Source organism: Aspergillus bombycis, assembly GCF_001792695.1.
Source record: "Aspergillus bombycis strain NRRL26010 chromosome Unknown contig00156, whole genome shotgun sequence".
In the NCBI taxonomy this organism is placed as follows: Eukaryota; Fungi; Ascomycota; class Eurotiomycetes; order Eurotiales; family Aspergillaceae; genus Aspergillus; species Aspergillus bombycis.
The window spans coordinates 1-60,053 of record NW_019170158.1 but is presented as its reverse complement, the minus strand read 5'-3'; the positions used below and the strand labels follow the sequence as shown (position 1 = coordinate 60,053).

At 47.5% G+C, this 60,053-nt stretch overlaps 13 protein-coding genes across 13 annotated transcripts; 3 read left to right on the top strand and 10 right to left on the bottom strand.

Annotated features, from left to right (window-relative positions):
- Positions 1-3,171: 3,171 nt before the first annotated feature.
- ABOM_011682 (oxidoreductase, short chain dehydrogenase/reductase family) lies at positions 3,172-4,270 on the bottom strand (the record flags this gene model as incomplete). Its single annotated transcript, XM_022538810.1, has 5 exons — positions 3,172-3,201; positions 3,304-3,412; positions 3,471-3,526; positions 3,587-3,895; positions 3,977-4,270. The coding sequence occupies 5 exons, from the start codon at positions 4,268-4,270 to the stop codon at positions 3,172-3,174; spliced, it is 798 nt and encodes a 265-aa protein (XP_022383891.1).
- A 2,946-nt stretch (positions 4,271-7,216) lies between these two features.
- On the top strand, positions 7,217-8,845 carry ABOM_011681 (uncharacterized protein; the record flags this gene model as incomplete). Its single annotated transcript, XM_022538809.1, has 4 exons — positions 7,217-7,249; positions 7,316-7,510; positions 7,580-8,315; positions 8,370-8,845. The coding sequence occupies 4 exons, from the start codon at positions 7,217-7,219 to the stop codon at positions 8,843-8,845; spliced, it is 1,440 nt and encodes a 479-aa protein (XP_022383892.1).
- Positions 8,846-11,938: 3,093 nt separating this feature from the next.
- On the top strand, positions 11,939-13,320 carry ABOM_011680 (PTH11-like integral membrane protein; the record flags this gene model as incomplete). The annotated part of the gene is made up of 6 exons (XM_022538808.1): positions 11,939-12,130; positions 12,194-12,230; positions 12,290-12,357; positions 12,417-12,790; positions 12,846-12,913; positions 12,965-13,320. 6 exons carry the CDS (start codon positions 11,939-11,941, stop codon positions 13,318-13,320), a joined length of 1,095 nt encoding a protein of 364 aa, XP_022383893.1.
- A 266-nt stretch (positions 13,321-13,586) lies between these two features.
- On the bottom strand, positions 13,587-14,723 carry ABOM_011679 (CapA family protein; the record flags this gene model as incomplete). Its single annotated transcript, XM_022538807.1, has 1 exon — positions 13,587-14,723. One exon carries the CDS (start codon positions 14,721-14,723, stop codon positions 13,587-13,589), a length of 1,137 nt encoding a protein of 378 aa, XP_022383890.1.
- A 634-nt stretch (positions 14,724-15,357) lies between these two features.
- sreA (siderophore transcription factor SreA) lies at positions 15,358-17,217 on the bottom strand (the record flags this gene model as incomplete). The annotated part of the gene is made up of 3 exons (XM_022538806.1): positions 15,358-16,187; positions 16,281-16,822; positions 16,889-17,217. 3 exons carry the CDS (start codon positions 17,215-17,217, stop codon positions 15,358-15,360), a joined length of 1,701 nt encoding a protein of 566 aa, XP_022383889.1.
- Positions 17,218-20,961: 3,744 nt separating this feature from the next.
- On the bottom strand, positions 20,962-21,556 carry ABOM_011677 (TVP15 family protein; the record flags this gene model as incomplete). Its single annotated transcript, XM_022538805.1, has 4 exons — positions 20,962-21,134; positions 21,197-21,286; positions 21,349-21,464; positions 21,537-21,556. 4 exons carry the CDS (start codon positions 21,554-21,556, stop codon positions 20,962-20,964), a joined length of 399 nt encoding a protein of 132 aa, XP_022383886.1.
- A 5,405-nt stretch (positions 21,557-26,961) lies between these two features.
- Positions 26,962-28,299, bottom strand: ABOM_011676 (wax synthase family protein; the record flags this gene model as incomplete). The annotated part of the gene is made up of 2 exons (XM_022538804.1): positions 26,962-27,406; positions 27,497-28,299. 2 exons carry the CDS (start codon positions 28,297-28,299, stop codon positions 26,962-26,964), a joined length of 1,248 nt encoding a protein of 415 aa, XP_022383885.1.
- A 573-nt stretch (positions 28,300-28,872) lies between these two features.
- On the bottom strand, positions 28,873-31,626 carry ABOM_011675 (FAD-dependent oxidoreductase; the record flags this gene model as incomplete). Its single annotated transcript, XM_022538803.1, has 7 exons — positions 28,873-29,186; positions 29,263-29,993; positions 30,300-31,015; positions 31,072-31,175; positions 31,231-31,334; positions 31,400-31,537; positions 31,598-31,626. 7 exons carry the CDS (start codon positions 31,624-31,626, stop codon positions 28,873-28,875), a joined length of 2,136 nt encoding a protein of 711 aa, XP_022383888.1.
- Positions 31,627-32,466: 840 nt separating this feature from the next.
- ABOM_011674 (OTU domain-containing protein) lies at positions 32,467-34,116 on the top strand (the record flags this gene model as incomplete). The annotated part of the gene is made up of 3 exons (XM_022538802.1): positions 32,467-32,767; positions 32,877-33,304; positions 33,352-34,116. 3 exons carry the CDS (start codon positions 32,467-32,469, stop codon positions 34,114-34,116), a joined length of 1,494 nt encoding a protein of 497 aa, XP_022383887.1.
- A 1,599-nt stretch (positions 34,117-35,715) lies between these two features.
- On the bottom strand, positions 35,716-38,245 carry ABOM_011673 (MHYT domain-containing protein; the record flags this gene model as incomplete). Its single annotated transcript, XM_022538801.1, has 4 exons — positions 35,716-37,158; positions 37,229-37,414; positions 37,468-38,032; positions 38,091-38,245. 4 exons carry the CDS (start codon positions 38,243-38,245, stop codon positions 35,716-35,718), a joined length of 2,349 nt encoding a protein of 782 aa, XP_022383882.1.
- A 3,332-nt stretch (positions 38,246-41,577) lies between these two features.
- ABOM_011672 (uncharacterized protein) lies at positions 41,578-44,941 on the bottom strand (the record flags this gene model as incomplete). Its single annotated transcript, XM_022538800.1, has 4 exons — positions 41,578-44,073; positions 44,130-44,292; positions 44,348-44,586; positions 44,642-44,941. The coding sequence occupies 4 exons, from the start codon at positions 44,939-44,941 to the stop codon at positions 41,578-41,580; spliced, it is 3,198 nt and encodes a 1,065-aa protein (XP_022383881.1).
- Positions 44,942-47,917: 2,976 nt separating this feature from the next.
- Positions 47,918-48,795, bottom strand: ABOM_011671 (thioredoxin family protein; the record flags this gene model as incomplete). Its single annotated transcript, XM_022538799.1, has 3 exons — positions 47,918-48,215; positions 48,327-48,521; positions 48,734-48,795. The coding sequence occupies 3 exons, from the start codon at positions 48,793-48,795 to the stop codon at positions 47,918-47,920; spliced, it is 555 nt and encodes a 184-aa protein (XP_022383884.1).
- Positions 48,796-49,829: 1,034 nt separating this feature from the next.
- Positions 49,830-52,217, bottom strand: ABOM_011670 (uncharacterized protein; the record flags this gene model as incomplete). The annotated part of the gene is made up of 1 exon (XM_022538798.1): positions 49,830-52,217. The coding sequence occupies one exon, from the start codon at positions 52,215-52,217 to the stop codon at positions 49,830-49,832; it is 2,388 nt and encodes a 795-aa protein (XP_022383883.1).
- Between the last annotated feature and the right edge of the window lie 7,836 nt (positions 52,218-60,053).

Below are 60,053 nucleotides of genomic sequence, written 5' to 3'. Positions count from 1 at the left end.
AAAAAAGTGGGTGGCATTAAGCCATTACTACGCGTGTGGTCAACTTCCGAGGCCAATATTCATGTTTAATTACATTAGTTGAAAGCGATTTGCTTTCTTATTAACAAACACACCCCTTTCCGGGAAATGTTGTGATAAATAAGAACTTAATTACCTGCTCCAATTCAAAAATTACAGATAGCGACTGTGGTTGGTCGTGAGGAAATGAAACCCACCAATACCACGGCCATACGGAGTACATGGGAGAGAATAATTATGGGTAAATAGATTAGGGGGAAATAGAGAGAGCAAGATTACTCCGTACTGAGTACAGGAAATGAAAGGGACTGATGATTTATAGTAGCGGCATACTTCCATGGATAGAGAGATAGAGCAGAGAGAGGGTAGAAGGGGGAAAATGAAATTAAATAAATTCAAATAAATTCAAAAAGGGGCAGAAGAGGAACCGCGATGCAAATTATTCGCGTTGCTTCCTTTGGCTCCGGCCATTTTCCAACCTCCTCTGGGAAGGAGCCCCAGCCACAGATTAATCAATCTTCACTTTGTTCCCACTTCTTAGCGCCAGTCCATCTGAACGCCTCTGCGAAATTCACCCATTGTTCCATCTGGACCCCCCGGGAGGGTCTGTCACCTTTTACTCCGATGGATGCAACAATAAACGAATGAACAGTGTCCATGGAAATGTCTGCATCCAATCAATTCCATTGTAAAGTGGATTCCATCGCTTTATCACCTCCCAAGTTCCCGCCTCTGGGTCTTCCAAACCTTGGTCAGCTAATCAATCACATACGCAAGCTTGCTGGGTAGCGCAAGGAAAGATTGAACACTCACCCACTCTCTGAATCAACACTGGAACTGCGACTCTATGCATAGTGGATGATTTTAAGGCCACACATGATTCAGAAGGGGAAGTCTGAAGCCTACCATGGAGTTGCGTCATGGGGAGGAACACGGTATTTTTTTTTCTCAACGGGGGGACTGTGGACTCCAGATCCGATTGATTGAGGTTACACGGAGAATATATCCTCCATTGCGTGACCTCGGTTTCTAGAAACATTCTTAGCCTAGACAGAAGGCGGACACGGCGGCGAACGAACTAAACTTCATGTTGACAGCTCGCCCTGCGCGCACTTACATCATCGAATATCATCTCAACCCTCAATGGCCGTCCTTTGTATCCTGTGCAGCCAGTACCTGGGTCGCAAAAAGTCACATTGCGGCTAGCCTATATCCTTATGGATCCTAGTTCGTGATCCAAAAGTGATTCCCCACTCCTCCACTTTCCAAAGATGATATGTAGACTAATGGTCCGTGGTCTGACCGTCTGATCCCTCCGATATCGAGTACGGAGGAGACGGATTATGATCATCAGTATCGGCGCGATAATGGTGGTTTATCTCTGTACTCCGTACGGAATACGGAGCAGTCCGTAGGATACTAGTACAGACAGAGTATGGAGTAACTAACTGACATCCTCAGCTATCAAGGCTGATGCATATCACTTCATAACGCTCCGCTTATTGAGATATGTGATCGTCGTCTTGTACCGGCTCCGTTCAGAGATACCCGAAATCTCTTTGCAGCCTAGACATTGGTCCCATCCCCAGTTGCATCGGTACGCCTCCAACCTCGGGGCTACTGCATCGTCTCGGCTGATCTCTTGAATTGGCGAGCTTTAGAATGGTGTCCGTTCGCCCTAGAGACGAATTAGAGGTATTCGTCCGACACCAACAATAGCCCCCATATCCATGAGGATGATTACTACATGACAATGCTACCTTCTCTGATCTCAGCCAGGACGACAGTGATAGACAGACATGGGGGCTTTTCATTCTGAACACCGCCAATGTTCACCAGGATATAAGGAATCAGCTCAATTGCTTAGACGTCTTGTCAATTCGGCCACTAATGTGAAGTCGACACCCACCGATTCGCGTGCAACCAAACCTGTTGGGCTCTCCTGAGGGGGGGCCGATCTTTTTGTTCTAGGGAAAGCCTTCAAAAACTAGACGCTTGGCATTTGGAGTGCGTGGAGATTATTCACGTGGTGGGTACCCGTAACATGGTCTAGTAACCGACCTTCCGAGCGACAGATCCAATCAGTTGGGGGCTCAAGATTTCTCTCCCATTTTCCATGCATATAATATCGAACAAGGGTTGGTCTTCCCGATGAACTACTACATACAGCGAATTCTGATGACATCAATTTGCAGTCTAGAACTTCTCTTTTTCTTTTGACAACATCACTTTTTGTGGCTTGCTTACCCCGACACCATCCTCAAGATGGGTTGAGAAAAAAGAAAAGAAGGATGCAACAGGGAAATGATGCACAGTCTGGTAATGCAACCGAATCACCTATCCTAGCCCAGGTCAGAATCATCCACCGGGGGCGAAAAGCGCATCAACATGGGTTGACAGCGATCTCACCACCGATGCCCGGCTTAATGCCCAATTACGTGGAATAAACTGGATTCGCAAGTGCCATGCCCCTTTTTCTTTTAGGCGCTCGTTGCCCATTGCTGTCCGGGCACCGGCCTATCAATTGCTTTGTTCCTATGGCTGGGATCACACCATATACTACTCACCACCAGGAGCAAAAATTTTTATACCTAGAGCAAATGGCCCTATCAGAGACCACATTCCCACGGGTAATTTATGACCCGTGGGTTGAAAGGGCGCCCGTGGCCCTGGTGGAGCCGACTGTTCGTTACCCCTTTTCGGATCTAATTCCATACAGGGCGAAGGGAAAGAGAGTCTTGATATCGCGTAGAACATAGCTGCGATTCTTTTGGATGTTGACTATTTTTGGTTCTGCAATGCGGCCCCGATATGCAAACTGCAGCTCGCTGTCACCTGGAGACGTACGTGAAGGCCTCGTATTGGTTGATTTGAGCCATCCATGTCTATCCTACTTCTGTAGGTGACCTTTTAGTCGTTCCTGCAGATAGGCTAGCTGCTGCTGTCCAACTGCCAGTGCAAGCGCATGCCAAGTTTCTTGTGCTTTTATGCTTACATACATTGGTGTTTTTACAATTCGTCTTGTTTAGTCGTTTGGTCTGTCCTTGATTCATAGGGATTGCAGTATCTGTCTTCTATGTCCAATATATATAGCTTCACAGTGCTAACAGCCACCTTGTCATTGCCTCATGGGGTGGCTTCTAAAACTCATGTCTAACTCTTGTGCAAATGACCGGGTGACGCCTGGAACCAATCAGTATAGCCGTCCCGGAAGAGGAAAACCCATAACCATGGGTTGGCAATGACTTGAAAATGGTCATTTCCTCAATATCGCGATGAACTCACCTGGTGGCTGGGGAAGATTAGAGTGTCAGCAATCACGACATTCTCGCGCCGGCCAGCGGCAAATACAATAACTTCCGCGATATCATCCGGGGTAAGTGGCTCGCAGCCTCTGCACAATAATCCGTCAGCTTTGTCCTTCTGACACAGTCATTCCAAGAAAGTCTTACGCATATACTGCATCAGCCTTCCCCTTATCTCCGTAGAATCGGACAACGGAGAATTCCTAACAACCATCTAATTAGCTTCGATAGTCGCGCAGAGATGATCAAAAGAAACCCCTCACAGTCTCAACCTGACCAGGATCAATCTCGATGATCCTTATTCTCGAAGCGATAAGCTCCTTTCTTAAAGCCTCGGTGAACGACTTGACAGCCGCCTTGGTCGCGCAATAGATGCTGCCACCCGGATAAGCTTCACGACCAGCGATACTTCCAATGTTAATGATGTCTCCACGACCGCCATCACCCCGCTTCTTAAAAATCGGAAGAACCGCCTGAGTCATGTTGATCAACCCGGTGACATTAGTGGAGAACATGACATCGATATCCTCCGGGGCGATCTCAGGAGCTTGGCAACACCCTTGACAAGCCCGCTAATCTCCGTCAGTACAACCCAGCGCCACCATCAGACCAAAAAAACGGGGCATCTCGCTCGAAACTCACGCATTGTTGACCAGGACATCGATTTCCTGGAACTCCGCTGGCAGAGAGGGTACAAAGTTCTGAACCTCGGCCGGGTTGCTGACGTCTAGTTTCACGGCCAATGTCTTCACGCCGTCACCGACTTCCTCCTTGATTTCCTGCGCGAGCTGGTTCAGAGAGTCAATTCGTCTGGCTGTCAGGATAAGCTTCAGGTTCTTGGGCGCGGTGCGAGCGAACTCCTTGGCGGTGCTGCGACCGATGCCGGATGACGCTCCGGTGACGACGATCGTTTTGCCCTCGAGGCGCTTTGCCATTGCCGTTGCCATTGTGCGTTTCGTGATTGCCGGTTGGGCTGTACAGGAAAACGGGTTCCTTCGGGCAGATGGAGTAAGTGTGGAGAGTGTAGTACTTGAGGGGGAGGAAGCTAGGTGTCGTAGAAGTCGGATGGAATTGCAACAAGCTCGAAAATGCTTCATAAAGAGCTTTTTTCTAACCCCACGATGTCCTCTAAATTAGGAATTTAAGAATTAAATAGAAGAACAGAGAAGATAGGAGTAGAGATAGCCAGTGATAAGAGGGCCGATGAGTCGGAATGTTGTGCGGGGAAACCCATGTCCGCATGTCGTGATTCGGCATGGCAGCGGGGCTCCGTTTCGGCTGAAGGTTTGGCCGATCGGCCTTCCAGCCGAAGACTACCCTTCTTCTAACGTCATTGGAAGATGGTATTGCGTCGAAGTATAGCCACAGTATGGTTGGCTATATGACATCTGCTATACTTCGATAAAGGAGATATTTGTTGAGTTACTGGAACTCACTTGGGAACGAAACAGAGAAATGGCCCACCCATTGATACTGGACATGTATATATACTTCTGGAAAGTATATTTAAAAATAGCAAATACAGCTGGAATATATTCAATACCAGTTCAATGACTACTTCCCACACTAGACAAGACCCTGTATCAAGGCATAAGTATATACTTTCCTGTAATCTAATAATCATGGAAGTAACGCACTATTCACCAATAGAAAAAGGGGTTGTCAACCATAGTCCAGGGTACATAAAAGTTAGTTTTAAGGTTATCAGATGTACACTAGCCTTTTGCATCTGTAGCAGGTCGTCAGGTACCTGATTGGTATGTTGAGCCACTTCGAATTTAGTAGCCTCTAGCTCTTCTCTCTAGTACAAAAGACAATTGGTTAGACTTGCGCTATCTGTCAACCCTACGTAAAATAGAGGTACTAAGACTAACGAACGTTGGCTGACATCTTTGGAGCACTCATGAGTTGCTTCCACTGCAATCTTAATCATCTCATGGAAAAGCTCAATGTATATGTACCTTATAGACCCCATGAGACTAATTTGATCAAATATTGTCGAACTTCAACAAAAGCGACTTATTATTTCGATTCTTCTTCCTCGGCAAATTTCAAATTTGGACTATAATATAGTTTCCTATGTTTATATATAGTCGAGTATTAGCCCGAATGTCTTTTGCCAGGGCTATTTTTACTAGAATCTAACTCTCCTATATATGGAGTTCAAGATATGTGTCTGGACAGTAAGGTTAATAGCTGGAACATCCATGATAAAATTACCGGACGGAATAGAAAAGTATGTCATTGCCTATAAGTCCGACGCTGATGACATGATGCCACTTATATGGCCAGATTAATATTTTTCCCAAACTGGTGTCCTAGACCTTGCTGGCAGCCGTAAATATATCCTGTCGGAAACTGAGGTAGAGAGAACTCATCTACCATATCATATCCTGCACCATGAGGATGGAAACTTATTTAGGTGATTGTGCTTGCCTGAGTGCAGATAATTGCACCAACGTAGTCGTTTCAAAGTATTGGACAAACTCAAGCGGGATTAAGACGTCTAGGCCACTACAAACATCTGTTCATGAATCAAAGCAGGTCGGTGAGGTTTGAATTATAGCGGCTAGTTCTTGAGAGCAAAGTCCAACTGGAGAACGAAGAGCACAAAGAACAGCCTTATAGCCTCTGTACTGGGTAGGTATTCTGGTATAGATATAGTGTGCTGTCTGACTTTTTGTAGGCTTTGTACTTGATAGATAAAAGTCGGATATATGTTTCTGCTCTTGGAATCTTTTGTAGCTGGATCTTTAATCAATTACGCGACCAAGTCGCCTATAAAACAATGGGCTTTCTTCTATGTAACGTGATGCTGTGCATCTAAGCTAATATTTTGATAAGGTAAACTACAAAGATGCACAAAACTTAGTTTAGTCCTTGTTCTTCATTGTCTGGTGTCCTACATGCTTGTTTGTTGTCTTCAACTCCTAGTAAACTATAAAACAAACAATAAGGTGCTAGAAACTCGGAACAATGGCGCTTGGGATCTGTTAATACGCAGCATTTCTAGTCAACATGGACTCAACTTGAAGGTGGGAGGAATGTCCCATGTAATAATGGGAAGATTCTAGATGCTCCTTTCAAAGAGGTCATGGAGCGTTCAATATATGGAGTTCCACAAACATCATCTGACATTCTTGAAACAAGCATATTCCCATTGAAGAGAATTATTTATCTATAAAGAACTCCACTAGGAAGCCCGAACATAAGCTTGGGTAGTGAATAAGCCAGTACATGGCAGACACAAACATACATGCATCTGCATTTCATTGATAAACCTCGTCTGCAAGCTCCAGCACTATCAAATAAACACTACCGCTACCGTTGCACAACATGCTAGATAGTGCTAGTATATTATTCTATCTTCTTTCTCTTTGTTCCAGGCTTCCAAGATGGTGTACCTTATCTTACATTCAACAATGATGCTTTAGGTTGAGTAGGGTTATGAGCAATGCGGCTTGGACAGCATGGACATGAAAGAAACCCCCAGCTTCTTTCTAGTTATAAGATGGAATCTTCCCTCAGTTATATGCGTGGGTCCAATTATTCATCTAGTTCAACTGAAAGTAAGCACTGGGCCTACAGCCATTATTATATTCGGGGCCTGGTGTTTTCCTGAGGGAATAGCACAGCCTTGAATGTATTGGCAAGTCTTTACCACCTTTTACAGCAACCTGCAATAGTTCACAAAGCCAAAATCCACTATAATCTCCCAGAAGCAGTGTATATATGCACCTTATGTCTTCCCTAATCTTCAGTGGCTACTTCAATGTATCCTCTGCTTAAGCTTTCCCGGTCTCTCTTCAGATTAGACAGCTACATTCACAGGACGCCCTCCACATTATAGAAAATCTATACACATTCATCTATTGATTATTCCCACCCTGATTATGGGTCGTTATTGTGATACCCTTCGCAAGCAGGTGAGTGACTGACTCGGCCATGTGGTATCGCACTATTCACTAACCACCAGTTGTTCGTTTGCCTAGTTCATCATTGGGTCTCTTAGGCCCATGTCTAGCTTTGACTGGGCAGAGGATGTTGAGGAGGCTCTCGAGCAACAGTATGAGCGTTTGAAATCTAACACCAGTTCCGCCTCGAGTTCTAGGGCGGGCAATAGACCCGAAAAACATGGCGATACTAATACCCCCATCTCTTCTCAGCTAGGAACTAACATCTCCCCGGTACGGGGAGAACTTCATCGTACGCGTTATCGGCACGGGAGAAAAGGTCGCTATGGAAAAAAGAAACAGGTAGAACCAGCCTCGGGACCAAGTAGACCTACTGTGAGCGCTTCACCCCATGTCAGAGAAGATCATGAGAACGACCTATATTATAGCAATGAGTACAACAACGAGGCTGCACAGATGAAAACTGAACTTGACGAAGAGTTTATATTTCGCGAATCTTGTATGGCCCATGACGAAGAAAGACATATACACCATTTCAACTGGCTCGGTTACCCGATCTATGAATCCAGTGGGACGCCTCCAGCGATCTCCCTTCTTTTCCAATTGACAGATCCAAAGATACCCAAGCCCAGAGATGAGCTTCGCTTTCAATCTATCTTTGCGAGGGCCTTGATGTTCATCGACCCAGTTATTGTTGGCCTCGAGAAAGGTATGCAGGATCTGGACCGTGAAGGCTTCAATCTCGTTCGATGGGCTACTGGCCGCGTTTCCAGATTCTATACCTTACATGGCCGATGGAAGGAAGATCGATTTGAATGGGAGGAATGCAGGATCCCAGATACGGGGATTATCGAACACTATCAAAGTAGATCTGTGGCCTGCGGCAACGGCTTCATTAGCCTTTGCAACATACGATCAAGGCACCAGTGGGGAGCTCACAAGGCTCAGCTTGAAGATAAATATGAAAAAGCTTGCCGCAACGCAGCAGAGAATTTCTACCGAAAGAGACAACACAGGGCCTATAAGCCTTCTTTGCTGAGGCAGTCCATGAACCTGGGAGATTTGGAATGGCCTGCAGGTGAGACGTCTGCTTTATATCGTAAGGGATTTATACTAATTGATGACATCAAAGACAATCGTATAGAGCCGCTCAGCGATAGCTCAATCCATGAGCGAGATCACGATACGCTCTCCGATGTCTTTCTTGAGAATAGCGACGAAGAAAGTTGCGATGGGCGATGTAGAGAAGCGGATGCCAACGACCGTAGAAAAGGAAAACAACGAACAAAAACCCAGCGTTTCGAAGCCCATACCACACCTGATCAGGTTGCTGACACTATAGATATTATAGAGACTTACGAAGACTGGCCGGGTTTTATCAACCCCCAGCATGCAACGGATTCAACCGACACCTGGGAAGCCCTCAGCAGGACGCCGGGTGGCGGTCGAAAGAAAGCCTCTCTTAAGAAGACCCGCCTTCAACGCTGGAAGTATAATCTAAGTTCTTGGAAACTGGGCTTGAAGATAAAGATTGCCAACCGCCGTCGGTTATTATACATCAAGGCTCAGAATATGTTCGGACCAAGGGGGTTCAAGCGTTACTACTGATGCTGACCCCAAGACGTTTTTTTTTTTTTTTTTTTTTGAACCCGCACTAATGTTGCCTTTTGGCTAGATATCAATCTCAGTTCTTACACGGCCTTCACAAGCCGGGGGCCAAATTCCAACGAGATGTCGGTTACTTGGACGGGATGGGGTTATTTGAAACACTCTGATGGGGAAAGTTTCCAGCTTCGAAGGGTCTTGTCAGGACTGGGATCGAAAGCTAGCCAAGAGGCAACATTGGTGTGGGTTTGATATCTATCATTATCTTAGGGCAAAGGTCGGTAGGCTCTCGTGACAGTATCTCTCCCCGACAGAGAGGCGTAGAACCGCACCTGGTGAAACTTTGTGCATGTCAAGCGACAGTGTTTGGCGATCCGTCCTTTCAATGCTGCTTTCAAGCTTTTAGATAAATCCTGTGACCGTTCGAAGCGAACAAGATCGCCCAATTTCTCCGTATATGTCGTCATGATTTTGTGGGGGTTTTTTTTAGTGCTTGACCGTTTCAGGTGATCGTCAGGGGGGGAAATTGTCACTTTGTCGACCCTCGCTAAACACAACTCTCTCTCTCTCTCTTTTTTCTTTTCCCCTCACCTGGTCAACGATCGTCGCGCGATCTTTGACAGCAATAACACAGTGGTATTAACCAGTGGGGATGATGGACAGCTTAGGCCTCAATTGACATATCTGACGTCGATGGCACCGTTGCAGTGTATTCAGCCCGGTCGGTTTGCTCTCCCCATGACTGGGAGTTGTCTACGGGAAACACCGTCAACATTTATGCATTTTCTTCCTTATTTTACTTTATTCATTTATTTTTTAAAGGGATTATATAGCATCGATGGTTTAGCCTCTTGACCCTTATTCAATAAGGGGCAAAAAAGAAGCTAATGCAGGGCAACGTGGAAAAGGCTGAACCACATGGAATGCGGGTCAAGACTAGTCTTCCCTAAGTGGAAAAGCTTGTGGCATCCAGCCTTCTGCGAGATCGTTCTTATCAATCACACTCGACCGACTTCGTTCTTTGCAGCAATGGAATTCAATAGTGGCGTGCGTACCGTCTTGTTGGAGCCCGAAGATCGCCGAGCGACGCAATAGTGCTGTTGAATCTGTATGTATGTAAAGTTACATACATGTGCCACCCGGAGGCCCCTTGCGTTCACTTGGCAGTAGGCCATGCATGCAAGAAATTAGTTTCTATTGGGTCAAGAGTGGCTTGCTGAAGTGACCATTTTTAGCCGCCAACATGAACCCTAATGGCCAAAAAAGGGCGAGATATGCGTGAAACACGTCCGGAGGTTCTCCGTGTTGTGTACCGAGTACTTCCCGGCATATTTTACACCGATATTCTCCACATCCACTTTTGAAACGTTCTGAATTACTTGCATCATCCATTGCCGGTCATTGAAACACAGCAGTCGGCTGGCAATTGCCATCCGTACTTTATTTTATTTTATTTTTGTTTGGTTTGGCTTGGTGCGCCGAACTTTGATAGCCAAGGAAGCCCGGTAGACGCCGTCGTACTGTCTAGCGACACTCCGCCGTGTCGATCATGCAACGAAGAGGGACTCTGTCCCTTGTAAAGCCAGCCATGGCCAACCTGTGTGCAGGTCTTATTTTCCGACAATGCTTCGTATTCGGTGAACAGGCCGCTTACGACGGATGAGTCCAGGATGTCAAGACTTCTTCAGTAGACAATCTGCTCCACAAGCAACAGAAGGCCAATATTTGCCCCTTTCGGCCAAGATTCGCGGTGGAGGCTAAAACTAGTCACTTCGAATGAACTGGCTGGCTGTCGGGGAGTAAATGATCGTCCCTTGCCTGACTCGGAACCTAAAAGGGAAGAGAGTTGCAGAAAGAGATCTTGGAACTTGGGACTACATCCCAAAAATCAGAGACTGTACTGTGTATCAGCACTTGGATAAACCAATTGCTTGCATAAATCATACTCCAAGCGATGGCGTTGTGCCTGGAGAACCGACGATCATACCAATTCAGAGATCTGTTGCGGCCAGCCCGCACTTGCGGCGGTACCGACAAGCTGCATTCCATGGGTACTCCGATACAACATCCTATACGCGAACAGCATCCTTGGAACTTTTCGGAAACTAAGTTACTGGGAACTTTATACCCACTCGGACCCAACATGGCATGATTTATTTCATAAAGGCGAAACGAAGACCCAGCCATGTTTATTGCTCTGGAATCCGACCTTAATCGCGAGGGTTTATGGTTATTATATCATTTCAATAAGTCCAATCCAAGATAAGATGCGCTATTGAGCGAACTATCGGTCTTGCATGGCAATACCTCGCCACGCTGAACCCCTCGTTGACCTCCATGTACTCGTGCGCACTAAAAGCCAAACTGGCACTGGGGCTTTTTGTGGGTGGAGCAAAGGAAAAGCCCGAATCAGAGGCGCTAAACAATGCCGACGACTCCGCTCCCGGCCACGGCACGAGTAAATCTATCCTCTTCAAGGAAGTACTAACAGAATGTGGCTACCATGGGCCTGCCTATAACGAGTCGACGACACCACATTGACAGAATGTCTATCAGACAGTGTCGCAACACAATCGTTGATTCGCTGTACAGGACATGCAACCCACATAGACGACGACGCGTGTGGAGACATGCCAAGTACCTTCATAGCTAGTACTCACAATGCAGACGATTACCGCCACTATGGAACCACATGGGCGAAAGGAATGCAAGAAAAACGTAAGGCACTAGTCATTCTGTTAATACTTTGCAGGCTCCCAGCGAGTCATTCTGATTCTCTCTTGGGACTCAGAGTACGCTATTGAAGACTATCAAACTTTGACTATTACATATCCAGCAGAACGAGGGCCCATCTCTCTCCAAAGCCCACCAAGCTTTTCATAGATAACCCCCCACACACGCCAAAGTCATTGATGCCACAATCTTTCATGCAGTTCACTCTACACTGACCTCTGGTTACAAGCCTGGGGACTGTGCATCATTTAGGATAGACTACTGATGCGCAGCTAATTCAGGCTAATGATAAACCGGATATCACATTCCTTTTGTACACAAGGATCGATTCGAGTCACTCTTTATTAATATCATATCATCACAATGGACGAAATACTGCCACATATTCTCTTTCCTCGAGACGGTGATGACGGAGCATCACGGGGACAACGTGCACTGGTGGTGACAGCCGTGCTAACGGCCATTTCTATCCTCATCGTTGGCATGCGGATGTACGCTAGGATTGGCTTGCTGAAAATGATCGGTCGTGAAGATTACACAATTCTATTTTCTCTAGTAAGCGCCATTGCTGGATAGCTGCTGTCGTACATTGTTCGATGAGTTGCTTACCTATCCCAGGTCCTTGCCATTGTCTACCTCGCTTTAGTTGCTGCTGGTAAGTTTCCCGAGAGGCTTTGCTTGATATCGCTTCAGGCCAGTTCTGACTCGTAACAGAGGTGCATTTTGGGCTCGGCAAGCATAATTCTGCTTTATCCGATGATGAATTGAAACAACAACTGAAGGTATGCAATCGCAAAGTACATCCACTGTCTGGCATAATACTCATCCTCTATTGCTGTAGCGACTTTGGGCGGCCATTCCTATGTATAATGCCAGTCTCGTATTCACTAAATTCTCAATTCTTTTCCAATATCTCCGCATCTTCCCCGACCGTCGATTCCGTATCGCTTGCTGGGTCGTGATGGGCGTTGTCGCGTTGTACGGGACCTGGGCTGTTGTGAGTGCCTACGTAAACTGTGTCCCCGTGGCCAGGTTCTGGGATCGAACGATCGCTGGCTCGTGTCTGAGCTTCGAGGGCGTTTGGTTCTTCAATGCATCAATGAATATCGTCACCGACCTCACGCTCCTTATCCTGCCGATGCCTCTTCTCTCTCAACTACAGCTCCCGCGCCTACAAAAATTTGCCCTCATGGGTGTTTTCGCCATCGGTGGGCTGTTGGTCTCCCCCTGTGGCAATTGTATATGGAGGGTTGATGCTAACTGCAAGCAGGGTGGTCATAACCAGCATCCTGCGACTTTCAAGTCTTCGCACGGTCGCGAACGATCCCGACACATCTTGTAAGGAAAACCAAGACTGATTGCATGGTATCCATCGTTAACCCTAATCAGACAGCAACGTGGGCGCCGCGTACTGGACCGCAGCGGAGTGCAATGTGGCCATCATCTGCGCCTGTCTTCCCTTCCTGCGACCGATTGTCAGTTGCCTGTTCCCTAAGCTCCTGTCGACTCACAGCTACAACCGCTACACCCGGAATCCAACCGCTACTGCCACTACTCGGTCCCGAGTCACACGGATGCATCTGCCCTCACAAAACGACGATTTCGGCATGTGCACGATCGATATCGAGCACGGCGAAAGGAAACCCGACGCCTTCAAGGGCATCGAAGTGACCACGGAGATGTACCAAGAAACCTCCAAATACGACGAGTCCACCAGTCAACGAAGACTCGTCATGGAACCATGATTGACGCCACTTACCCCGTTTACATTCTTTGTATATTCTTTTTTGTTACCAGCTTTATACCACCATCCTGTCCATGTCTTCACGGAAACCACTTTCTTTTCTTTTCTTTTTTTTTTTTGGCACACGACTATTATCTCATGGGAGGCCCAACTGTACATTTATCGCATGATACCATAATGACCATCAACTCCACCACATACATACATACATACCATACAAGAAGCCACAAGATTCCACCCAAAAATCCGATATAATATAATATAACATCATCCCAAATCCATAACAACCTGCCCATCCCTGCCCAACTCCCCCCGAACAACCGTCCCAAACTCCCTACTCAACTCCCCGACCTTCCTCCTAACCCAAGCATGATCCTCATCATCCACCCCCAAAACCTCAACCTCAAACAACTGACACCTCGTCGGAACAGCCTCCAACCTACCCAAAGACAGCCCACCCCTCCCATCCTCCTCAACCACAACCCTCCAAAGCGCCCCAAGATCATTCCTAAACTCGGCATTCAACGCATAATCATCCACGAAATCCCCACACCCATACATAATCCACCGGCCGTGATAAGCCTCCACGCCCTGCAAATGATGCGCCGAATGCCCATGCACAATATCCACCCCGCACTCGTCGACCAGGAACCGCGCCAGAGCCTGGATCTCCCCGGCCGGCCGCCACGCATAGTTAGGGCCCCAGTGCACCGAGAAAATCTTCAGCGCGGGCTTCTCCCCGCGGGTCAGGAGCGTCTTGAGCCTTGCGCGCGAGGCGGGACTATAATCTATGAAATTGAACTGCGGGATATGGGACCATGTGCGCGGGTGGTCTGAGGCGGAGTAGATATGGATTTTATACTCATCACTGCTACCATTACCATTACCACCCCCAGCAGCAGCAGCAGCAGCAGCAGTAGAAGAAACACCACCACCATAAACCCCTTCAGACCCCAGCCCCAAAACCGCCGGCGCCTCCCCAACACCCGCAAACCCGATCCCCGCGCCCCGAACGGCCTCAACCGTCTCTCTGAGCCCCATCTCCCCGAAATCCAGTGTATGGTTATTGGCCAAACTCACATAGTTGATCTGGGCTACTTTCAGGATCTCCAGGTTGCAGGGATGCATCCTGTAATTGAAGGTTTTATTCGGCCAGGGCGTGTCCACGGTGGTGACAGCGGTTTCGAGGTTGATGATATTGAGGTCTGAGGCGTGGAGGAGGGGCAGGGCGGTGCCCCAGGGGGAACGATGGGAGTAGGATTTGAGAGATGGGTAGGCTTGGACGATTTTGGTGATTGTGGAGTGGTCGGTTGGGTTGGGGACGTGGGTTGGGAGGAGTTGGTCGATGAGGCGGCCGAGCATGACGTCGCCGGTGAAGGCTAGGGTGTAGGATCTTGGGGACATTGTTTTTTTTTTTTTGATTGATTGATTGATTAGTTAGCTTGTTGTATTGGTATATGGCTATTGTGAGGGGAGGTTGGGTTTGGATTTTGGACTAATGCATCTAAGGATGTATATGTCATGTCATATACATCATGATGAGTTCACTCATCGATCTCGGGCCGTGCCGAATGCACGAAATTGGACTTGTTCCATCTGTACTGTCGGTCATATTCAACGAATCCGAAACATAGACAGTTACCAGAAATGCAAATATCCGATTTCCTGATCTATCTCATCACTCTATGTATGTATGTATGTATGTATGTATGCATGTTGCATGTTGTATGTTGTATGTATGACGTTTCCGAAATTAAAACCTCAATTTGAGGAGAGATATGTAGTTATCAAACATAAAGACGAAGCCTCCCTGGACTCTTTTTCTGGTAAACCCGCTATTCCCGCTTCAAATAACACATGGTAATTCACAAACAACCCAAAGCCACTTTTCCCTGAATATGGAAACAAAACCCCCGTTAAGCCATCGACTGTTGAAAGTGGTATCTCGTCAGAAAGCAACAGCTGCGCCTGGTGTATTAATGGATAAAAATGAGCAAAAAGCACATTCAGACATCGAGTCTCAGAAAGGAAATAACGATCATTGCCGTCCCAACTCGGCCAATTCTCGCTCCTTCGCTCTCAGCATCTCCCGCATCTCCTCAGCTTCCCGCTGTAGCTGGGCCCGACGCTCTTCCCGCATACTGTCGAGCTCGGTGACTCCGGGCAAGGGCTGAGGGGGTGGAGGCGCCAGAGCCTGGTGCGAGTGTTGGTGCTGCTGGCGACTTAGTGCAGCGAGCGACGGGTCCAAGCGTGACTCGTCCCGCGTGTTAGGGTGGTTGAGAATGGAAGAAATCGAGCTGAGCCGGCCCGGCGGGGAAGGGTTGGCAGCTGACATGATGGGGGGTAGTTGGTTCGACCCTGATTCCAACGTTGTGGGGATCGAGGCGGCCTCCGCAGATGACGCGGTCTCTGCGAGAGTCCGTTTCTTGGGATTCGCAGGATTAGGCGAGAGGGATCGTCGAGCGAATTGGGAGACGGGAGAATGGCTGGGAGCGTTGATGCGATCTGGCTCTAACAGCCTCGGCGGGGGAGGGTGGTGCGGCAAGGACATCGTCGCAGAGCCGAACCCGGTGAAATCAACAGGCGGCGGCGCGAAGCCAAACTGTCTTGGGGCCTGCGGTGAGATACGATCACCAGACATGTGCTTGTAACGGTCCATGGGTTCCGAGCTGTAATAGCGATAATGATCGTCGTGAGGAGCCAATGTAGCAGGAGACGCTTCCGGTGAGGCAGAAGACCCATTCGATGACTGCGTGGCCCCCGTCGGAGAATGCTCTCGCAGCGCCGGCACAACCCTTTTCCGTCGTTTGATGATAGTCTTCTTCATCGTGGTAGGCCGATAACAACCGTGCAGTTTGTAATAGAGACCTAAATTATTTGTCAGTACAATTACGACTTTTGTTATAAGAATTGGCAAAACAAAAAAGAAAAGAAATGAAAAAAAAAAGTTGCAAAACCTACCACACGCATTACAGATTGGGTGACCATTCTCGTCTCGTCGCCAGAGTGGAGTCACCGTAGTGCCGCAATTCTGGCAGGATACCAACATATTGCCTTCTGTGGTCGTTATTGGAGTGCCATTCTTGACCGATAGCTCAGGCTCCTGTAGAGGAGGAGGCTTCTCACTCTCTGAGGTTGTTGCTCGATTCCAAGCATGCACAGGCACCGTGCCCCGGGGAGTCGACTTGTACACACGGTTGTTGTAAGCGGGGCATCCGTCACACCCCTCAGCCCCTCCTGTACCATTGCAATTTCCTCCGCCAGGACACGAGCCCTTTGAACCATGACAGCCTCCTGCCTTGTGCGATGATGGAGCAGGTGGATCGTGGGGAGGATGCGAAGGATTACTCGGGGGTTGCGTGAGTTCTGGACTAGCGTGTACACGGTTGCGCTTTGTCGGTCGAGCAACGTTACGAGCCTTCAAATATAAACCGCAAGCATTGCAAATCATAGCTCCCGTCGGGGAACGCCGCCATAATGGAGTGCTTTTTGTTCCACAATTACTGTAAAGCGTCTCAAGTCAGTACGACGTGCAAGATCTAAGCCAAGGAGGAAGACCGAATACTAACCTACACGAATGCCCTAGAAATGAAGTATCTTTCTGGGACTTCGGTGACGAAGACTTCTCTGATTGATTTGCACCAGTTTCCGACGGATACGGTGTCGACATATCTAAGAACTTGTCTGCTTCGTAGGGACCGTGACCGGGCATTTCTTCGTAGCGTTTAGGCCCTGTTTCGTCGCGAAGTCGGTCGACAGGATGTTCCCGACCCGCCTGGGCCGATGATATCAACTGCTGCGCAGCATCAAGGTCCTCTGCGGATGGGTGTCGCGCAACAACGTCCGGATTCCGGGGGAGCGATCGTACCGTCTCCATCTGCGGGAGGGACGCTAACATTTCCACCGCGGTCGGTCAGAAGAAGGTATCTTCTCTTTGCTTGGTGTTCTGGGGTGATGACAACCCAGGGAAGGGCAGTATAGACCCCCAGAGCTAACGCAGATGTTCGTTCGAGGCGGATCGTCGAAATAAGGGGAGGATGAGGGTAGGTTGCACCACAGTCGGGGTTGTAATGTATTGTATCACAAAGTCAAAAGTCGGTCAAGATGACAGTGCAGGAGAAAAAGAAAAGTTAAAACGCCTAACTCGAAGGGCGAACCGGTAGAGTAAAAGAGACGCAGCTAGTGAGACTCCTAAACCAACCAGGCGGAACCGGGGAAGCGAGACCGATTATCCCTGACAGCGGCTCAGAGATAATAGGGTGGAGTCGGATTCCCGAAAGTGAAAAGGGAAGGAGGAGGAAATATTCGACTAGAAGGAGAATGGAAATAGACGCCTGATCTGCCACGAAGGTGGTTTTGTTGGCCAATCCGAGACGAGGCTGGGTGGCGATCCGGCGTGACGCCAGGTGGTGGTTGAGGCGGTTATCGGTGCTGGATTTTTTTTCTTTTTCTTCTGTTTTGGTAAGGATGGAGATTACAATGAATAATAGAGTTGAGGAGAATGAAGAGGCAAGCTGAAAGACTCGACAGGTGGAAGCAGGGGGTGGAATGTAGAAGACCCAAAGTGAAAGCGTAGACAAGAAAGATCGACGGGGAAGGACGATCAATCAATCCGATCAGATATGATATGTGGAGGTGACCAGGGTTCGCAAGAAAAAAGAAAAATAGAATTTAAGAAAATACAAAATCACTAAAAAAAGAAAATAATCACACGAGTTTTCTGCGGAAGGGACAGAAGAGGGGGGGGGGGGAGGAATGACGACGTGGGAAGGATGAAGAATGAGGCGTGAGAGATAGATTGATTGATAAAGAACGAGGACACACAATTGGGAAAGGCGGAAAAAGTGGGTAATAATGATGCTGCTGCTGAAGATGAAAGAAGAAAAGAACGAAAAAGGGCCAGACCACCAACTTACCCTTACGTTTCTATTCTTGTTGCCTGGAAAAGCTCCCAAGTCACATTCCCCGAGTCCCAACAGCGTGGTCTTATCGAAGGATGTTTCGTTATCGATCTCCAAGGGGGGAGGATCTACACCGGTCTTTCTTGTTGGTATTTTTGCTTTTTCCCCTGCAGTGGATTGTTGTTTAGGATTTTTTTCAGTTCTTGTCGTCGTGCAAGAAGTTGGGAAAGGGTCGCTTTGTTGAGTTTGGTTAATTTACAAAACTTTTGCCTTGTGGTAAATCTCTTTTTGATTTTTTTTTGGCTAAGAGCAAAGTCACATTCCCTCTTTCGTTTTCCCTTTCCATTGCATCCATCATGATTGCTCTGCTTCTCCCCAGATCGTATCATCTGGCTCCACCGCTACCACATTTAGTCTAGCGTTTTGGGTCTAGTGGGAATGCACCTTCCCAGAACAGTACCTAGTCTGTTGGTCATGGAAATAAGCCTAATTCTCTCGTTCTTCATTCGCTCAGCAGCAAATTTCTCTCAAGTCAGCATTATTTTCGCCACGCTGATAGGATCGTCGGACACCTTCCATCTCCTTCTTGACGTTCTAATCTATCACCATCTCCACCCAATAGATCCTCGCTGAAGATTTCTCCTCGGCTCACGCCGATTTTTAGCCACCGGTCACTAGGAGACCGGACGCATAAGGTCACATAATGCCAAATTGAAATTACCCAGACACTAGTCCGGGTAACTATTTGTTATCTCGTCCCGCCGGCGAGGGAAACTTCACGCCCCCGTTCAATCTTCCGCCACCGTGATTGGTCCACACGTCACCAACAGCGCCTCTTCGCTCGGCACTGATTCGTTCCGTACTCGTTCCTAATTCATGGACGATTGATAATCCTCTCTTTTAGTCCGTCCTCGGGGCCCGTTCCCCGATTTTGACACCTTGTCCCTTTTTCCGAGTCCCAAATGGCCTAGATTCAAAAGTACGAATGATCGTTTTTTTCCCTCCTTTTAATCAAAGTCGATACGTAACATGTCTATCACGAGCGCAGATACGCCATGAGTTGTAGCGATCATCGATATCATATCATTCCACCCCAAAAACCGTAGTAATCTCTTCAACGTTCCCGTCCGCGCTCGCAAACCCATGGCGTGATTTATCAGGAGATTGATACCTATGGCAATGAACCAACTGTACAAACCTTATGATCAAGACTCCCCCTAAACCAAACTCAACACGCATGCCGCGAACCCGAGTACAACTTCACAACCACCTAGTCCTATTGGCACCTAGTCTACAGTATATAAACAACCCGGTCCTACCGGACTTAAGTCCCCCCGAACAAGTCGTCATCAATATCCCCGAATAGCCCGGATAGGCCTATCTCCGAATCTAATCTATCGATCCATCTTTGTCTTGGCTCGAATGATGACTCCTCGAATCTCTGTCGGTCATCTATCCAGTTCCACTGGGGCAGAGAGAACTGACCCGTGACATCATGACGGTCACACGAGTTAATTTTCGGATTCTCCGATCATCTTACATCGTGGCGTGGACTAATGCCTTAGTCGATGATTAAGTCTAGTCTTGGTGGTCGGGACTTAACGAATAACCCTGCATTAGAGCCTGGGGTTTCGGGCGGGGAGAAAATCATCTAAGTGGTAGTGCTTACATTTGGGAAGTTAGGGGGTTTAATTTGACGGGTGGTGAGATGTTTCGTAATCTCTCCTATTATACCAAAAATTTTTTTCTTATTACCTTCCTAAACGGATGATGAACGTAAGCCGAATGATGATGTTGGGGAGATAGTAGTATTATCTTTTTTAAATAGGATATGCTGCGATCATGTGCTTATGAGTAAGGCTGAACATGCGTTGGATGGAGGCCTAGTGTGTACTTGTCAGATTATCTGTACTCCGTAGGTTTGCTCGGCAGTTGACTGGTGTTGCACTTCCGGTTCTTACAATCTTGGATTGATTGATCTGTATCGAGTCCGTACGCTCGACCTCAAGGCTTGGTGCAGTAAGGGTCTTCACTTTTCTTTTGTTATTCCTTTCAATTTATCTTTTTTATTGTCTTTTCATTTTCATTGTTTTATTTTATTTTATTTTTCATTTTTCATTTATTTATTATTTATTTCTTTGTCATTCTCTTTATATTGTCACGAGCACTTGCATCGTTTGAATTCTCGAAATATTGAAAAATCAGCGTCTTACGCAGACAGCGCTATGGTAACAGACCACAGCGTACACACAGAGCCACGCAATCGAGTTATCTGATGTCTCCAAAAGTTTAAATGTCAGAAAGAGTATACGACAAACCACCTATAGTACAAGGTCCACAGGGCACAAGAAAAGCACAGTATAAATCTGTCCGTCCAAGATCGGACCTGAGAAAGAAAAAAGAATTATCCATGAATCCACTCCCACAAACGGACAAATAGCCATAATCCACATGGCGATCTCGCCTGCATAAGTATCTCTCTCGCTATCTTTGCAGATCGCGAATCCATTGAGTCGTCGCATAGATATTCATCGCACTCGTCGATCATCGCACATCGCCGAGGAGAAAGAGACCATTTTTTTCGCTTCTTTCCCCTTGCTTTCACCACTCCATTTCTATCCGCGGCGCATTGCGCCTTGTGCATCCGTAGGGCTACATGGCGAATATCAATTGGCGTAAGCAATCTAACTCGTACGCTATGCAACTGCCCCGTCACCGGACCAAACGTTTCTCGGCCGCATTTAAACCTGCTCGGCGCCCCATCCCTGGTCGCTCTCGCGCATGTTGGAGGGGGGCTCAATCGAGGGGATGAACTCCAGGGCCAAGTAACCCACGCCGATAAATCCGACAATAGAGCCAGCGATGTAGCGCAACACGTGGTCGTGCAGCAGGATCGAACCAACGAAGATATAGACTGATCAATTGATCAGTACCCAAAGGAGAAGTGTGGATACGCAGCTAAGAATGGAGACTCACAGATACCGCGGCCAAGGAAGGAGAACAGGAAAGAAGCATAGCGGTAGACATAATCCGGGACGTTGGGCAGGAATTCCAGCCCAGCGACAACTAATGAGCAGTGTTATATTAGTATCCACAGGCCAACGGAGGGGCAAACAGGCTCATCTTACGGAGACCAAAGACAATCACATATCCACCAACGATGATGGAGCTCATGGACGGAGGGAAGAATTGGGAGATACCGCCCAGAACCATAATCACGCCAACGGCGATGTTGACAAGTCGACTGCAGATAATCAGTCCCTAACTCCATCCACGCAGCCCCAAATTCTCGCCAAACACAAGACACAGAACATACAAGATATTAGAAAGATCCATTTTGACTGTGAGAGCTGGGTGAGTTGCTTCGGTCTACGCAATCGTTTTGTCGGATACGCCGATAGAGCGGTAATTTGGGGATGAGATCGTAAGGAAGGATTGGAAGATGGGTATCAGGAGCGAGAGCGTTTGTAGCTCTTTGAATTGAGGACGAAGCAACAATCAAGTCGGGGAATTTCGTAGCCTAGCTTGCGCAGTAGTAGGCGAACGTAAATAGCTGATAGGTAAGTCAGGACGAAGTCTGAAGTAGTCGCCGTGCCCGGAGCTCGACTTAATCGACTAGTGGACCAAGCGAGAACTTACAAAGGAGAGGAGAAGAGTCTCTTGCTGGAACAAAGTTTCTTAAGCAAAGAAAAAAGAGCAGAGAGGAGAGAGAGAACGGGGAAACAAGGACGGCGAGGCTCCAAGCAACTCCGCCGTCGCAAGCAGCGGGTCTGCCAAGACCAACAAGTTGATGACTGATCACGCCTAACCTGAACTGGCGTAGCGCCACGTCGTCCATGAACGGTAATAGACGTCCGACGCATCCATCTCATTTAAACCGCTTCGAGAGATGTTGTAATGATATGTTTGAACGTCGAACTCAAGCCAATTGCCATCATGTCCCATACACGTAATATTTAGATACACAATATGTACGCTTTTTACACCCTAGATGTTCGAGCTCCACAGTCTGCAATATGCAAGGTAGATTAAACCGATTCCCAACACTTAGTGGGCCAATCTTATGTGGATGTTGGATTCGATCACGTAGGTATTGTTTCACCAATCTAACGAGGCATTGGATACATTTACGATCTAGACCCTTCGCTGTAGAGGATACAATTATCGAATTAACTTATCTGGGTAGCACCAAGTTAGGGATCTTCTGCAGTCCAGAACTGCGTCAGCATATACAGATGACTACTCACCATGCGCTTAATTGCTGTGCATTGGTTTAATGCGAGGAGGCGAAAGGACGGAATAAAGGAGACGAGATAGAATAAGTGTCTAATGAGAACTACCATTCCAGAATACTAGTAGGGTATACTGGGGGTGGCCTTGATGCCGTAATTGTCGGGTACCTGAACATACGTCCCTCTCACAGATTGTAGATATTTTTTTAGATGACTAATGGGATTCCTGGCCGGTTAGAACGTTCAGTATGTGGTTTCTGCTGAATCCTGTAACTAATAAGGCCGAAGTAAATAGAATACTAATCTATGACTTCTGGTCCTGTAGAGATATTAGTAATTCACAGTGTAGAGTAAGGCTGGGTAAGAGAGGAGAGCGGGACAGTACAACAGCAGAAGGGGCAGAATATGAGGAAAGGCAAAGAGACAATTCGAGAAGTTAGACAAGAAATAGAAGTAAAAGAAAGAACTAAGTTGAAGTATATTAACTATGGTCACTGTATCAATATAACGAAATAACCTACCTCGGTGACTTGGATATCCTTGTCAGCGGCTCTCTACTGCACGTGGGCATTCAGGGGTGGTTCTAGCTAGATTCGACATCAGGCAGATTCTACGCCGGCCATGTCCTGCGAAATGATAGGTTGAGATAAACCCGATGAATTATGGGCATTGCTGGCGCGGATCGCCAAGCTATCACTAATCGTATGAGAAATGTTATTCCCCCCGCTGGAGGGTATTCCGGCCGTTGAGAGGACTGCTGAGAGATAGCGAAGATCTCTTACTGGAAATTTCACAGTAGCCTTTCCAGTCGCTCTCATAGCATCATTAAAGTCACTCTGTTCGTCTCCCACCTGCTCCTGGCTTCCTAAACAGTGAAGTCGTCAGTTTATGGGGCAGGAGAAGGGACTTATCAGTGATCAAGATGCACATACAAGGGCCTCGATCAAGATCTAGCTCTTGCTTTTACAGCTCATAGCAACCGTCAACTTGTTATTTTGAATACTACTTCAGTCCTAACAACAAATCAAAATGTGGTGTATAGCCGCAGTACCATGTCACCTAACGGCATCTATACATCTTAGTAGGGTTAAGCCAGGAGTATCCCAGTGCAGTTTATCATCAGAACAAGGTGTAATGTATGCAGCCTTTATCCCGCATGCGTTCAGTATTCGAGGCAGTGAGGGTGCAACTGATATATCCCACATCAGACAACTAGCCTTTCAGAGGAGTAGACTTTTGATATAATGTGGAGACTTCGGAGTTCCTAACAAGAACAGATTTTAGAGCCACAACTTTTACAGAGACTCCTTCAGACTCTTTCGGCCATCATGGGTTATTATATGCACCTATCAATGGTTGCGGCACTGGGGCTGTACAGTACCAATACCTTTGCCCAGTCAGCCAAGCAACAAGCACCATGGGCATTGGCATTAGACAGCCGATCTATGCAATATTCTTTGAAACCCTTTGATCCAGCTTCAGCGAGCTCTGCGGAAATTATCAATTGTTGTCCATTCGGAACCAAGCATAGCGGAGGCCAATGTATCCCTGATACTGGGAGCACTGCGGAAGTTGCCAACCGGGGTATCGCTTGATTAATGGAGGATGTATTCCTAACGGCCCTGGAAAACCTAGCAATTGTCCATCAGGGTCCCAGCCTGGCTGGTGGTGGATGTGTGTGCCGCCCATATCACGTTAATATACATTATGTGTGGGAAAGTATCTGGGAAAATATCAATATGCTTGATATGTTTGCTGGCAAGGCCCACGCACAGAAGCCACCGTTATTCAAGAATATTATGGATACGGACCTGGCACCAGGTGAAAACTGATTTCGGTTTTTATCAATTAGTGTCTTTATTTTCCCAGTATGCTGTATCTATTGCAAACGACAACAATCAGACTTTGTTTTCGCCGAACGAATAAGCTCCAGGACCATGTATAATAACTTGGTGTACATCCACAGTTTCCTAGATGACAAAGTTGAGCGATATATTCATAGGTGGGGTAGCGGTCCGACTCCTACCTCCACGTTCCTAAGCGTGTTGGATATCATGGGTAGATATAACAGTTCATATCGCAGGGGTTGTTAGCAACATCAACAAAAGCTTATATGAAGTGAAATGTTATACTGGCTATGTATACAGTATAAGCACACTGTTTATTATTTACAATGTACCTTAGTGTTGATCCAACTGAGCGCGGTAGGAAAAGGAATGAATTTCTTCTCGATTCAGCTTACGATAGCGAAATGAGAGTAGAGTAATGGTATGATAAAGATGAAGACGAATGCAACAGATAGAAGGTAAGGTGCACAGTTAACTGTATTCTTATAGACTGAGCAAAATAACTTCAGTGGTTTTCAAAACTCCTCCACACGGGACTGTATCCGATGTCTGAGAGGTCATATTGCCCAGGTCGTCCGAACCCCGCTGAGAGGTTTGGAATGTGTATCAGATGATATAACATAAGCCGTTCCTACTCTCGGAGTATCTCTCAGGCCGATGAAGTTGTCTTTTACCCTGTACCCCTCCAGGTCTCCACTTGACAAATTACACGCGCTATAACTAACAGTGTCCACACCGCACCTTGCAAGGATGCCAGCCAACCTGAAAGCCCCGCAACTGGAGCTTATAAGCCATATGATCCAGATGAATCGCTAACAAGATCCCAGATCGCCTATGTAGCTAACTGCAGCAAACAATCCATAATATGTATCTGTCACAATCTGCAGGTGTTTGGAAATGCCATGGTATCCGGAAATGGTGTCGCTTGCCCGCGAAGTATCACGTCTGCTATGCTGGAAGCCCTTTGTGACTATCTAAAGGAAAAGCCCACTTTATATCAGGATGAGATGGCGGTATTTCTCTGGGACGAATTTGGATATTGTTGGCTCAAGGGTACAGAGTATAGAAGGTCACTTTCGGTATACAGGTCTGGGGATTGAAAAGGCTAAAGAGTGTACTTTATCTGTATAGATTATATAATATAGATATAACAGTTTATAAATGAATAACAATATTACATATGCTTACATTTCCATGTCTCTATTTGTCTATATTATAATAATAGTTGTCCATCCAGTATTTGATATCTTTGACAAATTGGCGGGTAATATCCTATTTTATACCTCGGGCTTTGAAGTACTCGGGGTTCTTGTTCTTGCTGATCTGCTCTAAGTCTAATCTATTATCTAGAGCTACGTCACACGTTTTTTTAAAACTCAGCTTTCTATATTTGTTTACCAACTTGTGATTGCTGTCAGTTGCTGTATGTTTATATCGCTATATCACGATATCCTGGAAAACTAAGACGCGGAGAGCTAGTTAATTGAGTATGTATGCTTTTAGAAGAGGGCGATGAGGATGATTTGGCTGATGGGAGAATATTTGTAATAGTGATCGGCGGATAAGCTGGCTTATGTATAGGGCGGGTATGACTCTTTACTCTATCCAGCTGTTGTCTTTCTGCTTTGTAGATCTGCTCACGGATTATACTAGATATGTTCTTATGGAATTCTAACCTCTTCCTACTCTGTATATATCTGACTAGGCTCAGTAACTTATCTCTATAGAGTTTATAGTATTTCTTTCTGTAAGGGTCCTGCCAGCAATGTGGTTCTAATTTATATGAGCCGGGGCAGTGTATTAGTGTATAGACGTGTCTCCAGGCAGCGGGTTCTCCAGTCAACTCCTCCGCGTTGATCTCAAGATTATGTTTGTGAAGTATGCTCTGGGTAGCAGATGAAACCCCTCGCTTGCCAGTTGTCCTGCGATTTGTTAAATCTTGGCTCTTCTCTATGTGGTTGAACGAAATAACAAGTTTCATTCTCTTACCAGCAAAAAAAAGATCGCCCCAGTCGAAAAGCTGTTTCTGGATAGCAGATTAATTAATGTCTGTCCTATCAAACCGTCGGGTGAGTTTATTCTGATACCGAGTTATAGATATCACAACAGACATATCATCGGACACAATACTTTTATGGAAATATTTCCGACATAATATCTCTTTCAGTTTTGGCTGAAGAAAGATCCGCCAGTAAAATCTAGGGGTTAAAATCAGATCTTGTTCTGTATTCTTCGCCACTGTCCTATTGTTAAGGGTAACTTTCTACTCAATCCAGTAGTGAATGCAGCTTGGTAGATTCTTATCATACAGTCTCTCCTCTTCCCAATCACCAAATTTTAAAAGCGGAAGCTTATCTGTTTATAAAGAATTCTGTTAAGAAGCAGAGTGTTTGACAGGGGAGGCAAGACCGGTGGTGATAAGACTAAGATTTGATGGCGAGGAGAGGGTACAACTAAAGTTACCAGGTGTTGGTGCATACTGTGAATACTCATCCCATCGCCGCCATCGCCACCATCGCCACCACCGACGCTGAATGAGCTGGACCGCATTTTTTTGACCAGTATGAGACACCTGTGGTTAGCAATCCTGGTCAAAACTCCCACCAACCAGTTCCCTCAGTCAGTAGATCAACTACCACAAACCAAAAAGCATATAGGTTCGTCACTTGAGCATCCCAATAATGCTAAATGGAACTATAGCATCATCCAGTCCCGCCGCTGTGCGATACATCATCGGATACACATACATTGGGGTAGACCATATCAAAAAGAGCCCGACCCAGATAAAGCCTAATACCCTTTCCACCGGCACGGGCAGTCTCACGTTGGCGTATGCCGTGATGTAGCTGTACAGCTTCAAAATCGCATCCTCTATCACGATTCCGAAGGCCTGGGTGCAAAAAAAAGGGATCGCGCCAGACTTGCGGACTGGGACGCCGGCCGAGATGTCGACGAGGAAATGCATGACTGCGGAAATAGAGAATATGGTCGCTGTCCTGGCGTACTTTGGGATTAATCCCCGGCGCGCTTGGATGTTAAAGACATTGCGCAGGATGAAATTGGAGATGGAATTGAACTTGTGGGTGTTTATTTGATGCCAAAAACGACTACAGGCGAGATAGGTAGTATGTTTGTGTCAGGAATTCTTTCTCGCCAGTTTATGATAATGGTTCAGTTATTCAGGTCGGGGTACTCACCTCCAAAAACGTCTCAAAGAGTAGGCCTCCAGCGGTGATCCATAGAATGGTGGCCAGTCCTTAGGAGCGCTTAAACCGAGTACATTGCCAATCAAGGCGAAAAGGTTATAGAAGCCTCCTTGAGAGCACATCAAGCAGATCATAACTCCAATACCTCCGGAGGCTCTCATCAGAAGCTCGTCGCCAGAGACATCATGGAAACGTCTGAAAAGCGGGATATTCTGCTCTGAGAAGTATTCGCGAACCATCGCTGGGTCGGCGCCCGCATCCATTGCATCGAGTATCAGGTAGCAAAGAAGGACTGCCAGGGCAGTACTCCGAATGAATTGGGTCCGAGATGGGACATAGTTGGGGTCACTGTTCGAAAATCGAGGTACGTGTCTGACTTCGTGTGCGGTGCCACAGAACCGGGCTGTAAATGTTGAAGAAAGGCCAAATTTCAACTTTCCTCTCCAAGAACTGCATTCCTTCGTTACCGAAGACTTGTGATGTCTTATAGCTTCCTGTTCACCCTTGAATTGAGGACGCTCGGTTGCTGAGACATTTGGCTCAAAGGACCATTGACTCAGCAGTGCAATGTCGATATAATGAAAGAAGACTGTCACTGCATATCCGCCTGCCAGAGAGGCCCAGGCGGAGCGCACGAGATAGGTGGAAGATGTCGTGATGCATTGCCACATACATAGAAAAACGATGAGCAAGCCACCCAACCGAAGCAGAGATTGTGGATTTGTGAAGCCTAAGACTGTCGCGCAGACGGTCACTTCTAAGAGGAGGAGGCGGAGAATTGGATATGGCTCCATATCGAGGTAGAAGTCGGGTGAAGATGGAAATTCGACTGAAGTAAGTAGAATCCAAGAGGAACTAAGGTGTGTATATGTACTAGTAGTACTTAGTAGTAGACTGTAGTACTGTCAGGAATAGGCTCTTTGTTCGCTCTGCTATTAGTTTGAGATCTAGCCCTTCTTTTCCTTGTCATATAGCATCAGCTTATCGCACGATCTGACCAGTGACAGCCCTTTGGTGAGACTTGTTAGGGATCATCCTTTACGGGGATTGGGGGCCAAAATAGCTCAGACTCTATAGGGTCGCTGAGAGTTGCAATTTGGAAGTATTTTTGTGCGAGAAACGAGAAAAGAGTCAATCTAGCAACTAGCTACTAGTACTTAAACTACATGACATCATTGACATGGTTTTTCTATGGAAACCCTACTCTGCAAGGAAGGTAAAGTGATACTAACTAGGATTCTTATTGTAACACCGCACACACCAGGTATAGTTGAGTGTATTTTTTTTTTTTCTTTTTCAATCAATGTCTTAGTTGTAGCTATGTTTGCCCTATGTACACGCGAGAGAAACTACATCAATTGCGGCAATCAAATGCTTAGAAGCTCCCCTTGCCTTTTATCTAACCTCGCAGCAGACAAGCCATTGGCCAATCTGCTCATCTTCATGGAATCCCGTTTCAGATCGGCGTAGATGGCATCCAGATCGGTGCCAATCCCGACTTGATCGGCCGTTTGCAGGCTGCGTTTGTCAACAAACGGAGCAATTTCAGGCCACACACTCTGTACATTATTGAAAAAGAGGTCGGCACCTAAGTCGCCGAGGCCCTTGATCTCCTTGATGAGCTGCCTTACTTCGTCGCGGTTGTGATGTGCCTCTTCTAATAGATTATTGAGATCGCCATCTAAGCGTTCTCAGAGTTAGTCAAGTAGCAATATATCACCCCTATAACAGTTGAGGTGAGCGTCTCTTGTACGTACCGTATTTGCTCTCGACTAATTCTGCCAATTCTCCTAAATTAGTAGCTCCCTGCTCCCGATACCGACTGTACCCTCCATCCTTGAGAATCGTCGTGCGCTCCTCCCAGGTACTATGTCCCAATTTGCGGATATCATGGTACCCAGCATCAATAACCTTGGTTACTGTGCGCTGAGTCAAATCATGCGAGATCGGGCGCGACTTCAGCATGGCATCAATAACCATCGCTAGCAGTGTCTCCGGAGATGCCGTAAGAGGCTTCTGTGCGATCTTTGTGCCATCAAGGGGGCACCGGCCTAGTTTATCAATGGCCTTTTGTACCTTTGGCCTGTGCTTGCTAGTGTCTTCTTCCTCTTCTACTTCTTGTTCTTCTTCCTCTTCCTCGTCCTCCTCCTCTTCTTCTTTCGTCTCCGCTTGATTATCTTCAATGTCTTCCTTCTCCTCTTCTACTTCTTCATCATCCTCGTCATTGTCTTCTTCCTCAATTATGTCCTCATCGCCCTCTTCGTACACATCACTAAGCTCCTCTTCCTCCTCCTCTGCAGGTGTATCATTGGGCTTAGAGGCTTTATTGGGTGGCTGTTGTTTTTCTGTCTCGAATTCTTGTTCAGAAGTTATTGGTTCCAGCTCGAAGTATTTTTCATCGCGCTTGCGCTTTTGGGGTTCTGAAGCGTCGGAGTAGTCTTCTTCGACTTTGGGGGGTTTGTACGTCATGTTTGGACGGACTGTTCGTCTGGAAAATCGCTAGGATAATTCAAAACTATTGAATTGAGAATGTACAGTACGATAGAAATTAGAGAACCATCTGAAGCGGCCGTGGGGAATCCTAAGATAAAGACTAGAATATATATACTCTTCCTGCTCGGTGGTGACGTCGCTATGATGCTGATCAACCCGCGGCCTCGATTTAGGGTTTGGAATATTTACCAAAACATTTGAGATCACTACTATAGATAATTGTTGCTTTCATTCTGTATCGTTGCGGTTCGTTTGTGTACATAATTTATTTGTATACTAGGTATTGTGCATCCTCCCCTACAGCTTAGCCCGGCCCTTCTGTTTCAAGATGCCGTTTACCAGCTCGACTGCCTCCGCGGCACAGCCGAAGGAAGCCTGGTATCCAAATCCTCCATGGCCGTAGTTATGTACGACCGAGACGCCATTAACCTTATCTGCTTCAATGCGTGGCCCGTCCTCGCGGAAAGGCCGTAGTCCAACACCATGTCTAATAACATCTAATCCCTCAATTCCCTGGCCCTTACCCACGAGCTGCGGGACGAGAGCAACGGCGCGCTTCATGATGCGCACAGCCAGGTTCGGATCAGGCAATGGATCCCACTGGTCCTTCTGATACGATCCTCCAATTACAGTTCCACCACCCGCTGCCCGGGTCATCATGTAGGTTATCTCATCATCGGCGTCGTCGGTGCCGGAGATCGAGAACATTGCGCCGGGATCGTTGCGCACCACGACGACCTGACCACGGATGGGGTGGAGCTTGTCGTCGTTGACTCCACCTAGTTTTTTGGATGAAAGGCCGGTGCAGTTGACTACCACGTCGGCTTTCTTTCCTGAATGATGGAGGCTGGCTGCGTCGGCCACATGCTTGATCACGGCTCGCTTGAAGACCACACCGGTCGTGCGACATTGGCCAATTAGCCAGGGCAGGTAGATCGCTGTGTTGATACAGACAGAGGTGAACACAGAGGCGTTGTCAATGCCGGGGGCTAGCTCATTGTCGGGCAAGTTGCGGAACTGGGACATTGATCAGCACGGGGTCATTCTGATGAAAGCTTGAAGAATCAACATACGTCCGGCACGACGTCTTTATACCAAGGCTCCTTCTGCACCAATTCCGAGAACCAATCCCCGGTGGCTGATCCCTGATCTTTTGTACGGTTATAGACAACCGCGTCTGGATCCTTCTACTTAGAACATGTACAAGATAAAGCGCGCGAGAGACAACATACCTTGGAAATGAATTCCAGCCTCCGGGTACTTCTCTGTGATCTCCTTGAGGGCAGGCCAGGTGTTTCGTTCCCATTTTCCATGAGAGCTACTGGCTTTGCCCACCCTGTTCCTGGTGAGCATAGGTTTCTTTCATACAAAGATATACCAGTTTACCCCTGTAGAACATACGGAAGATAATTGGCACCGGCCCAAGGTGAGGCGTATTCTATGTCGTAGTCACCTGGCATATGTTTGGCAAGCACAGTGATTGAGTTGGAGGCATCCTTGGATAGGAGATATGCCGTGGTGAGTCCCGACACTCCGGCTCTGTTCGGTTGCTATCAGTTTGGAGTTGGAGATTGGGGGAGAGTGTGGGGTCGGCCGTACCCCAGGATCACGATGTTATTTGTGGACATGATTGTTTCTTTGGACAGGATGTTGGGGTTATTAGGAGTTTTGATATATAATTGAAACTAGGAATGAAGACACCGTATAGAAAGAAGATAGGAATTGACGGTTCCATACATGGTGAGTCGAAACGATTAAATATTCATCGGTATCGAAGGATACAAATCCCGCCGGGGAAGTTGTCCGTTGGATTATCAGCGCTTGACGCTAATCGGCCGGGAATGATTGGCCCAGAAATTCCGGCGGGCAGAAGTAACTTACATAGTAGTACCTTAGGTAAGTTACTAGTACAGAGTACCAAGAGGGGCGATTTAGGGCATCGGGAGAGGTATGTACATACATGGCATCCCTACTACATAAGTGGGTTTTGGGAGGATGAAACGTACGATACTCTCTGTATTATGTGGTAATGGTATTCAGAGAACTGTCCGAATAAAAATAGACAACTCTAAGACCTCTCAGAGTCTGAGTATAACCTAGAAGGGTATGCAAATAATGACGGGTACTCCCGGCATCGCCAAAGCGCGCGTCTGTATCTTTCGTCATTATCGGAAGGTAGGCGTCGCTGCACGTAGCGCCGTCCAACCAGAGCGAACATCGGGCTTCACCGCCTCCTCGGATCACGACCGCTGTTCGTGTGTTTCCTCCGCAGTCCCCGTACCAGAAAAAGTATTGAGAAACTTCCTGCTGCTTTTCCTCTTTTTTTCCCTCTTCCACTTTCACTGAGCTGTCAGTGTTGCTTTTTTTTACTCTCCCTTGCCTTGTTCCTCATATCCCTCTGCTCGACGAAGCTCTCCGACTGTCTTCCTCACCAATGAGGGCCATTCGTCGAGCAGAGCTACTCAATCATGACGGATGTTCCAACCGGTGGCAGAATCGTGCCCGTAGTCGAGGCCCATCAGCATTACTCCATTCGTCCTGCCGATGAGGCCGTGGCCGAACAACCCACCCCAACACAACAGCTCCCAGCCCAACCCCCACAACCGCAGCAAGAGGATGATAGCGATGGACGCTCAAGTCAGAAGCTACCGCCTCAGTCGCAGGTGAAATCGTCAAAAAGCACGCGCAGCAAAAATGTGGAGACGGAATGCCTGGAGCTTCCATGTCTCAGCAAACTAGGGCTCTATGCTCTTCCTACAGAGGGTGACGGTAAAGCCTCCTTGCCATTGGACGTTCAAGCCATATAATACATACTGTTGCCATCTCAATGGGGCTCGTATAACGTAGAATTCCTGACCTCGCTAACGGGGACCTCTAGGCAATTGCTTATATTACGCCCTCTCGGACCAACTCTATGGAGATTTCACCCATGCCGACGAAATCCGTGTCCGTCTCGCAGATCACATTGCTGCCAATAAAGATTACTTTATGAATTTTATAGCCGCCGTTGGTGGAGAGCGCAGAGCGCCCAGGCGAGCGGCAGCGTCGGCGGCTCGATACTCTTACTGTTCCTCCTCTTCAGCCAGTCCCGCCCCTCCGACTTCCAAGGATAAAGAGCGGAGCTTTGATTCCAAGGTGGCGGAGTCTCGGAAGAAGGGCGTTTGGGGAGGCGCAGAAGAGATCCAGGCGTTTTGCCAGTCATATAAAAGGGATGTTAATGTCTACACAATGTATGGCATTCAGAACTTTCGCGACGTCCATGCTTCAGATGACGAAGAAAGGGAGGCCGTGCATATTGCTTTTCATGTAAGGCACTCGCTAGTTGCCTACCGTATGATTTTCTAACTTTCTAGGATTTCCATCATTATTCCTCGGTACGGCATACAGAAGGCCCCCACACAGGCTTGCCATGTATACCCAGAGCCGAGCAGACACTCCACAAAGAAGCGTCATCAACAGGACCCACTGTCGTAGATATGGCTAGCCCATGGAAAATATCGGCCATCCAGGAGGGTCTTGGTGGCAAATATGACCGGGACACGATCGTAGGAATGCTTCAACAATGTCGCGGTAACATTGACAGGGCATTCGAGAACTTACTTGGCGAAGATACCAGTGCGCACCCGGCAGAGACTTCTGCTTCTAAAGCCATCATGAAATCTCGTCTTCAGCAACCCTCCTCTCGGTCTTCCTCTCCCTTCAGCACCGGCAGCAAGCGCTCCGCAGATGAGAGTGAACTTGAGGACAACCCTCAACCGGCTACGCGGCGCAGTCACGCTAGAGATCAAAAACGGCGTATCCTTCCTGATGTAACGGTTGGAATTGCCTTCCGGGACGATCAGAATGACCTTGTATCCTTACGGTTACGAGTCAGCCCGGATGCAGTCGCAGGACAGGCGGTGTCTACAGACACCCCTAGCCAGACAGAGAGTGATTCCTTCGAGTCAGGATCGGGATCCGATGGAACCGGGGGTTTAGAGAAAGACAAGAAGTCCAGGACCAAGCAAGAACCAGCTTCTAGCAAGCCCGCCATCCAGATGAGCGAAGCAAAGGAAGAGCCGAAGCCACGGCGGAGCCAACGTCTCACCAAAGCGCGGAACGCTTCAAAGCCTGTATAAGGTCTGTGTGCTTCTCGCTTAGCATCCTTCCCGATCTTCTGGATCAAATTCGCATTATGCCACGACCGTAACGACACTGATATACACACTTGGCTTCCATGTTTACTGGGGTTTCCATAATAAGCACGTTTGGCGTTTTTGCCGCTTTGGTTAAAAGAGTCGACTATCTATTTCCCTATTAACGACTGAGCGGGTTTTGCTTCCATTTCCTTCCGATATCTACCCACACCATTTGACACTACCTATCTGCGATAGTCAGCCACGATTTCACCAACGCGAGCATACGATATTTCTTGACGAGGCGTTGTTGGGGGGGGTTTTTTGCATTCATCTTGGTCTTGCATTGGGATTGCGCGTGAAACAAAAAAAGAATTTACTTTTCTCTGTTCCGGCGGCCTTCTCTGGTTTGGTTTTCTTATTTCATGCATGCAGGACTGAAAGATCTGTACAGCCATAAAATCATCAACCGGTTGCATCTTGGGGCGGCGAAGAATCTTTTCTACGCTTTTTCCGTTTCCAACTTACCACTTTTCGGTTTTCCTAGACGATTCGAGTTTCCTGGTACCATGTCAGGCGGGATTGGTGGTTGAACATCACCATACTATTGGCATAGATCTTTGAATGGTTGATAGCTCAGGTAGACGGGCTTTTGACTCGAATACATCATCGAATACCTTGACTATTTTCTCCATTTTATGGGACATCGTAGGGAGATTCGCGCTTAGAGTACGCCTGAGAAGCCATTCAGTACAACACAGTAATATAACAAGAACTGTTTAAAACACAAAATAGTACCTTATTGTCGACAAGAGTAGATAGATATCCCCATACATAATCAATCATGAACATTGGTGTTTTGGATTACAAGGGCTAGACCAGCCGCTAACTGGGTGAACCATGCTGAAGAATGAAGACTATACAGGCCTTGAACTTCGGGTTTCGATGTATTAATACATTATGACTATGGTACAATTCGCTAGGATATAGTGACTGCAGTACATATTTACAAGACTGAGAGGGTGAACACCGCAAGAGAAAATAAATAAAAGTGGGAAACAAGTAGAAGTAGAAGAGATGGAAGAGAGCAGTAGATATATGTCTGAAAGGGTGACAACGTGCCGATATTCATATATACATTACATTGTACTAGATATGAGAAAGAAAGAAAAATGAAACTGCTGCTTGTCATGAAAAGGGTATAATGTAGTCTATCGTAGAAGAATATAGAAAACCGAGAAAAGATCGTCACAGGAACGAAAGGTTCTGAAAAATGTCTTATCTTGCCGTCAGAGGACGGTCATCAGGGTCCCGAGGTTCGGCAAGGGGCCCTGCCCATGGGTGTGAGGTTGGACGTCGTGACGGTTTGCAGATAGCGATGTGTCGAGCATCGTTATCGTAATGCGCCGTAGGTGAATATTGGGCTGGAGCTGTGGGGATACTCTTCGATATTTGTGTCCCTCGGTGCTCTCTAGCTCAGAATCGTCTTGGGTTAGTTCTAGTGTGGATGTACCACGCCCCGCGAGTCAAACGTTGGATTGACTCTTTTCAACCTCTAAAGCGATTGTTCGTAAGGATGGTGTAGGTATTCTTTGTTCCGTCTCAACGAATGGACATCCGATTGAATGCCGGATCTGGTCGAAGTCGAACACCGGGAGAATAGCAGAGGTTATACAGTTCGTCGACATACGTGTTGAAAGCCATTTCACCGGCCACAACAGTCGTCTGCGAAGCATGACTTCCCAGTGAGGGTTCAAAGGTCGGTTCGGCCAACTTAGCGACATCCACTTTGACTTCTTTGCGGACCATGATCTCAGGGGCGAGATTGTTCTCGGAGAGAGACTCTTGGGAGTCAGTTTTGAGCATTGAATCGGGCAGTTTGCGGGGGTTCCAGAAGCGAATTTTGGAGCGAATGGAGTCAGGAACGTCGGAGTCAGTGGATGAGGTTGGCCGGGCCTTTGAGTATATAAGCTCTTCGCTGAGTTCTTTAGCGAATCCGTCACTCTCGCTGAGGCCGTCGTTCGTCTGCTGCTGTACGCGGAAAAGACGGAGAGGAGTAAAGGAGTAGTCTGGATTCGAGATTTGCGTGTCTAGGGATCCTACCACACAGAACGGCAGGAGGATGCAATTCTGTCCATCTGAAATCCTATTGATACGGCAGGGGGCGATGAGGGGACGGGCGGAGAATTTAGATGCTAGGTTGACATCGGGCGGAAGAGAGGAGGAAAGATTCGTTATGGCCTGGATTAGCTGCTCACGGAACTCGTCAATATCCTTATAGGCTCGCGCATAGTCCGATTTCAACCAATTTAGACAAGTTGACATGGTCCACCCTTCCATGTGTGCTATCATTTCCAGATGTTTAATTTGGAGGCGTTTAGTCGATAAAGTTGATGATGGTAAGGGGTTGCCGGTACCCTTCGCAGTCAACACTTCGAAATGGTCATGGACCGTAGGGCGCATGATAAACGAGATAAGATGGACTCCAGGTTCGAATACACGGTTCGATGACGCGTAATCTCTCATGTCTTTGAGATGGGTTCCCAAGCTTAAGGCGGGAACGTGAATCCGGCGAGACAGGATCGTTGTAACGTTTTCGATGGTTGTAAATCGGAAACCTGCTGCTGCCATACGGCTAGCTTCGTTTTTCTTCAATTGACGCACTGTGAACAAGAGTTGACCTTTTCCTGCGCGTATCCTCGAGTACCCCATCGCACGAGAGAAGCGCGACGATGGAGTAGAGGTCGACAAAACGTGGTCATACAGCATTCCCATATCCTGTAACGGCTGGCGAACTTCATCGGCTAGGTCTTGGGCGGTCACACAAAAGTGGCGTTTGAATAGGTCATCGAAATGTGGCTGCAATTCAGTCTCTTGGTCTGAGACAACTCCCTTGGAGATGTAATGCGCCAATGTGGCTTCGTCTGACTCTATCCGGCCTCTCATGACGGGCACCGCGTCTCTCACTAGTTTCCAGTTTCTACTCGCTCGAACAGCCCAGAGGAAAGCAGGGTGCGTCCGTGTAAGATCATCCTCGTTAAATGTCTAAAGAAAAAGGATTACTGGTTAGTGGTGGCCGGAAAATCACATCGAGGACCATCGAAAAATAACTTACCCTGCCAATGTACCGGTCAACGATCTTCCGGCTTGGAAGTAATGCATGCGGTGTGACCATGATCCGACCTTCAGGGTCGAAGAAAGCACAGGTCAAGACCAGCTGTTGGGCTTGTGCTCTGAGTTTCCTGCGGTGGCCACCAGCGACTATGGCACATGCGGACAGTACACCACAAGCAACGCATGCCTGTATAATGTCAATATATAGAGCCACGCGGTCTAAGAACCTGGGAAACTGACCAAGACAGCACAGATAATCACAGTCTGGGTGCGAGAGAGTTGGCCACCCTTTTGGACAGACTGGTCATGATTTCGGTACGACGTTCCCACCGCAGCCGTCCAGTGCATACCAGAAACAGCTGCAGCAAGCAAGCAGCCACAGATACCTCGTCTCCACCAGCTATCCGTCCAGGTAGCTCTCCATCGAAAAAATATACTCAAAGCGGTAGTACTAGCGAAGACGGCGATGACGGCCGAGCCAGCTACATTGGCAGCTCGGTAGGAGCATTGATAGTTAGCAATCCCCAGCTGTCCAATATAATGCATACCGCAGACCGATGAGCCAGTCAGCACACCTCCCGCTATGATTCGGAGATACCCTGCTTTCTCACTTGTGCCAATAGCGTAGAAAGCGGCGAGGAGAACAACCACCGGCAAGACGAATGAGACGCCTGTGAAAGTCATGCTATACATAATCTGGAGGTCTGATTCCCCATTGCCAAGAACGATCGCTCGGTTCCCAATGAAATGCATACACCAAATACCAACACCTCCCATGGCTATCGAGGAGGTGAGCAATAGGTACCTATGTTGGATATTAGCAACCCGGCATCATCCTCTTACACAGCATATCATGCTCGTACCAATTGTACAAACCCGCTCTTGCCGTCCTTCGATGGAGGAGTTCTAATGTCGTCGTGCATCCCATCATGCTGACCACGTAGGAAAGGAAAATAAACCCGGCCAGGTATGACACCCCGACGGGTGCCCTCTCGACAGGGGCATCTGCACTCGACATTTTGCGAATGAGAGGAATATAGGGAGATCGGAAGCACTTAGGACTTCATTGATCGTGGGCACGATGTGTAAAAAGAGAAACACCCAAAAGACACTTCACCGTATGTGCATGTTTGGGGTCACTGGGTAGTCTACCTTCAAGAAAGGATACAGCAAATTCGGGAGTTAAGGCTAACGCATTGACAAATGCGATCACACATGGGGACAGATCTTGCTATTATAACGATTAACTCTAGCTGATGCTCCACCACCGTTTCCTGTCCCTCGTGGGCGGGCGGGTCCAGCAGTCCCAAGGTTACAACGTAGCGCGGGATAACAAGAAGAATAAGCGAGGGCGTAGCTGGACATCGTATTTGTTCCTCGGGTATGTATGGGATCCGCTTTACATCCCTGTTAGTGACTGTACGTCAATTTAACAAGCGTAACTAACAAGAGAGCCTGGCCCGTGGTCCTAGGCTCCTACCACGAGCTAAAGGCAGGGAGGCTTGGAACTGGGAAGATCCATAGCAATCAGCCGAAAAACGTGGAAATTTGTACCACTGAAACGATCGAGGATCGGATCGTTGTTGGTCAGAAGGGAACGATGGGGCATAAACTCTGACGATTTAGGACCCGTCTATAAGGTATGGGCCTGGCCACGGTCTGATAAAAATCATGGCCATGGCCTATCAGCCACAACATGCTCCTTGTTCTGTTTTTCGTGGTGGGGAATATAGTTTTCTTTTTTTTTTTCGTCTTTTCCATTTTCCACTTTTTCTTCTTTTTCATCGGCCCGTCTGACTTTTGTGTGAGGGTAAACTAAGGTAGGTGACAATATAATTGTAGACGTGATATGGGTCCGAGTGGTAGGGACCGAGCGAGCCGATTGCTTTCTCGAAGATACGCTAACCATGGGTTCAGCTGCGCCGCTCCCAAAGGATTCGCTCTTCTCCGATTTGAACCTACTCCGTTGGCGGCGACCCCTGCGTAGCACTCACCCTCGACGTGCGTGAGAGACAACGCTCCACAAAAGAATTTTTCTTTTCTTTTTTCTTTTTCTTTTCTTTTTTCTGGTGCTATTGTCCGAGGAGTTTCGATTGTGTATACCCACCGCAACCTAGACGCCGACACACCCGGTAGCTGATAAATCTAGGGCTTCAAGATTGGAGATCATACGTAACTGTTTCATAGCCATGTTCACTCATAGTCATCCTCGGTACTACTACTCAGAGGACAACAAAGCTCCGATATAGTGGAGACCACGAGTCAATAACAATATGAGTTGATAAGGTTGATTCGCTGATTGGAGTGGTGATACCTAAAATTTGGAATAATAAACTTGAGATAATCTCCCAAAACATAGTCTCGACGAAGTGAAGTCGAGTCGTATCTTGTTGGTACACGCGCGTGTCGGCCGAAGCACTTATCTAGACGGAAGTTTAAACGGAGAGGGTTCATTGCGCATGAACAAGATGGGCGTGAGTTGTCTGGGTCGGGCGAGACAAGAGGAATTCAACCCAGAGCAGTGGATAGTCTAATTGTCTCAGACCAATGGATAGGGACACCGAGGGGACTGTCGATGCGGCGCTGGAGCAAAAATTCTGGTGAGATCCACCCTGCCGGCTCGTGACTCGTGGATGATGACCGATGCGATCGACGCTTATCCTGATTTGCACTGGGCCCAAGTAGTCGGGCTTGACCGAAACATTTTAATACGCGAAGGCGGCGAGGGGAAGAGAAACCCCCCAAGTTAATTGTTTCAATCTCTTTTCATTTGTCACCCCCTCATATGTTACTTTCATCTTGATTAATTCGATATTAAGAGATTAATCAATTGAGTGGGGTACACATACGAGGTGTTCATATCAGATGTACCGCCTCAGAAAAGGGGCCCTCTGATCTGTGGTTGATTGATGCCCTGGAGATCCCAACAACCGACTTTACATGTGCCCTGTGCCCACTGCCTAGGTATGTAGGTACCTACATACCTGGTAGATACTACGTTACGGACATACTTTACCTAGGTAGGTAGCCTACTGTACCTGCGTAGGATTCGATCTTGAGGTTTTCAGTCCAAGGGTTCAGAGTTTACCCTAATCTCACCTGCAACCAATCGGCCCCTCCAGGTCTCTCAAACCAAGAGTTCGACTTTGCTTTGCGGCGTTCAGCCAACCGGTCAACAATCTACTTCCGGAGTAGTGGTACTGTACATACCAGCTCTTGCAACGAGTCAACGACACGGCATGAATTGTTTCAACACGGCCTAATCCAGGAACCACTCGCAAGGTGCAAGGTTTTTTAATCTATTCCGACAAACCGATAATTGCTCACGGTGGAGCCTCAGTCCGGGAAGTAAATCCTTTCCTGGTGGATTATTTCGGCTTACACCGGCACTATATCAAAGGATCGAATATTGCACGATGGTGGAGTGGAGCTTTGCTGTGACATTCGCATTAAACCCGAGGGTCATGTGACATTTGCCCTAACTTGTATAAATCACACCTTCAGGTCATCCGAGATAGAGGCTTGGGCCTCAATAGCTGGACTGTAGGTCTGTGCGATAGTGCTGCATATATCGAGTTGTTACTGTAAGCGATACTAAACTGGCTCCTTGACAAGGGTTAAAGAATAGCACATCCCTATTAGTCAGTATTTGCTCTTCAAACGACAGAGCTAAGTAAAGGTGCCCTGGAAAGCAGAACTTCAGCTTGCAATGTACTTGGGGAATTTCCTGGCTCATACAACTGAAGGGGCTTACTAGCCAATTCACTTAATACTAAGCACCCAGCTGACCTTTGCGAGTCTCCCACGAAAGCACCACTTGTGGGTTCGTGGCTGATGTTCTCGTTGAATCGGGCAGTCTCGTCCCCTTGCATTTGCATGCATTCCCCACTCCCGGCAAGTGATAACCCTGCATGGCGTATCTCCACGAAGAGCATATCCAACATCGTATTGTCTGCATGAGATTTACATACTTATATATACGCATTACAATGGAGAAGACGCGGTGTTTGAACCACCCGTGAGTAAGATTATGCAATAGCTACTAGTACCTGTTAAAATATGATTCTTGTCAGTATCTCCACTGCAATACATATGTCATTGATTCTTGAAATAAACGCAAAGCACACGCCCAGCTCTCCGTACCGGAAGTTCTCACTGACACAATTGGTGTTCTAGCATCGTACACCTCGTAGTAACGTACGTATACAGCAGTGATAGGCTCGAATACCGGACGGCGCAACCCTTCTCTAGGGATTATAATCCATTAACCTGGTTCGTCAACGTCGGGCACTCTAGCTCCGGACAGGTAAAATACCTCATAGCCCCTTATGGATGCAGCGCGATGAAAGATCACTGAACCCACTCCCCAACCCACTTCTGGATCCATTCCGGCTTGACAGCCTCCACGGCCTGCAATTTCTCACTGCACTGCGCGGTGAGTTGCGTATCCAGCACGTTCTCCCGCGTAGACTTGGACATGATATCCTCGAAGAATTCAAGCAGCTTGATGGCAGGGTTTTTAGCGACGAGCGCCTGCAGCTCCTCCTCGTCGCTAAGGGCCTTGCCGCCAGCACCAGCTGTCTCAACGTCCTGCCGGATTCGCTGGACCCAGTCTCGGAAAGGAATAGTTTCAACTGTTTTCCCGGACGTTTTGAGGAGAGCATCTGCCACGACGGGCCGAATTATTTCCCAGGTCAGAGGGTGCAGGTTTACCGGATGAAAAACATTGACACATTCGTTGGTTGTTTTGTCTTTCTTTAGAGCCATATCGACTAATACTTCGGCCAACAGGTCGATTGGTACCCAGTCAATACGGTCGAGAGCCGGCCCGAGGGTATCGGGGAGAGCACCAACGCGTAGGGAGCTCAGGACAAGACTGGGGAACCACTCTGCCTTATTCCACAAGCCACGAGACCGCACAGGCCCCGCGATCTGGCCTACACGGGCGAAAGAAGCATGCAAGGAGCTCTGTTCAGCAGCTTGGGCGAGAAGGTGTTCTGCGAGGTATTTGCTATTGGCGTAGCCGTTTGGAGCCGGGGTTGTAGTCGTGATCAATCCCTCCGGGGTTAAGCCATTGCCAGTGCGGTGGCCCATGGTGGAACTAATGGAAGAGATGAAGAAAAGATGCGGGGACTGAGTGGCGTTGCGGGTGAAGTTGATCAGGTTCACTACTCCCACCAAGTTAGGCTTGAAGGATGCCAGGGAGAGGTTGAAATTAACGGTCCAGGCATTGTGGATTACTAGGGTGGTTGTTGACTGCATCATCTGATAAATATCGGACTGAAGCCCGAAATCTGGCTGCGACAGGTCTGTAGCCCAAAAGCTCACGCGCGACATATCTAATTTTAAATTGTAGGCTTCACTCTTCTTATGCTGCACGTCGATCGCATTACCCTTCCGATTAAGGCAATGTACATGCCTCACCGTTGGGTTCCTTAATAGTGTATCAAGCATGTAGGCGCCCAAATTGCCCGTCGAGCCAGTGAGTAAAACAGTATGGGCCGTGGGGGACTCGGTATGATCGGTGCCGATGGCCAGCTGTCCGATGAGCTCCTGCAGCAGCTGATCTCGGTCTTGTAATTGAGCCTCCTTCTGAGCCTCTGCAGACGCCTCCTGGTGCTGCTGAAGGCATAGTACCGCTTGCGTCAAATCCATCACTGTTGGATTAAGATAGATTAGGTTTGGAGTGAGGGTAGGGGAGCCAAGCCCACGCTTGAAAATACGAGTAGCAGTGATCGTTTGCAGGGAGTCCAATCCGAGATTGAACCAATTCTCCGTATCTGTCAGCTTGTTGACATTCCACCCAGTGATGGTAAGGATGGATTGTCGGATATAATCCGAGATAAGTTCAGGATCCTCGGTGCATCCAGGCCCAAGCCAATCACCGTCATCTTGTGCCAGCTTGTTCGCATCAATATACAAGGCATCCAACTCCGGAGCGTACTGCGCCAGCGTGCCAGCTCGTTGAATGGTTCCCTTACCGGCTCGAAGCATGGGCTTATTCGGTGTCGTGAATAGAATATGAGTCTTGGCCACACGCGCATGCGCGGGACAAGCCGCATTAGCTTGTTCAATGCTTGGCCAAATCTTTTCAATCATCGCAGCGCGTTCACTCACGCTGAGATCCTTTCCATTCACTTCTACTAGGAGAGATGCTTGGAAGCGCTGTGAGCCGGCCACAAGCGCCGCAGTGACATCTGGATTACACGCGATGATGTGCTGTTCCATTGATACTGGATTGGTTTTCTCACCGTTGAGGAAGACAATCACGTCGTCTGCACGACCGCACCAGCGCCAGAGGTCGCGCTTAGCGGGATCTGGATGTCGCACAAACAGGTCTGAAGTGTGATATTCATGCCGATCAGGAAAAAGCGTAAAAGGGAACTGGTAGCGCTCACGTTCAGGGTGACGCGCTATAACCATCTCATACTCCTCCCCGGCGATATTACGGAGTTCGACTCCCATGCGGGGGTGGAAATCGATATAACGCCAGTCCTTAAGGGGATCACGATTGGTTTTGGAGTAGATAGAAGGGACCATCCCGACCTCCGACGCACCATACTGATTCACTAACTTGATCTTTGCGGCTACTGTGTCACCGATCGACTGAGGGAGGTCTCCTCCGCAATAGATGAGATGCGTTAGGTGTTTGCTACAGAAGTCTAGGAGATCCGGGCTCTGTGCCAGTTCCTGGACGATTGACGGCACGATCAAGGCGGTCTCGAAGGGGGTACGTTTTCTCGCTTCGACCAGGGCGGCTGCAGTGGGAAGACCGCCGGATGTTGGCAGGACGAGGCTGATACCGACAGACAAGATGATGAAGTGTAGGTAGGCCAGACCGGCCGCCTTTCCAAGCCATTAGATTGTAGATACTAGCTTTAAAGGGCATTAAGAACGCTTACATGGAAGGGAGGAGGAACCAGATACATTCTCTTGCCCCGATTCCAGTGGTCCAGACTCTCATATCCTTCTGGGGGCTCCAGAACCACCACCTCCATGTGTTTGCAGGCAGTATCGTGGGTCCAGAAAATTGGCTTTGGGATTCCCGTTGAACCAGATGTGTGGCTAACAGGGTCAGCATTGGACATGTTGGGTAGACCCCATAGGGCACAGAACATACAGAACAGCCAGAATCTCTCTGGCGGCTTCCGGATAAGTCTTCGGAAAGTTGAAATGGCGATGTTCCTTGCTCACCAGCTCATCTACGCTGGGGGCATCTAGAACATCTAGGGGGGATGCCTCTAGGATATTCGTGACGGGTGGTGGTCGCGGCACGGGGCTGATCAGGGTGGTGCAATCAAGCCGCTTGAGCAGGCTGTTATGAGCGACCACACTGTTCCGTGGCGATGTGAGGAACATCTAGATAGCAAGGTTAACATTTACCTGTCATGGAAAGATGGCTCATCGCATTTACACAGTATCCGGCTTTGACAGCCCCCAGCACCAAGGCTGGGTATCGTAAGTCATTGGGGCCTACGTATGCGAGGATCTCCCCATGCCCCGGGCCCAGCTTTCTAGTTAACCACCAAGCGATACCATTGATGGCATTGGCTAAGGCTTTAAAGGTAATTGGGTGGTATCCATCTTCGTAACTCATGGAGGAGATAGGATATTCAGTATAGATCGCATCGGGCTTAACCTGAGCATAATGGTCAATGATGTTGGGGATGAGCTGAGTCCGAGGATCAAACGAGGATATTTCTGGAACAGGCATTGTGAGCATGAAAGGATGGCCAGTTGCAATACTCCTCGATTAAGAAATGAAGTGAGCTTAACTTACTGTCAGAGGGCCTGGGAGCTATTTAAAGAGAGAGCTCGCACTAGAGGCAGGCTGGGGAACCGAAAACAAGATGAGGCGCAGCGAGAAAAGAATGCATTGCACGTCAGCGCAAGCTCCACAGGAGGGACAGGTGTAAGGAACTATTATTCGTCTACAACCGATAAGACCGAGAACTGCAACGTGATGTAGTCCGCTGACAGGGGGAGAGCAGCGAATCTTGTGTTCTTTGTCTATACAGCAAATCCTAAACTATACCCAAAGCTTGCAATATTTGACCTCAATGTACTGCATTCCGAATAGGATCCATGCTTCCAGGTTATCCATTTCTGAACAAGTCACAGGATTATCAGGATCCCCAGTAATACTACAAAGCCGTTATTGTCAGCCGAAGATTGCTGAGAGTATAAGTGGACTACTACTAGTACTTGCATTAGCGTTGGGGGCCGTACGCTTACCCTACTACATATGTGCAGGTGCATATACTAGTCAAGTCTTAGTTCAACAGGTGCCCCCGACAATAAGACGATCAATGGCAATTCTGGAGCAGAGCCGGCCTTCCTTTGTATATTTGAGCCTCCTCTAAGAATACGGTATATATACCAGGGTTTTTTTGCGTGCGTGTGTGTGTGTGTGTGTGTGTGTGTGTGTGTGTGTGTTTCAAGTATCGTTTTGTAGGTTGTCAGTCATTTATGTGTTAACAGTGGATCCATTGCTGTAACAATCTGCAAACCACGACTATTAGAGTAGGATGATTGTTTGTCATGATAGATCTAAATGTTACGAGTAATTAGCTCTAGTTCAATCCTATATGCCTACGTAGTATACCTTTCCATGACGACCTTAGTCAATTGATCTAATATGAGATTTAACTAGATCGGGTAAGTGACTAGTAAACTACCCTGCCTATCAAAAGAACGAACGCATACCTGAATCAATTATGAAATCCAAAATGGCATGAAGAGAAGTCAGGTCTTGCTTGGAAATAGGAACTGGCTCAATATTGTATCTCGAGTACTTTCATACCTCTATACTATATATCTCAGGAGCACGGGCGTGTCGAGATCTAAGCCGTTCAAGTACGTAGTATACCTAAGCTTTATAACCATGCAATAACATCTTTTATAAACCAGAGATCAAGCTAACCCCGGCTAAGTGTCTCTACCTTGGTCTAAAGCTGGGCATGTTTGTCATTCTGTCAGGATATAGTCGCCTGAATGTGGGATCAATAATCGACACGGCGAGATTCAAGATACTATGCAAATTAATCGAGCTTGGAGAATTCAAGTTAAGCTCTAATGCATCGTTTTATCAGGATTTACGTCTGTTGGTCTCCCTCCGTCTTCCCTTCTGTAATACTGTACAGTGTACACGCTGTAAAGAATCTCAGGACATGGAAGTGTAGTACTGTCGGTGGAGCAGCTGGTTCTTCACTCCATTTAATCAATGTGCATGAACGTGATGTTGGGGAAGTTGTCAAGAGAACCTAAGGCACAAGGAGAACAAGTTCAAGTCGTCGAGTGACATAATGGGAAGCAGGAAGCTGCGCTGTCTTTCTCATGGGGCTTCTGTGAGTGGTCAAACTGGCCCCAGGGGACTTCCCAGTATGGCGCGAGCATGAAGCCAGACCAATTGGCAAACAAACCGATATATATCGTCCTATCTGCGCTTCGCTCAAACGGCGATCTTGACTCAGAGCTATAGCAAGCGTCTCATCATGACCCCAGCTTAGTAAATCTTCTGATTCTAAGTAGATCTAGCTCCTCCTCCATGTAGCGTTCAAGCCTGTTCTCATTGCTTTGACTTCTGACTGACTACTTGCTTGAGGGGAAATATAAGCAGAAGACGTACTCGTAGACAAGTATCCAGGGAAACCAGTCAATCAATAGTATTCCAGTCTCACATGTGACAAGCTAAGACTAGAGAATCTATTATCCACTGCCTTGTGTTGCAGTGGCAATTATTCAGAAGAGAGTGGCATAATGACTATACGACCTTCAAACAACATTCAACTATTTCGTGACTCTGTCAAATATATTATACAGCCACCTAGCACATTAAGCACAAAACAACACAACGCTATTAATAGACTACTCATTAAACCTAACAGCGCATAAGTAGTACTAAAACTCTACCACAAAAAGCTAATCCAAAGAGAAGGCACAGCCTGGAAGAAAAGGGCCTATACAGTGTAAGCGTTTACCATTGGCTAGAGTAAACAAAACTTAAACATGGCATGTTGATCCTAACATTATATACTAGTACCAGGAGGGGAATTAGTTGGGATTATCATTTTTAAGGGTTCCCGTGCGTGGCATTTAAACATGCATATGTATGAACATGCATGCAGCATGCATGCTGTACGTGCCGTGCTATCGGTGTGTTAATGTAAAAGATTGATTGAATTGAGTTCTGAGATGGTCACTACTAAGTAACTCAATTTACATATTCTATCCTCTGGTATTAGAGGAAGTATATATGTCGTTCTGCGACGCTTCTACAGCCATTCGTTGTTTTTCCGCCCATAGGGTTCGATGGAGGTGGTAGTGTGGGTCAAATGGTCTGTATTGTTGATTTTGGGATACTTCTGGAAGGGTGATCTGAGTCGAAGTAATGATTACCCCGGGCCTTACTTGTATGGGACCTAGACCTCTGGGATGCTGTTATGTATTGGGAGTCCTATATAGTGCGGCCAGGAATACCTTATATGGCTCCACGGTCCCGAACTAGAAGTCCGGAATTACAGCACTCTTGGGGGCTTCTTCCTCCCGATATGGAATGCCATATCACGGTCACGATAACGATACAGTTCATTATTATGCCATATAAGGGATGGATATAAACGGTAGAGCCATATTCTTCGGGACAAACTTAGAAAAGCAAATGCCACCCTCACCCCAAGCGAAATATTAATCATGCGATCAGAGACTTGATACCGGCCTCAAGGGCCGGGGGGTTGGCGCCAACGACATCAGACACCTTCTTTCCATCCTTGAAGAGCATGAAAGTGGGCATGGCGCGGACACCAAGCTCAGCAGCGACCTTCTCGAGCTGGTCGACATCGATCTTGTAGAACTTTGCACTAGGGTACTGCTCACTGAACTGAGCGAGCTTAGGAGCAATGGCCTTGCAAGGACCGCACCACTCGGCGAAGCAGTCGAGAACGACAGGGCCAGAGGCTTCAAGGACCTTCTCCCTGAACTCCTGCTCGCTGTACGAACAGTCAGTGACATGGGTAACCGATAATGTGACGTAAAAAAAGAGAGACAGGGGTTGTGAGAAACAAGTTGCTCGGTGTTCATGCAAGAGAGCGAAGCCTTACGTCTCAATCTTCACAACCTTGCCCTCAGACATGGTGGATGAAGGTGTGAATCGAACGGTGGGGGTAGAGGAAAAAGCTCGTCGAGTGAGATTGAAGTGTGTGCCGACGGAGGGGCGAAGAGAGGTAGTAGATGTGGTTGCTCTAGATGAGATCCTAGCAGAGGAAAGGGAGAGGCGAGCGGTTGATGGTTTAAAACTAGGGAAGATATTAATTAGCTCCGGGTGAGGGGCTGATAGAGGGGCACAAAACGAGAATTTAAATCCCGATATGACGTTTGTCTGTTGGCCTGAGGTTGCACGGTATGAATAATCATCACGGGGTTCCCCTGTCCACACCGAATCCTCTCGGCCACCGTGGAAAGGTCGCGGGTCATGGATGAGATTCTATGGATGGATAAAACTGCTTACCAAGTCACTCGCGATACTCGCAGGAGACTCTTATATTGATTGGTCAAGCTAGGAGAATACATGTTTGGTTACAATTGCGTGGCAATGAGGTGGTTTGGTTGGTCAGTATAGTAGTATGATGGGAGGATTCAATGGCCAGATGAGTGAGAAGACACTTCTGGTTCTCCCGCTTCTGCAGGGCAAACATGCTTAAAGCGGCGGCCCGGAATGGCGTGCTTCCTGTCGCTTATCAATCAGGAATGGTCTGGATCGGCATTCGATTTGGTACCTCAGGCATTCAATTGAGCGAAGAAAACAAACATACTGGAATACTCGAAGACTGCGGATCTACGATACGCTGGGAACAGTTCTAACACCAAAGATAGCATCATTACGTTCATCTCTCAGCCGCCTGCTTCCAGCTACAGCCTAACTACAACAGTTGTTTCTTCGAGAATAGCATGAACTCTCAGCCTCAGAAACTGATGGTTTTCTTATCCAGATATATTATCTTTTCATTGTTACGACACACTAGACTCTCATGCACCATCAATTAATAACTAATATGATATGGCGGTGGGGGTAATAAAGGGTATAGCAATACTGAAAGAAACGCAAGTAACTCATGCAACAACGACTTGCGTGTTGGCATCAATATGTGCATCGAATCGAAGAATGGGATTGCTTCAAGTCTATCGGGAGGATATAGTTTAGAAGAAAATGAATCAAATAGAACCATTAACTTTGCAAACTCATTCAAACTTCAGCTGATGTGGGGGTATCAACAAACACAAGAACTAGCAACGCCCGCGAGCAAGACCAGAAGCACCGAGTCGGCACGGGGGGAGACATCGAAGAATGAAGTGAACTTATGGCCACGTCAAGTGCCACATGGAACACGTGCAAAACCAACAACACAAAGGAGAGACAAAAGAAAGTTTCAAAGGGGTGACTGGGGTATATACGAAAGAGGTTGATAACTACTCTTCGGACGAAAGAACGCCAATGAGAAAATCAAGTGTTGGCGAATGAGTATCACATCACCAAGATCACGCTCGGTAATAAGGCCCCAGTCAAGTTTGGCCATGGGCTAACTGCCCGGTGTAGTGGCGATGCCCTAATGGCCATGGTGGCCGTTGTAGTCATCGTTCGTCTCAAAATAAAATTCCGCTGGATGCTCTTCGATAGGGCTGAACTCCTCTTCCATAGATATTGCACACATAGATTGGACATTATTGAGCAGACCCTCGTTCGACTTGGGCCGGACTGCTGGGTTGACAAGCACAGGACGCTTTGCAATTTCGTCATGCCAGGTCTCCTCGGTCGGCTCTGGCGCATTAACCATTTCAAAGTCGTTGTCTTGCTCACTAAGCACGTGGCTAGCTCTGGTGGTCTCATCGTGGTTGGTGCTAAACTTGACGAGTTGTTCGTTGGCCGGGATTTCTTCCTCTTTAGGTGGCTCTTCACGTTCTTCGTCCAACCTGTTTCTTGAGGAGCTAAGGCTTGGTCGGGCTGGGGTGCTCGTCCTCTGAGAGATGCGACGAAGAAATTGACCTGACATCCAAGACCCTTCTGAGTCTATTGACGCTAGAGACTGAGACAGAGGAATGTTATCGACGTCCCCTTCCATGCTCTCGCCCGTCCAAGAGTGGTGATGGTTTGCACGAGCATCCTGAGGCTCCGAATCAGACCCAGGAATTGGGTACTGAGTTTTCTCGTGCAATTCAGATTTCTCAGCTTCCATTTCAGACTGTTCAAAGGGTTCCTCGGGAATATCGGGCGATTGTAGCCGAGAGTCAGGCGGTGATAAAGGCTCGTCCCCGAAATGTTCCCTGAATTTGGATTGGGAACGTTTCATTGTACCGGAATGTAAAAAGGTTTTTGGAGGAACATATGGAGGAGGTCCTGAGGACTGTGTTGGAACCTTGAAGAAAGATTCATGCGATGTGTTCGATGAGAATTCTGAACCACGGTCTTGGAAACGTTCGCGATAGCGCCGCTTGAGGCGTGAGCTACCACGTCTAAATAAGGAGGTTATTGTGTTCACGCGCCCACTGCTATGATCGGATAGCCGTCGCTCCGAGTCAATAGTTCTGGACACATCCGAGGTGGACTCCCTGCCAAGGTTGTATGCTTGCGAGGATGTCGGACTGTAAACCTCGCGTCTTGTCGGTGAATGAGACGGCGATAAAGTGCTACGTGACATACCCATTTCCTGGGATGGAGCGAAACTGCGCCGCATACCCAACTTTCGCTCCCGAATGGATCTATCATCGATGTTACCAATAACGTGGACACTCTCCAAAGAGTGACGGTCACTCCGTTCGGTATCTTTAGAAAGACTTCGCAACCATGAACCAGTTGCAACCCCGGAAGCATTGTACCTTGTCTCATTTAATCCAGAAGCATCTTCAGCGGTATACTCTTTAGATTCAGCAGGGTAATCGGCGCTCGATCGGCCTCGCTGAACTTCAGCCATGTCCGGCGATTCAACTTGATGGTCGTGGGAACCACTAGCAGCTTCTTCCTTTAATCTTTGGCGCTCAGCAGCGCGCTGCAGTTTGCGCTGGAGTTTCTCATACTCTTCGGCTTTCTTCCTCTCCCTCCGCCGGCGATCCCTTTCCAGCAGCTCCCTCAGCGCGCCTGCATCAAGGTCGTCGGCCAAGTTGTCGACTCTTTTCTTCGAGTGCAGATTATCTTCTGAAACGGAAATAGCAGTTGCCGCTTCCCTCCGAGTTGACGCTTCGGATGGTTTTAAACTTCTTGCTGTGGGAACTCGAGGAGCCTCCACATAACGGATAACAGGACGGGGAGTCCAGGCAGCGAAGCCATTAACCTTAAACGTGCATGACTCAGAGTAGTCAGATAGCGAGGATGCAGAGTCGTGAAGCGGGAGGCTGACGTCCGAAAAGTGTCGGTCTGAACGACGACTCTGGGCTCTAGGCCCTCTACGGGTATAGGCAGATCCTTGTTCACCAGGCAAGGTAGTGGAACGACGAGGTATGTCAATCGGAGATGAGGACATCAGACGAATTTCTCGCTCCCTGGCGATCTCGTAGGCCTTTCGCTTGCTTAGCTTTTTCTTCAGAACCGCGGGTCCATTTTCAGAACGATTTTGTCTCCGCAGCGATGCATTTCGGGACAATGAGGGTTGGTCTTGACCGATAGTAATGCGAGAGATATAACCATCCGAGGTCAGACCAGTTCTGGCTGGGGAGCCCCGTGCACCTTTCACGGGATGCTCACTATGTGACGTAGGTGGAGGATATGCAGTCGGCTGTGAAGAGAGAGGCTGTGCATCTTGAACAGGACCCGAGAGATCGTCAGCAGGCTGTAAGTGTCTGTTCTTTTGACGTTTGGATTTCTTGCGGGAGGGTTTCCTCCCCAATTTGGCATCGTCGAGGCTAAGGCGAGGTTCTTGTGGCACATGGATATCAGCCGTAGCAACTGTGTCCAACTGGACAGTATGCCGCTTATTCTTCCGACCAAACGGCCATATCGCCATGGCGCCTGGTCATATGTTCTTTCGTCCAGCGTAAGAATTAAACGTGGACGCAGCTGTTATCGGATGTAGATTCGGACCGGATGACTAGACTCATGAGGAATAATGGGACGGGGAATCACACACGACCATCAAACCATCTGGACTGTGGCTCGAAGTAAGTAACCGAAATAAATAGAATAGACGGTCAATCCGGCGGCAGTTGAATTGTGAATCAAGGTTAATGATTTTTTTGGTTCTCTTTCTTTTTCTAATGGCCGTCACTGGGAAAAGACAACCCGAGGCAACGCAAAGCGATAGACAAAAAAAAAAGTATAAGATCAAAGAGGTGAAAAAGGCCCCCGGTTGTTGGTATGGACTGGGGGGGTGTCAAAGAGAAACTATTGGTTTAGAACGAACGGGTAGAAAAGACGTAAGTACTGAGCGAGTGCTATTTGTCCAGGTGAAAGTTAAGACCCTCCGGAGCCACACGCCACAAGGAGTGGCAAAAACAAGATAGCTTCAACGATTACAATCAGGTATCAAAGTCAAAAACGAACGAACGGGATTGAAGCGAAAGATGACGAAGAAGATGAAAGTGAGGACAAGGGAGGAAAAGAAGGAGGAAAGGGAGAAACAAGAAGAAAAAAAGTGAGCCCAAAAGACCAAACCCCCAATACCCAAAAGAGTCAAGTCAGTGAGCGAGGGACTGCCAGAGTGACTGCGAGGGCCGAGACAAACAAACCGCCCTTTTTCTGGGTCGCTTTACCCAGGGGAGCAGGCCTGCTGGTTACACCGCGAGCGCCCCCGGGCCCGGCCGTCACAAGAGGGACCACTTGAACCAGAGGATCTTCCCTCCCCTCTCCCCAAAAAGAAATAAAAAATATATATATTTACTCTCTATATAAAATAAAAATAAAATAGAAATCCATATTTCTTTCCCGTCTATTGTTTTACTTTATTATCTCGAAAATTACAGGTCAGTCTGAACCGTTGGTTGTCTGCTGATCATTTGATTGTTATCGACATCTTCTCCTTTTTCAAAGTTTGGTTTTCTCCTAAACCCTGATATACACCGAAACGGCTTTTCTCATCTCAAAAGAAAGCCTCCCGCAGAGGGAGGAGGAGACGTCCTCAATATTCAGTCAGAGCAAAAGAGCAGAAACAAGCAGGGAAAGAATCCAACGGAGGTTGATCATGAAAAATTTCTTCAATTGTGGGGAACCAAATCCACTAGACCAGACTGCCAGATTGAAGCCCAATCCCATTGTTACCACTGATTAGGGAGAGACATCATTGGAATTGAATGCCTAGGGACCTTTTAGTACCTGCTTGAGGGACCACTTAGCCATTGATTAGTTAGTATTCAATAGGTCCCGTCCAAGCGGTGCTCCACTCTCCATACTTAGAAACAGATAGTACAATACCGTCCCGTACAATAATTACCCTGAACCCCAGCGGTACTGTGGGTGTTTGGGTACGTGCGATACTGTTGTCAGCGGTAACAGATGCCTAGAACCATTATTTTCAATAGTTCATCTGCTGCTCTTGTTGAATATGCGAGCGTGATGTCATGATGGACTTTTCAGAACCACTCGTGAGACTCAGATCAAGAATGACTGCAGAATCCCTATATTACTAGGAAGACCCAGGGCAAAAGTATTTTTCACTTCTCAAAGCCGGTGCACTCTACTGAGGGCTAGGATAGTCACCAAGTACCCGTCTAGTTCTCGACATGTTTCCAACTGCCTACACATTAGGGCAATTGCTATCCTCGGAAGGATGCAATACGTAGGTGTACTGCGAATGAGATGAAGCGGTACATTAGAGTCCTTTGAGACAGCGCTAACACAGCCTCTGATGTCAAGGGTGTCAAGGGAGTAAATCACGACATCAATACCTGTTTCCGTGTTCCTGGGGCCTTACCGGGCCTACTCTGCATTATTTCGGGTGGCCATCTCATTGTTAACGCTTAGTGGGCTCTCTTCCATCATAGATTAATTGCCGAAACTCTCTAATCTGAGATCCAAGGTATAATACTTTAAACAACCATATCATGCAGGATCGTGCTTGTCATCCAAGATCTCATGATCTCACGGTATCTACACAGTACAAAGAGTTTTATATCAGACTGACAGTTCTTATACCCCTATGGTACTTACGAAGACATATACGGAGTACATATTCGCACATTACACATTGCCCTCGAGATCAGTGGATCTCAAGGAAAAAAAAAACTCTTAAAGACCGTTGGGTATACTGGGTATATTAAAATGACGACGAACAATGGAGTGGGATGCTCCGGTGGAGAGGTTTTAAAGCATAACGTCGCACTAAGACTTGGGTGGTTTCGCTTAACCAACTGGGGACAGGATAGGCAGCGATACCAATCCTGACGGGAAGGACAGCAACAAAGCCTACCAAGAAGATGAACACCTTCCGACATTTACTTTTAGGAGGTGCTTCTCGTACATTGAAGTACTCCAACTTTCTCATCGGAATCAGCCTGAATTGACTGAGCTGTGCCCAAGCTCCCGGCCCTTTCTTTGGGTGCTTACCGAAAGGAAAAAGTCAGGTACTGTGGTACGTTTATGACAGCCACTGACAGGCCCAGGCGCAGGGGCCATGCCGTGCAGAACCCATGGATGTAACGGTCGAGCCTCCATTTTTAGGTAACTTCCCAGAGCGTGGGGCTTTTGTTTTTCCTACTAAAACTCTTGGGTTCCAAACTTCATCTTCAGACCTTCAGATTTCAGTGTTCCGTTTGTCGATCACTTCGACGCTTCCCTCCGAGATTGTGCCAGTCGGTGCAGGCCTGGCCGTTCCTAGTCGCATATGTGGATATGGAGCTCATTTCCAATTATTATTATTCGGAACAATCTCCCAGAACGCAATGTCTGAATTGTTCCGGAACCAAATTTCTCTCAATTTCATTAGACAGTATCCACCCAATTTATTATGCCTTGCAGATTGGATCCTCACGATTAACTCCTGGGCATGGGCAAAGGAGAAAACGTTGATAATTGGAAGATGCAATCTCAGTGTCATACAAGTACCGAGCTTAGAGCCATGAGACTTCATACCCGAGTCGCAAACCGGGGCCGCTCGAAAGAATGTGGTCCCTCTCCGATTGTGCCGATACAATGGTTCTGCTTTATCATTGGTATCTCGATCCCAGCGCAATGACTCAGGTCTCCAGAAGGCTACGTACCCCAATGAAAATGTCCGCCTTTTTTTTTTCCACATGCGTGCTTACCAATAACTGCGAATATTGTGTACTCCGTAGTAAACGACAACCTGGACACCCACTCTCAGACACTCTTCTACTGATTCTATCGTATGTCTTACAAGGTACTGCCTCCTCAAGCAATACTAGCCGTCTTGCCTGTCGATAAAGCTAGAGGACACTTGTGAATCGACCATCTCCCGAAAATCAGTGGATCATTTGTTCCTGCATCTCATTAATTAAAGACTCGGCCAGATCTCAATCTAGCAGGGGAGCCGAGAGTAAGACATTCCAGCTGACTAAAGCAGACTTAATAACTAGTTCTCTAACGAGCAAGCCACGACTTTAGCCTTGCATGGACGCCAATACTAAACAATCAATTGGCTTCTGTATACGAGTAAGGGAAATTGCAAGGAAACCATCCTCAGACATCTACTGGTACTATGATCTATCAAAGCGGGACTTGTGGTGAACAACCTCTCTCTCTGATTGCGTAAATCTGATGTTGACCTGCAATGCAGGTCGTCGTAACTCATAGGACTGGAAGTAATCCGAAGCCCTACATAGATCAAGTCAAGATTGACATAGATTGCGATCTCGTGCTCGGCATTGTTGATTGGCGGTGTAATTGCTTTTTCATCGCGGTTGTGGGTTCAGACACTTGCATTAGTTAGTTACTGTAAGTAACATTACAAAGACAACAACAACCTTGTCCTCAGGCATAGGGCTTCTAGACTCCGCTTACCCAGAGTGACTCTTAAAGCATCAATTCTCGAACTAAGCACACTGTCCTTGGCACAGATAGTCTCGATGAATCCCCATACGACTAAGCTACGGGTAATTGGAGTAAGAGGATCCTAAAAATGGTCAGGTTATACAGCAACCTGGAATACTTTTACCTTTTGTGTCACACTGCATGCATAATGAGAACTTTACCCGTCACAATCTATATACCGGGGAAGCTAAGGATGTATTGATCAATACCTTCTGCCGTTGTCACAATACCAGCCAACGGTGCAGGTCTCAGTATTTCACCTTGACAACTAACGCCGAGAAGATCAGAACAACCGGGTTCTATTTGAAAGGTTTCTGATATCAGTTCTGCCAGTATGCAGTCACCATGGCGCTAAATCCTCATACATAGGCTTGAAAGTTTACTTGCCAGTGTTGTGAGGAACCACGTTGACCCTGTGTTGGCAGTTGGTCTATATAAGAACCAAAGTACCTCCAATGAGCTGTTTGACTAGTTTGGAACGCTTCTCTTTGCCGAACACAGCCTTTTTCCAATCTCCCCTTGCTGTCTTCTTTATATTTGGTCCTGCTTTGTTCTACGCCCCCTCCTTCTTGAATAGTCTCTTGGCTCTTTTACCATTTCTGTTCGTTATTCGCTATCGTACATGTCGTATCCCGGTTCTAGTATGGCTCCAAGACTCCGAACACCCTCGAAATGCTATCGATTTGAAATCCGCTTAGCTCCGATGAGAAACCTCGCTATCGCCCGTCCGATGCCGCGCTAGACCATGGACGGACGGGATGCCTGCTATACAGATGCCAAGCAATAACTGGCATTCAACCCAAGGGCTCAGTGAAACCGATAACAGCTGACTACTACACTGTTCCTCTCCAATCGAAGTTTCAACGGACCCATCACAGGTCTCACATAGGCCAAGGAACTGACAGATGGCAGTTGTTGATAAGAGTCGAAAACGGGGCCCATTACTAAATCCCACCATTGAATATCCAAACAGCTGGCAAGCCCGATATATCCGCACGTGGCCAGGTTTTGAATGGACGGCTCGAATTCTTCCTTTGCCTGAGACACACATACACGAACGCCCTCTTTCTTTCTTCCCCTCTACTAGGTACTCCGGGCGGGTAAATCCCCCCATTATCCAAGGACAATAGAGGGTGCTAGAATAGGAAAAGGCGGGTGGAAAAACGGCCAACGATGGATACAATTTTATCATGCACCGTTTAATTGGTAAATCGCTTTCGGAGTCTATTCGGCTCCCGTTCCAGAACGCGATACCGACGGCTCACGTGGCGACTCAGAAATCCTCTAAGTGACCAGGAATCACGGGGTTTGTCATTTTTGGGGGCATAGTGTGACTGTAATCCCTGCTCCTTTGGGGTTTTGGGATAGTAGTTGTTTTGCTCCGCGGGTGCCCGTGATTCTGCGCCCATTATCCCATGAGAGATCCTCGAAGTCACTATCCTTTTTCCCGTAAATGATGGAGTTTATATTTGGCAAGCCACTAAGTGGGAGATGTGTCTTTTCTCGAAGTAAAAGAGGGCTTAGTCTATAGGTTGGGTTTGATTGCGGACCGGCCGGGGGGTTGTAGGAAGGATTGCAGTAATCGATAGATACGGGCGCGGATAAGGCGGGGTTACTGATTGCACGGATTTCCTATGATGGACGGATCATAACATGAGATAGCGGCCCGAGTTAACGCAAAGTAACTGTACAGACAGCCAAAATGGATGTATAATGTGAAGTGTTGGCAGTGAGTAGTCTGTACCTAACGCGTTATGTTAAGGGTAATTTTTTCCCTCCGTCCTGCTACACGGTATCCCCAACAACCCGACATTGTACCGAACTCTGTAAGACTGGAATGCGTACCAATAGAATAGAACAGCCGACGTCCCAACCATGGGCCCGCCTGCGGCACAGAAACCTCGGGACCGTCGGAGGGGCAGTGGGGGTCAAACTAGGGTCCGTCCAATCACCTGTCTGGCTGTGGGCTTTAGCGAAGTTCCCGTGGAAAGCACGTGTTTTCCCCACAGGAAAGACTCATAACTGAAAGCCTAACTCTGGAGTAAAAAACGGGCTTTGACCATCTGTGTTTGATAGACATAATAACTTCTAGAATTAAGACCGTCCATCTCATGCAAAAAGGTCCCGATTAACTTTGCCAACGGCTGTCGCTGTCAGAGGGGAAATTGCAGGGTCGTGATTGGCATGACTAAGATTATCCTTCGTCTTTATAAATCATATGCAACCTGGTCAATTATTGACGTCCCTAGAATGAAATCTCCGGGTCCCCTCGGATGAAGAGTGCCAGCTGAATGGGCAGAAATTCTGTGTCCCCAGGAGTCTCTGGCCCCATCGCCCAACCAGAGGTACATTGGTTGCATAGTCGTGACATAATGGGAAATGGAGTTCCTATTGGAACTTTTTCCGCTTTGTAGACTTCTATGAAGGGACTAGTAGTACTACTCCATCGAGTAGTAGTTTCCTTTGTCTCACCGCATTCTCGACATCACACCGCCGAATATCGAGGCCGATTTGTTCGATTTTGGGTTAGAGGCAACCGAACAACCGAACAACCGAATTCAAAATAATAAAATGGAAGTACTAGTACTAGTAGTAGTAGTAGACAAATCCTGCTGAGAAAATATTGGTCTGATGTTATAGACAAGTAACGACCATAATCTAATCCCATCTATTAGTCGAGGACTGAAGAATCAGCCGATCAGAGGTGTCACTAAAATATACTCTTGTAGATCGGAAAATCCAGTTGATACATCACCACTTCATTGATCCTAAGTCACCGGCTGCATGGATCTGAGTTCAATCAAAGACCACTTAGCAACCCTATTGGCCCAAGAGAACCACTACTTCATGCTTGTCCCGAAGAAAAGTACTACTCTTTGTAGTTCAGAAAAAAAAAAGAACCCCGCTTTCTCATTCTCTCTCCCTCCGGTCGTTGCAGGGATCCGCGACAATGTCGACCAGAGAATGGCCGCCCTGGCTGCCTGAACAGGGACGCTGGTTGACTAAAAACGGAACACATGCCAATAGTTAATCGTTTCCCCCCCAAATCACACACTTCACTTAAAGATCCGGATCCCTCCCGTAGAAGTAGTAATTGCTAGATCAAGAATCGTCCTATCCTCTATTCATGCTCGCACATTGCTCGGGTGTGTGCGCATACACCATTACATAGTCGAATTTTAGCCAATAATTGAAAGCACAGTACAAAATACCATGGCCTTTCTATGGCTATTCGTGGCCTTTGGCTATCTACTCCTCTACGCATTTGCCTCTCTGCAGATATTCGACGCACAGGACATGTACCTGAAGCGCATCGCAAACTGAACCCGAGACGGTGGAGATGTCGATCAGGCAAACGGATGGAATTGACATGGAGGGGAAACGGGAGGCAAGAATGATGAGTCCTCGATCGAACTACTATGTCTACTTTGGGGGCCCCACCCCCCAAAACGTCGCTCGTTTGACACCATATCTGAAATAATGCAAGTTTTTAGATATCGGCACGGGGTTGTCGGTATCAGTCACTCGCTGTGCTCTCTTGCAGTCAGGATTCGAGCCGAGCCGAAGTCCGATTATATTTATTCGAGATGCACCCCTTACTATCACTACAATGGTCGGGCACCAGGCGGTTCGTATCAAACGGATGGGTTGAGGTATTTGCGACTACCGGTTTAAAAGGCCTTGATGGTGCTGAGACCGTTGTCGCACGTCATGGTTGTCTTATGATGTATGGGTGGATTTAGGGGGGGTGCTTGGTTATGAGATATGATATATCCCAGATGGGACACGATATGTAACGCTGAGATGTGCGATGATTTGAGATTCAAGTTTACACTTCTAAAGGCAAGCCCTAATGATT